We start from the raw sequence: 72089 nt of genomic DNA, 5'->3' as shown, positions 1-72089 counted from the left end.
GCTTAAGGCCGCTATCGAAGCATCCTGGGCCTCCATAACACCTCAACAGTGCCACAGGCTGATTGCCTCCATGCCACGCCGCATTGAAGCAGTCATTTCTTCAAAAGGATTCCCGACCAAGTATTGAGTGCATAACTGAACATAATTATTTGAAGGTTGACTTTTTTTGTATTAAAAACACTTTTCTTTTATTGGTCGGATGAAATATGCAAATTTTTTGAGATAGGAAATTTGGGTTTTCATGAGCTGTATGCCAAAATCATCAATATTAAAACAATAAAAGGCTTGAACTACTTCAGTTGGTGTGTAATGCATCTAAAATATATGAAAGTCTAATGTTTATCAGTACATTACAGAAAATAATGAACTTTATCACAATATGCTAATTTTTTTAGAAGGACCTGTATGTATTATAGAAGTAGAGAAATTGAAACTTGGAAATTTGCAATTTTTAACAAATTTTTGGTAAATGTGGTATTTTTTTATAAATAATTTTTTTTTTTTTACTTCTTTTTACCAGTGTCATGAAGTACAATATGTGCCGAAAAAACTATCTCAGAATGGCCTGGATAAGTTAAAGGGATTCTGTCATCAGATTTTATCCCTATAACCTAAAGATATCCTCATGTCCAGACTAATAAGAAGAATCCTAAGCTGGCCTTATTAAACCTCACTGAGGCTCTATTTGTCCAAAAAACAGGTTTTTATAACCTGCCAATCATTTACTTAAGGTGCCCAAGGGGAGGTCCGTTAATACAGGGTGCCTGTCCGCACCCCTCACCGCCCGGTGCCCAGCGCCGCCTTCCGTCTTCATCGCCGACTTATACAGCTCAGCGCCGCCTCTGCAATCCTCCCGTCCCTTTGCCAGATCCCGCGCCTGCGCACTAGGCTCGGCCTGATGCGCCCGTGCGGACTCCTGGCAGCGGCTTCATTGAGCGAAGTGCGCATGCGCCGGCGTGATGCGCACTTCGCTCAACCCTAATATGACCTGTAGATTGGCTGAGCTTAGTGCGCAGGCGCGGGATCTGGCAGAGGGACAGGGAGGATTGCGGAGGTGGTGCTGAACTGTAGAAGGCGGCGCTGAAGACAGGGATGGCGGCGATGAAGACGGAAGGCGGCGCTGGGCACCGGACGGCGAGGGGTGCGGACGGGCACCCTGTATTAACGGACCTCCCCTTGGGCACCTTAAGTAAGTGATTGGCAGGTTATAAAAACCAGTTTTTTGGACAAATAGAGCCTCAGTGAGGTTTAATAAGGCCAGCTTAGGATTCTTCTTCTTAGTCCAGACATGAGGATATCTTTAGGTTATAGGGGTAAAATCTGATGACAGAATCCCTTTAAAGCATTTTAAAGTTATCACCACTTAAAGTGACACTGGTCAGATTTGCAAAAAATGGCCTGGTCCTTAAGGTGAAAATGAGCCGGGTCCTTAAGGTGTTAATGTATACATTTTTTTGTATACGTTAAAAGGATGGGAAAAACGTGATGTGAACCCAGCCTAAAAGAAAGGAAAATAATGTGGAGATATTGAAGTAACATCTGAAGACATCAGCCAGGAACTAAAACTTAGACACAAATGGGTCTTCCAAAAGGGACAATGACCCCAACTATGCTTCAGAGTTGTGGCAAAATGGCCTGAGGACAATAAAGTTAAGGCAATGGAGTGGCCATCACAAAGCTCTGACCTCAGTCCTATAGAAAATGTATGGGCAGAACTAAAATAGAGTGTGTGGCCAAGGAAGCCTACAAACCTGACTCGGTTACACCAGTTCTGTCAGAAATAATGGGACAAAATTCCAGAAACTGATTGCCAGAAGCTTGTGGAAGGCTTCACTAAACATTTCACCCAAATTAGACAATTTAAAGGCAATGCTAGCAAATACTAACCACGTGAATGTGTACTAGAAGTAAATGTCAGGAAGTGAGTAAGGTGTATGTAAACTTATCACTTCAACTGCCTTCCAGACATGACGCACAGATAATGTATTGTGTGATTACAGATACACATGGTGATACAGTATATACCACATATTTATCCAGCATCACATTTCTCTGCTTGAGGCCTCTTTCACACATCTGTGTCTGTGAAGCCTTCCCTGACAAGGTGGCAAGTGGTTCTTCTATGAAAAATCCATGTTTGGTCCGTGGGTCCGTTTTTTGCCCTCAGTGTGTCATATCCGTATTCCACAGACACTGCTAGGCTGAAAATTGATTTTTAGAGCATCTGCTAGCAATGATCTGTAAAACCCTCAGACCAAAAACTGATGGTTTTCAAGGACCTATAGACTATAATGTGCGTGAGGGATCCGTAATCATGGACCAAAATAGTTCATAACCCCCGGTCCGAAAAAAAGCAATGATGTGTGAATTTACACATTAAAGTCAATGGCTACATGTGCTGTCCATGGAGACCACGGACAGCACTTGTCCGTAATTCACTGGCGTATGAAAGAGGCCTTAGAATTTACATTCTGGCTCAGTTAATAAGTAATAATAAGTTATAAGTTAACTTAATTAAGTTAATAGGTAGATATCAAGCATGCCTTTAAGGTGACTTCATACTCATTGCAGGTTAAAGGGGTTACTGGTAACTGCAGAATTCACTTCAGTTGTAGCTTTGATGCAGTTACCTGCTCCGTCTACTACTTTGGATTTACGTCAGCTGAACTCACCAATTTTGGTGGCACCAGCCGACCATGTGTATGGGGGCTTCCCAATGCTTCCTTCACAGCAAATGTTGAACAAGCACATCGTATGTATACATCTTATGAATACACTAAAATTTGCAAATTTTTACACTAAAAGTTCCCATAATACAACAGGATATAACAGTGGCCCCGGTTCTTTGTCACCCAAAAAATATATTATAACAAACAGTACATCAATTGCAACGCCACAAATGTCATCTATCTGATTACATGCACCTCATGCTGTCTCCAGTATGTAGATTGCACGTCTAATAAACTAAAAACCCGGGTGGATAAACATTTATCTGATATCCCTCGCGTCTCGGAAAGAAATGTATCAGCAGTCTCTATGCACTTTGCATCTGTCCATAAATGGGACACAAGCTCTTTTTGCGGAAAAGTTATAGTAAGAGTGACTCCCCCTTTGCTAAATTGTGAGACTTTTTGGATGTTTTCTTTAAAAAACGTTTTTAGTCGGAAGCCTGAATGAATTTTACATTACTGAATGGAATGATCCCCAAGTCTCTTGTCATGAGGTTGTCTTTCCTTCATTTCTTTGGGTGACTATATCCTTTGTGAAACAGTGACAGGTCTCACGCAGGTTAGAGGCAAGGAAGGGGTAGATAGTTCGGTCCACACCCCTATTCCACCACAGGTGAGACCAGCTGGAAGTAATCAGGCTGGCACAAAGCACCTCCCAGGGTGTCTCACTTTGGGGAGTGTGTTGCCTGTGGACAGAGGCCTGGAGGCTCTGTGTGGTCCAAGCCAGGAGTGCTGAGAGACCACTATTCCCCATGTGTGCTCAGATACTGGACTAGAGGCAGTGGGTGTACTGTGCTCTGTACAGCCAGGAGGCTGTGGGCTGAGAAAGCCGCTTGTGTTCACAGGGTGTGAACAAGGACTTAGGTGAGTCAGGAAACTCTGTATTAGTTAGAGCCTAGCTGGGCAAGTGTTTATTATTTTATGTGGCTGTCACATGTGTAAGGTGAAGCTGTGACTTCATGATGACCTGTATTGGTTGGAGTGTGCACAATAAATGCACGATTTGGACCTGAAACCTGGTGTCCTAAAGTCGTATCTGTGAGAATGACCCCCAAATAAGAGGCGATCCCTTACACGTTGTACTTTTATGTATTTTTGGACTTATATTATTGTTTTTATATGTATGTATTTACACTGCAGCATTACAAATATGCTTTTGATTGTGTTCAAGCCATGAAGGGTTAATGTGTTTTAAGGGCTATGCAGCCTTTGTACTATGCAGGAAGCTACCAGGTGTGCACTATCACCTTAATTATTCCCCTTTTACCTTTCATTGGCTTTTACACATATACAGTATATGCCGCAAAGGTCATATTCACACTTGTAACCATGAGTATGGGCGCGCTATATACCCAAAACGAGTAGGTTGTGTATGTATACTGCATGCGTTGCTGTTTGGACTGTTTTTACCGGATGAAATAATCTGGAAATTGGACGCTGGAATATACTGTACCTTCTTTCCTCATTTCATTGGTCTAGGTCCACAGACATCCCACGCATCCTAGCGGAGCGGGCAGGTGAACTGGACTTTTGACTCTTAGCGCCTTTTATGAATATTTGAAAATGTGATAAACATTCAGAACACATTCAGTCCCTTTGATAGCTGAGATGTTTTGTCTGAGTAGTAAAATTGCAAATGAAAACCTTTCAGGACATTTCAGATCACACAGCGGGAGGCCATGTTTCCTCCTGCTCCCAACTCACCATTAACGTCATCATTCATTAATGCTGACATGGGATTAAACGTCTGTAAACTCCGCAGGACCCGACCAGTTTTGTCCTTCAGGACTGAAGAATTTCGTAGGTTTTAGCTTCCCACATGTGGACTCTTAGTTTTTTCTTTTAACTCTAAAATGGCTTTTAAAAGACTGGTGAAAATGTATCAAAACTGGTGCAAAAGAAAGCAGGCTTAGTTCCCCATGGCAACCAATCAGATTAATCTGAAAAATGAAAGGTGGAATCTGATTGGTTCCTATGGGTGACAGTTTTCCTTTACACTAGTTTTGATAACTCTCCCCCACAGTTTTTTTGGAATCTTTGTTAGGGCACATGCACACGAACGTGTGTGCCCCATTCCCATATTGCGGACCGCAAATAGCGGTCCGCAATGCAGGGTCACCATGTGCACGACTTTGCATATGTGGACCCGTTGACTTGAATGGGTCCGCAGTCCACACAGCAAAAAAATAGGACATTTTCTATGTTTTTTACAATGCGGAGGTACGGACTGAAATCACACGGAAGCACTTCATAGTGCTTATGATCCGTGCCTCCACTCCGCACTGCTCCGTATCTTGCGGATTGCAGACCAATTCAAATCAATGGGTCCACATCCGTGATATCGAATGCACGCGGCCGGTGCCCATATACTGTGGATCCATTATTTGCAGTCCGCGATGCCGGCATGAGGCACCCACGCTCGTGTGCATGAGTCCTTGAAGTGAATGATTCAGTGCGGGTGCAATTCGTTCACCTCACGCATTGCACTTGCACAGAAAACTTGCCCATGTGAAAGGGGCCTTAGGCTAGATTCACATGACCGTATGTGTTTTGCGGTCCGCAAGACACTGATCCGCAATAAATACGGATGGCGTCCTTTTGGCATCCGTATTGCATCAATTTTTTTGTGGATCCATTGTAACAATGTCTATTCTTTTCTGCAAAACGGACAAGAATAGGACATGCTCTATATTTTTTGCAGGGCTACAGATGCGGAAAAGCACATGGTGTGCTGTCCACTTTTTTTTGCGGACCCATTAAAATGAATGGGTTCAGACGCTTGGCTGACTCCAAGTAGGCCAGATTTTTATGGTCAGTAAACCCGGTAATAGGGTGTCTGGCTCCCTCTAGCCAATGGCGCCATTCCTCAAAAGCCAACTTGATGGCCAACAACTCCCTATCTCCCACATCGTAATTTCTCTCTGCGGAGGAGAGTTTCTTCGAGAAAAAGGCACACAGTCGCCATTTGGCAGGAGAGGAACCTTGAGACAAGACCGCACCCACACCCACCTCAGAAGCATCAACCTTAACTATGAAGGGTAGAGAAATATCAGGTTGTACCAAGATGGGAGCGGAAGCAAAACTCTCCTTGATATTAGAAAAGGCCTTACGCGCCTCTACCGACCAGGAAGAAAAATCTACCCCCTTTCTGGTCATATCAGTGAGTGGTTTAGCAATAGAGGAATAATTCAAAATAAACTTCCTGTAATAATTGGCAAAGCCCAAAAAACGCATCAGCGCCTTCTGATTCTCAGGAAGCTCCCACTCAAGCACAGCGCGGACCTCCTCGGGGTCCATGCGAAAACCGGAAGCGGAGAGAAGAAACCCCAGAAATTGAATTGAAGGTCTTAAAGAACCATCTTTTTTCTTAACAAAGAAAAAACCAGCGGCAACAGGTGACTTCGAGGGTCGTATGTGTCCTTTTCTCAGACTCTCAGAGATATAAGCACGCATAGCGAGCCTTTCAGGTTGGGAAAGATTGTATAAACGAGATTTAGGCAGCTTGGCGCCTGGGATGAGATTAATAGGGCAGTCGTACTCCCTGTGCGGGGGCAAATCCTGAACTCCACTCTCAGAGAAGACATCCGAAAATTCAGAGAGAAAAGGTGGTACAGTCTTAGTAGAAACCTCAGAAACAGATGTCGTGAGGCAATTCTCTCTGCAAAAGTCACTCCAACCATTTATTTGCCTCGCTTGCCAATCAATGGTGGGGTTATGTTTAGTGAGCCAGGGTAGCCCCAACACAAGAGGAGTAGGTAATCCACTAAGAACGAAACATGACACATCCTCAACATGAGCATCACTCACAATTAAACGAATATTGTGAACTATGCCCTTTAATGATTTCTGAGAAAGTGGAGCGGAATCAATAGCAAAAACAGGAATATCCTTTCCCAAAGTGCATACCTGGAAACCATGAGTTATCGCAAAATGATTATCAATGAGATTGACAGCTGCTCCACTATCCACAAAAATCTCACAAAAATGTTCTTGCTCTCTAGCGCCACCCTGGCGGGCAGGACAAAACGAGAACTACAGGCAAACGGAAAACCTTCAATTTCCGCCTCAACCCTCCAATAGTAACAGATGGAACATTTTTAAAAAGATTTTTCCCTTTTTGTTTCTTTATTACTCCCAGAAAACTGCCTGAATCTCCTAGAGGGACAAACATTTGCCAAATGATTTATACCTCCACAACAAAAACAAACCTTCCCATGCGGGCTGAATCTTCTATTGTCAGAGGCAATCAACCCCAGCTGCATGGGCTCCTGCTCATTAGGGACTGACAGCGACTGAGACCCCTGCATAAGACCTGGCACTCTCCCTGACTGCTCAGCCTATGCAAACACCCCAATGGTGGATGATCGCATATCCTCATACCTCGACTATATAACACTTGAACACCCTACAATAGTGAGGGGACACGACCACCGGCTCCCTACACTAGACACGGAGGAAGTCAGGGTCACCTGGGATCCAGCAAACAGAAAATCACAAATTAATGTACAACACTTAGCTTGTAGAAGACTGGGAAATAGAATCAGCATGCACACACACTCCAGGAAGTTGTATAAGCCGCACACTAATGCATTATGGGGAGGAATTTAAAGGGAAGCAATCAGTCCAACTACAAGACAGCTGAGAGAGGCTAACGAGATGAGGAACTGAAAACCCAGACAAAGAAAACTCAAGGAGGAGGTTCTGTAAGGCATCTGTCAGAGCTTCTCAGATGTCTGGTTGTGACAGCAGCACTCTCAGGGAAGCCCCCTCAGATGCGAGGGTCGTAAATAAACACATCATCTAAGGGGTTAAATGTCCGTGATCACTGATTACAGACATTGTCTTGATCACAGACATTGTCTCTGGGTGTCTGCTATATACATATATGGTGAATGTCGTTAAGGGGTTAAATAGGGCCAATGTCACTGCTGATACCATCAAGTGAGTGGGCTGTAATGGACCTGCTTACTTTCACACTGTATGGTTATTAATTACCGATCAACAAAAATGAGGCTGTGGTAACAAACTACCACATAGACACCAGTAAATAAATACTAACTCCTAGTAAAATCCATATGGTACACTACATATAAAAAATAGTCCTTATTGGCAATAAATAATAAATAAAAAAAACAATACAAAGTTACATCGTTCATACAGAGAAAAAGATGAAGAAACCGTATGATTATTGTATCATGCTATGGAAGAGATTATTTATATATATATATATATATATATATATATATATAGAAGATGAAAGAACGAGGCAGCACTTCCAGCTTTTGGTGTACGGGTGAAGACCCCAAACTTTAATCCAAGCGACGTTTCGGCCTACTCAATGAGGCCTTTATCAAGCTACATAACAGTGCAAATAACTGGGTATATATACCCACACTACAATACAAGTGAGTGACAATCAGTGGTTACACCTGTTAACAATCAAGTCACATGACCTAAGACTATATCGTCACATGGTGTTCAAATATAATAAACATATTACTTTTGCTCCTTTTTGTGCATCAAAAAGTGTTCATCTTATTCATAAGAACATAAGTGATGTGCCCAACAATTACAGTGCATATACAATACATCATATATAGGGGATCAAAGCCCCTTCTTATACAGTGACCATTATAAGGTGCAGTACATAAAGAGTTAAAAACATATGCTGCAGTTGCAGCTGTACCATATTAAAAGTTGGAGGGAGCTCACCATCTACAGACATTTGCTTGTCCACATCGCCATGCTGTCAGCGTTGGCGTCCCCCAGTCGGCAGTGCGCATGCGCCGGACCAGACGGCTCTGGCCGCGCCCCCGACAGCGCCACGCCCCCACGTCACGCTCCAATGGACCGCAGCGTCATCCACCGGAACGCACGCAGGAGCCGCAGCTGCTGGGGGAGGGAGGCCAGACCATGTGGCTCAGTGCACGTCACGTCGCAGGCGGGACCCCACCGTCACCATGGCGATGTAAACAAGCTTAGACAGGCGGACGAGCCCAGCACGGCCAGAGCAAGTACATGTGCACAGATCCAGACTAACAATGTGTTTGGAAATGGCCAAGGGGGAGGAAAATCGAGCCCAGCCACCAGCTCAAGCGATTATATCATCCCCCTTTGCCATCACCAACTACTTCATGTGGTGTGGCTGTCATGGGACACACTCCTCCCATCAGCATACACGAATTCAAGATAGCGTGTATTTCAAGTCACCGACCCTCAATTGTGTGGTCAGAGACGTGCATACACCAACAATCTATAAGTACATTATGAAACAGTGTTGGACATATAGTGCAATCATGTAGTGGTCCCAGGCCGTCTGACGTCGTCCCGTATGCCTCCACATGTAATTTCAAAATCAGATCCATATCCAAAGGACTAGGGTGGCTCCATCCAATACCAAGATAAAAGTTCATCAAGCAAATTTGCGCATCCGGTACTGGATACCCAGTTCGAAATCAGACATTTTCTGACCTGTGATAGTTCATTCGTGGTATACCTCTTGTCTTGCCCCTGCAATCTTCTTTATGTAGGGGAGACTATTTGCGAGGTCAAGACCAGAATGAACTATCACAGGTACTCGATCCGTCAGAAGAGGAGAGACCTCCCGGTGCCCAAACATTTTGTTGAAGCAGGACACAAAGAAAAGGATCTTAAATTCAGGGTCATCGACCACATCCCCCCACTTAAGAGGGGAGGCAATAGGGAAAAATTGTTGAAGCAACGTGAGATCTTGTGGATACACAGATTACACACACTGAAGCCAGATGGCCTCAATGCTGAGTGTAGATGGGAATTATATGGATAAAGGATATGTGTGTAGCTCATCTACGTGGGGGGTTCTCGATCGTTGAGTCTGGTGTAGGAGAAACATAACAGTGCACGCTTTTTGAATATACTGTTATTATATATTGACACTGTATTTCCTCTATTCCAGGATGTTTTGATTAGCTTGATGAACTTTTATCTTGGTATTGGATGGAGCCACCCTAGTCCTTTGGATATGGATCTGATTTTGAAATTACATGTGGAGGCATACGGGACGACGTCAGACGGCCTGGGACCACTACACTGTTTCATAATGTACTTATAGATTGTTGGTGTATGCACGTCTCTGACCACACAATTGAGGGTCGGTGACTTGACATACACGCTATCTTGAATTCGTGTATGCTGATGGGAGGAGTGTGTCCCATGACAGCCACACCACATGAAGTAGTTGGTGATGGCAAAGGGGGATGATATAATCGCTTGAGCTGGTGGCTGGGCTCGATTTTCCTCCCCCTTGGCCATTTCCAAACACATTGTTAGTCTGGATCTGTGCACATGTACTTGCTCTGGCCGTGCTGGGCTCGTCCGCCTGTCTAAGCTTGTTTACATCGCCATGGTGACGGTGGGGTCCCGCCTGCGACGTGACGTGCACTGAGCCACATGGTCTGGCCTCCCTCCCCCAGCAGCTGCGGCTCCTGCGTGCGTTCCGGTGGATGACGCTGCGGTCCATTGGAGCAGTGACGTGGGGGCGTGGCGCTGTCGGGGGCGCGGCCAGAGCCGTCTGGTCCGGCGCATGCGCACTGCCGACTGGGGGACGCCAACGCTGACAGCATGGCGATGTGGACAAGCAAATGTCTGTAGATGGTGAGCTCCCTCCAACTTTTAATATGGTACAGCTGCAACTGCAGCATATGTTTTTAACTCTTTATGTACTGCACCTTATAATGGTCACTGTATAAGAAGGGGCTTTGATCCCCTATATATGATGTATTGTATATGCACTGTAATTGTTGGGCACATCACTTATGTTCTTATGAATAAGATGAACACTTTTTGATGCACAAAAAGGAGCAAAAGTAATATGTTTATTATATTTGAACACCATGTGACGATATAGTCTTAGGTCATGTGACTTGATTGTTAACAGGTGTAACCACTGATTGTCACTCACTTGTATTGTAGTGTGGGTATATATACCCAGTTATTTGCACTGTTATGTAGCTTGATAAAGGCCTCATTGAGTAGGCCGAAACGTCGCTTGGATTAAAGTTTGGGGTCTTCACCCGTACACCAAAAGCTGGAAGTGCTGCCTCGTTCTTTCATCTTCTGTATACCGTGGAGGAGCGGCCTGCCTCTGTGGGGATTTGCACCCAGTCCATTGGCTCTGACTGTGCTGCTGCACTATTTGTGTTTTATATATATATATATATATATATATATATATATATACACATATACACACACAAACTGGGGCAGATTCATCCATAAATTTCCACGGTCCGTGATTACTTCACGGAAGCATGCCCTAACTTTTATCTGTGTTTTCGGATCCCTCACTGTCATCAGAAAAGTGCAAACAATTTACAGTGACACGTCAGGCCTTACATTGGAAACATACATACACTGTACATCCTTTGGCCTAAAAAGGTCTGCTCAGTACCAGTAACATTATCTGGTCCTGATGTCTACTCTTATTCAATAAGAATGAACCAGGAAAGTTTGGTCTGACTGCACAAAAGTAATCAGTTTTTACTAAGAAATGAATTATAAATCATTCTTGTCTAGTGGCATTCCCAAATCACAGCTCCTATAAACAATGTATGAACTAAGATGTTGAGGTGAGGAGGACACCTGGTGGTTTTTGGTGGTAATGTTGGGATTTTTTTCTTAATTGCTCTCTTCCCTCTATTAGCTGGAGTATTATTGTAATGAATATATAATATTATGATAATAACACTAGCTCACTTTTCTTAGCTGAAAAAAGCAATAACAATTAATAATGCAGGGTGTACGCTTTTTTTTTTTTTTTTAGACATATTTAAAAAATGGAACACAGGATAGACTCCCAAAAAAATGCTTTTCAGCTGATATAAGGGATGCAGGTCTGGCTTTTCACACCCCTGGCAAACAGGGATCAGCTATGCATATCGTGTGAATAAACAAAATGTATTACATTCAGCCAGGCCATTTGTGTAAATCATATATAGCTTAAGTCTGCCAGATCAATAAATGGGGTTAGGCCTCATGCACACGACCATAGCAGGTCAAACTGCAGGTTCGGAATATACGGGCACCAGCCATGTGCTCATTGTATCACGAACTGGACCCATTCACATGAATGGGTCCACAATCCAGAAGGCACGGTGCGGAAAGGAGGCATGGATCTGCTGAGTGCTTCCATGGGTTTTCTGTCCGTGCCTCCACACCACAAAAAAGTAATGCATGCACTGAGGCTCGTGAATCCCCCGCTGGGCCTCTGAGCAAGGTGGGCTCCTAGCCCTCCACCCCCTGCACAAGTGGCACGTAATACAGTAGACTGACTGAGGGCAGCATACAGCACCTCAACCAGCCTATGCTCACATAAAATACTCTGTTTAATATTATAGATGCATTAGGTGGTTGAGATTACTTCTAGGTATACAAGGCAGACCGACTAGCATCCTCTTTCCCCAGAGACCTGCCATCTCGAAGTCGGTGCAAGGACACCTATAATCAATTATCTCGTAAGGAACGTCTTGCTGTTGTGCTGTTTGGGTCCCCATATGAATGGGGGAGGGAGGGTCATGCATGTCCTCTGCTGCTCTAATTATTCTCAATGGGGAGAAGTTTCTATCTTAGCACAACCCCTTTAGGGGCCTTATACTACACGCCAAGCCAAGTGTCACACTGAAGAGGGTTTTACTTAGTGCAAAATGTAACTTGTCGCAGTAGTAGGTACAAAGTGCCGTTTCTGGCACAGATGAGGAAGAACGGTGGCTGGATGGATGGCAATTTAATAGTACTTGCAGGCACTTGTTGATATAGGTGTCCACACTGTGTGATTCAGGCTTGACGTTTGACCAGGTTGTTAGCTAGGTGATGGGTGTCTTAGCTGTAGTTCCTCACCTTGCATCAGTGTCTGTAAGGCCCCATGCACACAAATATATTTTCTTTCCGTGTCTGTTCAGTCTTTTTTGCGGACCATATGCGGAACCATTCATTTCAATGGGTCCACATAAAAAACGGAAGTTACTCCGTGTGCATTTCTGTATTTCTGCTCCGCAAAAAAATACAACATGTCCTATTATTGTCCGCATTATGGACAGGGATAGTACTGTTCTATTAGGGGCCAGCTGTTCCATTCCGCAAAATACAGAATGCACGCGGACGTCATCCGTATTTTTTGCGGTTCCTTTTTTGCGTTATGCAAAATGCATATAGCCGTGTACATGAGCCCTTAAGCTGTAATTTTGCTGATCACTCTGCTGTCTTGTCACACTGATTCTTTCTGGAAACAGTGTTCTTGATTCTGATGAGCTCTCTGAAATGTCGGCCTCACAGGAGAACTGGATATGATTCCTAGGAGTAGGAGCTCTGGCATATGCTTCTTCTCAATGTGCATGCTGTTGAAAGATATTCTTTAGATCTAGGTTAGTTAAAGATACCCATCCTGATACCATGGACAGGTTCCTGCTCTTTCACAGGACATTAAATAAGATTCTTCATAATTTGCATCCTGTTGTGAACAGAAATTACAAGTGGGTGTTTACGGGTGTGAACCTAGCTGAAAAGCTACTGGCAAGTACCCATGACATCAGAAGGCAGATAAAAGACCACCTTCACTAATTTCATGGAACTGGTTGAGTTCAATTGAAAGAATGCTGTTTGTTGACTTCAGCTAAGCATTCAATACAGTCATTCCCTCCAAGTTGATTACTAAACTTGTGGATCTTGGAATCAGCAACCCTATCTATAACTGGATCATGGACTTTCTGACCAACAGACCCTAGCTTGTTAGGTCAGGAAAAAACTGCTCCACCACCATCACACTCAACACTGGCACTCCACAGGGATGTGTGCTGAGCCTCTTCCTCTACTCCCTTTTCACCTATGACTGCAGGCCTAGGTATGGATCCAACTCCATCATCAAGTTTGCCGGTGACACCACGGTGATCGGTCTCATTAGTGACAACGATGAGTCTGACTATAGGGAAAAGTTAAAGCACCTAGCTGTGTGGTGCGCTGACAATAACCTGCTCCTGCATACCAGCAAGACAAAAGAGCTCATTGTCGACTTCAGGAAGGAGAAGAGGAACACCCATGACTCCATCCACATAAATAGCATGGCTGTTGAACGGGTTTCCAGGGTTCCTGGGGACCCACATCTCTGAGAATCTGTCCTGGTCAACCAACATCTCCATCCTGGTCAAGCAGGCACATCAGTGCCTTTTTCTTGAGGACACATCAGTGCCTCTTTTTCTTGAGGACACTGAAGAAAAACCACCTGTCTGCTGATATACTGGGAAACTTCTATCACTGTGCCATACAGAGCATCCTGACCAACTGTGTCACCGTTTGGTATGGGAATTGCTCTGTTGCTGACCGCAAGGCACTGCAGTGGGTGGTGAAAACCGCCCAACGCATCACAGGGACTCCACTTCCTGCCATTGAGGATGTTCACAAGAAGAAATGTCTACGCTAGGCACGCATCATTCTTAGGGACTCCTCTCATCCTGGCAATAAACTCTTCCAGCTCCTCCCATCCAGACTACAGGACCCTTCAGACTAAAACCAGCAGGTTTAGGAACAGCTTCTTCCCCACAGCTGTCACCAGATTGAACTCAGTCTCCCGCTGAACCTTCCCATCCACACTCCTCCTCCTCCGCTCCATCATCGCTGGACCATGATCATGACTGTCATTCGTTCTCAACATTCACTGTAAGTTCACATTGGTTATGCTATAGTTTGGGACACTTGCTATAGTTGGGATACTTGTTCATAGTACATCTGTATATTTGCCCGTTTGTATAGCAATATAGAACAGTTCATCTGTATACATCAGCATATCTGTATATATGTACGCATCAGCACATCTCTATATTTTTCCATAGTATATCTGTATATTTGCTCTCTGAATAGCAATATAAACACCAAAAAAAATGAAAGTTTCAGATTTTAGAAAAACTGACTTTTCTAAAATTAGATTAGTGGTATACGAGTCCTTATCAGATTGGAACAGTTTCAATGGAGTCCAGGAGAAATGGGACTACTTAAAAGTGGCACTATTGAAGGCAACAGATAATTGCATTCTGCTTGTCAGTAAAAGCAAAAAAAGGAAGAGACCACTGTGGTACTCAGCAGAAGTGGCCAAAATCATTAAAAACAAAAATATAGCATTTATTAATTATAAAAAAACCGAGGATGACAGGCAAATTTATAAGATTAGACAGAGAGAGGCCAAACAAGGTATAAGAGCTTCTAAAGCACAGGCAGAAGAGAAATTAGCTCAGTCAGTGAAAAAAGGCGAAAAGAAATTCTTCAGAAGAGGGCAACTAAAGTAATAACTGGAATGGGGCAACTACAGTACCCTGAAAGATTATCAACATTAGGGTTATTCACTTTAGAAAAAAGACGACTGAGGGGAGATTTAATTACTATGTATAAATATATCAGGGGTCATTTTGCGGACCTCACATTGCCGGCACTAAGGCTGGCTTCACACCTGAGCGTTTCTGAGACGCGCGTTTTTTGCAATAGTAAACGCGCGTTTGACGCGCGTTTCTGTGATTGACTGCAGTGTTGTCCAATCAGCAAATATCCCTGTGTATATGAAGTTTGGCCAATCCTAGGGCATTGGAGGTGTGAAATTCCATGTGTGTTGGTAGAGTGTGTGGTTTGTAGTCATCATGGAATGCTATAGACGGCGACGTGTTGCGGCACTTGTTGCAGCTATCCACCTGGAACGTTTGAGGAGAAGGCGGGACAGCAGGCGACATTTCTGGGTCCATCCTGTGATTGCGAATAGACAGGAGAGGGGCCAGTTCTGGGCACTGTATGCCAACCTCCGTGCCCATGAGGACAAGTTTTTGGACTACACCAGGATGTCCATCCACAGGTTAGTACGTCTACGTGGTTGCAATGTTTTTGCAATGGTTAAGCTAAGTGTTTCGTGCTTTTTGTATAGTTAACCATGATCATTTTATTGTTTCCCAGCTTTGACGAGCTCCTGGTGCTGTTGTCTCCTCATTTGCAGCGTCAGGACACCTTCATGCGGGACTGCATCCCACCAGTGGAAAGACTGGTCATTACTTTGCGGTAAGTAGCCTATTATTGTGGCCATTTAAACCATTTGCAGTGTGTTGTGCCATGATCTGAGTTTCGCCCTGTTTCTCTTGCTGTTTGTGACGTATGAGTGTTTGTGCGGGGGGTATGTGATGTGTATGTTGTCAACGTGTGGCATAGATATCCCATACATGCATCATGGATCCACATTTGGCCATGTCTTACCCCTCACTTTCCAAAAATAGTCCAAACTGTTGTTTCAATTTTTTTAACTTTGGTGAATGTATTCACATCATACATTTTCAAATAAAATGTGTTTAAACTGTTTTACAAACAAAGGAGCAATGTAGTATAAATAACATCAAAATATAACAAACATTTTTCGAGATAAGTGCCCTTTTTGGCTCCCAAACCCTTGAGCCGGAGAATTTCCCTCTTCTACGTTTCTCAAAGGGTTTCATATTGCGGCCCAGAAAACTCTGCCTCGGGATCCCGCCGTGTCTCTCTGGCTCCGCGAGACTGATTGGCGGGTGGCATTTCAGTGGTGGTGATGGTGGAGGTGCTTGGGCCCGTGCTTGAAGAGGGATATGGGTATGATGTGTGTTGTGTCTGCGATGTCTCAAGAGGGTGTTGTATGTTACTTTGTGTGTATGTGTGTGCTGGGCATGTGTGAGGGTGTTGTTGTGCATGTTGGGGATGTAGTGGGGCATATTGTGGGCAGTATTGTGGCCCATATTGGTGGCCATATTGTGGTGGCTGCTGTGGGGGATGCTGTGGTGGCTGCTGTGGGGGATGCTGTGGGGGAGTGCTAGACGTTGCTAGCTCATAAGGGAGGCAATACTTGTCAATGGTGTTAGTCACCTCCTCCCTTACTTTTGTGATGAGATGTCTCGGCACATGGAGCATTTTCTCCTCTAGACTGAGGAGAAAATATGCGTCGCTGCTAAGTTTTGGCACAGGATGTGCCAGGGCATCCAGGCAGCCGATTAGCCGGTCCTCCTGTCTCTCAGTTCTCCTCCCTTTATGTCGTGGATGCAGAGTTGCCTCTGGTACGGCTTGGACAGTCTGCATGGGGCTGACGAAAGTCGGAGTGGGGGGGGGGGGGGGGGGGCTGGAGGACTCATTGGCCCCATAGATGGGCCCGGCTCACTGTCGATTGTGCCCTCGTCCTCTTCCTCATCAGCCTGCGCCTGGCTGGGTTCCCAGCTACTATCGGTGCTGTGAAGTGGAAAATATAGGTAAGTATGTTCCCCATATGAAATTGAATGTATGTAATGTCATACCACATCCTCTCCTCAATGTGTATGCCCTTGACTCACCTCCGCATTTCGGTGCACGGTATCAAAAAGGACATTTGGGCTGCATGCACATAACTGGAGCGTCCGCCTGGGGAGGATCCGCTCCTCTGCTCCTTTTGTTTCCGGCGATGGCGGATAAAGGCGTCTTTCAGGCTTTTCCATTTGCCTTTGAGAGTGTTGACTATGAAAAACGAAATAAAAAGCATCCGTTAATGTCTCTTTATTTTCTTACATTTGTTTCAGGTATTTAGCTACCGGACAGTCATTGGCCAGTCTACACTTCGCCTTTCTCATTGGGAAGTCCACAGCCAGTATGATCATCCGTGAAACCTGCGTGGCAATTTGGGACGTCCTTCATCCTGCTGTGATGGCCCAACCACAGAAGGAGGACTGGCTGCAAATTGCGGATCTGTTTTTAAAATCCTGCAATTTCCCAAACTGTGTCGGTGCAATAGACGGCAAACACATCCGCGTTCAGAAGCCCATAAGGAGCGGGAGTCAATTTTTTAATTATAAAAAATATTTTTCAGTTGTTCTTTTTGCGGTGTGTGATGCAAACTATTGCTTCAGATACATTGATGTGGGGTCCTACGGCAGCAGCTCAGACTCAGCTGTTTTCGGGCATTCGGCCTTTGGGCAAATGCTCAATAATAATGAGCTGGACCTCCCGGGGAACACCACACTGCCTGGGACCACTTTTCCCGCTATGCCCTTTGTTTTTGTAGGGGACGAGGCCTTTGCGCTGGGGGAGCATCTGATGAGGCCGTACTCCAGCCGGGGACTCTCCATTGCCAGGCGGGTATTTAATTACCGGCTGACAAGGGCACGCAGGGTGGTGGAGTGCGCCTTCGGGATTTTATCAAACAAATGGCGCTTTCTCCATTCTCCCATTTATCTCAAATTGGAGACCGCTATCTCGGCCGTGAAGGCAGCGTGTGCTCTGCACAATTTTGTCCGTCTACGGGATGGCTTTAATTTCGAAGATTCCCTCAGCCATTCTTTTGAGAGTCATAATCAGAGCGGTGTGCGTGGGACCCGGCACGGTGCAGCTATCCGGGACCACTTCAACGCATATTTTTTGACACCACATGGGGCGTTACCATGGCAATTGGAAGCCATATAAGTTTATGTTCATTTATATTTTTGGTCTGAAAAGAGTGTTTAGATATTATTTGATTGTCAAATTTGGTTGATTATGACTAGGGCTAAATGAAAAATTTGGGAACGATCTTTTGTGCATTTGTTTTTTTTAAAACTATATAGTGCCCCTTGAGGATGCCCCTATAGTGGCCATCAATAGTCGCCCATTAACAAGGGTTTAGAAATATGGGCGAAATCATGTGTCCCATTTAAGTGGCCAATACTCGGCCAGTAGAATATAAGCCAAGGAGGGTGAAATAACGGATCCCATCAAGGTGCCCAATACTGGCACGTTACAAACCGAAGCACCTAACATATGCCTTGCCACCCATAGCCCACAAACAGTCTAATTCTAAAAAGTACACAATATCAATAACAACTTCGGATTCAAATCCCTCAACCCAAACTTAGGCCTACATTTCAAAATGCCACTACATTTGCGGATTGAAAGAGCGCAGTCTGGCACAAGATAGTGGAACCACTGCAAATTGAACATACTGGCCCATTGCATTGTACCAGAATGTGGGGGAGGGTGAACCAGGACAGTACTAAAAACTAAAGGGGCGAGGGGACACTATTACAACATGTAATGTGCACATCATTCTTTGTAAACTAAGGCCACTGAGTGCCCATATACAAGAACAGGGATGGTGATGCTGCGTCCCTCTAGCTGTTGCTAAAATCCAAGTCCATGCATGCCTGCACAGGCTCCAGCAAGGAAAATACAGGCCAGCATTTGTGGAGGTGGCATTTGACAACAGCTGGAGGGCTGCAGGTAGAGCTGGCCAGGGCTATTACATATAGTTGGGACACCACTGCACACAAGGAGTTTACTTTCACTTTACAACACACATGCAAATACCTTTTCCTTGTTTCACTGTCTTGGTGAAACTTCTCCAATCTGGCCAGATGCTTTTGCCAATATCCTCCCAGGCCTGCTGCCTGCTCCTCCTATTTTTGTAGTTGGCATCCTGCGTATCATACAGGCAGCGTTTGCCTTGCACCAGCCTGATGAGGTTCTCGGTGTCACAGAGAGACTCCTCCATGCTGGCTCCTCTCCAAAACTGTGCTTTGCACCTGGTGTTGGGCCTTTTGCTGCTTGTTGCAAAATCCAAGACGCGCGTTCGAACGCGCGTTTTAGGTGTCAAAAACGCGCGAAAATCAAGCGTTGCGCGTTCCCATTGAAGTCTATGGGCCAAAACGCGCGACAAACGCCCAAAAAAAAGCTCAAGCACTTGTTTGAGCGTCGGGCGTTTTACAGCGCGTTCAGACGCGCTGTAAAACGCTCAAGTGTGAACCATTCCCATAGGGAATCATTGGTTCTTGCCTGTTGTGCGTTTTACAGCGCGTAGGAACGCGCTGTAAAACGCTCAGGTGTGAACCCAGCCTAAGAGAATATGCCTATTCTTGTCCGCTATTGCGGACAAGAATGGGACATGTTCTATTTTTTTCAGGATCAGAATTGCGGACCCGGAAGTACGGGTCCACAATTCCGGATCGGGGCCGCATGTTGTGCGGCCCCATAGAAATGTATGGTTCCGCAATTCCATTCCGCAAAATGCGGAATGGAATTAAGGATGTGTGAATGGAGCCTAAGTATGTGTACATATAAATATAATAGATATATATATATATATATATATATATATATCTATATAAATATATACATACACATATGTACAGTACAGACCAAAAGTTTGGACACACCTTCTCATTCAAAGAGTTTTCTTTATTTTCATGACTATAAAAATTGTAGATTCACACTGAAGGCATCAAAACTATGAATTAACACATGTGGAATTATATACATAACAAAAAAGTGTGAAACAACTAAAATATGTCATATTCTAGGTTCTTCAAAGTAGCCACCTTTTGCTTTGATAACTGCTTTGCACACTCTTGGCATTCTCTTGATGAGCTTCAAGAGGTAATCACCTGAAATGGTCTTCCAACAGTCTTGAAGGAGTTCCCAGAGATGCTTAGCACTTGTTGGCCCTTTTGCCTTCACTCTGCGGTCCAGCTCACCCCAAACCATCTCGATTGGGTTCAGGTCCGGTGACTGTGGAGGCCAAGTCACCTGGCGCAGCACCCCATCACTCTCCTTCATGGTCAAATAGCCCTTACACAGCCTGGAGGTGTGTTTGGGGTCATTGTCCTGTTGAAAAATAAATGATGGTCCAACTAAACATAAACCGGATGGAATAGCATGCCGCTGCAAGATGCTGTGGTAGCCATGCTGGTTCAGTATGCCTTCAATTTTGAATGAATCCACAACAGTGTCACCAGCAAAGCTGCCCCACACCATCACACCTCCTCCTCCATGCTTCACGGTGGGAACCAGGCATGTAGAGTCCATCCGTTCACCTTTTCTGCGTTGCACAAAGACACGGTGGTTGGAACCAAAGATCTCAAATTTGGACTCATCAGACCAAAGCACAGATTTCCACTGGTCTAATGTCCATTCCTTGTGTTCTTTAGCCCAAACAAGTCTCTTCTGCTTGTTGCCTGTCCTTAGCAGTGGTTTCCTAGCAGATATTCTACCATGAAGGCCTTATTCACACAGTCTCCTCTTAACAGTTGTTCTAGAGATGTGTCTGCTGCTAGAACTCTGTGTTGCATTGACCTGGTCTCTAATCTGAGCTGCTGTTAACCTGCGATTTCTGAGGCTGGTGACTCGGATTAACTACTCCTCCGCAGCAGAGGTGACTCTTGGTCTTCCTTTCCTGGGGCGCTCCGCATGTGAGCCAGTTTCTTTGTAGCGCTTGATGGTTTTTGTGACTGCACTTGGGGACACTTTCAAAGTTTTCCCAATTTTTCGGACTGACTGGCCTTCATTATTTAAAGTAATGATGGCCACTCGTTTTTCTTTACTTAGCTGCTTTTTTCTTGCCATAATACAAATTCTAACAGTCTAGTCAGTAGGACTATCAGCTGTGTATCCACCTGACTTCTCCACAATGCAACTGATGGTCCCAACCCCATTTATAAGGCAAGAAATCCCACTTCTTAAACCTGACAGGGCACACCTGTGAAGTGAAAACCATTTCAGGTGACTACCTCTTGAAGCTCATCAAGAGAATGCCAAGCGTGTGCAAAGCAGTAATCAAAGCAAAAGGTGGTTACTTTGAAGAACCTAGAATATGACATATTTTCAGTTGTATGTATATAATTCCACATGTGTTAATTCATAGTTTTGATGCCTTCAGTGTGAATCTACAATTTTCATAGTCATGAAAATAAAGAAAACTCTTTGAATGAGAAGGTGTGTCCAAACTTTTGGTCTGTACTGTATATTATATATACACACACATACACATACATACACACACACACACACACCCCCACCACTCAATCCCAAACTGCAGCACTTACCTTCTTTGAAATCCCCACATAATGCTACCATTAACAGTGCAACCAATGTCCCCATTTACAGTGGCATTTTTTATGCCACCCAAGATTCCTCACTGCCCACAACCACACTCATGGGAACATGCACAGTTGTGGTGGTTACACACGCTCTTAATGGGGTACCCATCCCCTTCCCAAGATCCTATGTACACGGTTACTGCGTCAAGTCACAGCACCTGCTCCAGGCAGTTCTGCAGTTCAGAATAAGCATTATTTTGCAGTACTAATTCAACTACCTAACAAAAACAAACGTTACTAGACGGTAACATAAAGGATAATTTTATTAGAAAAACATGACAAAGAAAGGTGACACTTTAAATTGGCATTGCATTACATTATTCTACTGAATACATGTAGAAGCCATTTATCTAAACCTCTGACATTTCCCAATGATATTGGTAGCTGCTATTGCTATAAACAGAACAGTTTACTAGATCATAAACCAAAAGTCTGACTGGTCCATGAATGACAGCCGTGGCAGAATAGAAAGTGTGTACCATCTCCAGTAGGCTGTTCTGGCAGGGAGCATCCTGCAGGAGATGTCTGGATCCGGCACTGCCCGACACCCGCCGACCCCATTCACTATAAGAGGAACCAGCAGAGATCCGGCAAACATGCCTAGAATCTGCAGGACGAAAACCGTGCGCAGTCAATTCTCACCATACCTGCCGGGTTGCGGCTGGATTTATGCCGGTCGCCATTATAGTGAATAGAACAGGATAACAATGCAGTAGCTTCCGGCAATGCCAAGCATATTCCTCATGAATATTAAGAATAAGTTCTAAGGTCCTCTGTGACAAATGCTGAAAGAACTGAGAGCAGACGCGTGTCCCATTTTCTAAGGGGTCATTAGAATTTAGGAGGAAAAACAGAAATGCTTTCCAAATACAGCCCTCAAGATCTTCTCTCAGGAGCCAACCCCTAGATATTTTAGCATAAGCCCATAATTATCCAACAGCAGTCAAAAAATGGCCAAAGACCCTCAATTGAAGGGGACAGCCCACTCTTAATATATTAAGTAATACAGAGAAACTACCTTGAAGGGTTCTGAATGATTTACACACATCTTTAAGGAAAAGACCCGACATGGAATGATTAAAAAGTGTGTGCTAAGGTGACTTTTGACAAGTCCCAAAGAGTCATGTGACCCAGCAGTGACATGCCGCTTGGGGAAAAGTCACTGCTGAGGCGAGTCATCATTGGCTGCAGTGGCGTACAGGACCCTGTCCATAATCCAGACTAAAGTAAGCAAGCCAAGGAGCAATAGATTGATGAAAGGGAGCCAGGGCAAAAAATGAGAGCTGCGGGGACCAGGTGAGTATAAATGTTATAAGAATAGATGCTTCAGAATTGTTATTACATAGGGAATGCAAGTAGTTAATATAACAGGCACGTCTTTAGAGGGGATAGGTCCATCTTAAGGCATCATATGGCTGCCTTAGTACTGTCTGATCAGATTTAGACTTGACAAATGAGATCTACTGTATGTGTAGCCTTACTGACATCTACATCTACTTTTCCATAAGCCGTTTATTTGTTGGCTCCCAACATACTCCTTAAAGGTGATGACAGGTTCCCTTTATGCTGTCCATACTAACGGCAGTATAAAGTAGACACAGGTGAGATGACTTCAGCGGTCTATCATTTATAAGTTAAAAGTAAGTGGTTGCCGAGAACCAACATCACAATCATTGCAGACTGGGCCTGGAAAAAGAGTCCCGGCCACCTGAGAAGAGTCCTGGTTATACATGAATTCCTGCTCTCCTGCTGATGGCTGACAGTCTTCTACCTAGTTGTCTCCCTTTCTCTCTAGGAGAGAACTGCCAATCATCAGCAGATGGACGGGAGAGCAGGAGATTATAAATAACCAGGACTCTTCTCAGGTAGATGTGACTCTTGTTCTGCAATGATTATGATGCTTGTTCTCGGCAATTCTCATGAGTGACACACCGCTGAAATCAGCATTTCTGTTAGTATTTTATGCTGCCCTCAGTGAGGTCACCATAAAGTTGATGACAGGTTCCCTTTAAAAGGGTTCTTTACAAACATGGTAATGTATTCGGTCTTTACTGGTTACATCTGTATTAGACATGGGGGAAAAGCAGTTAGCAATTAGTGTGGAGCCATGCGAGCTTCAGATGCTTCATCCAAAGTCGCTTCGTTCAAAACTTCGCAATAATACTGTACGGAGATCCGTCTCCGTATAGTATTAGAACTTATGGGCTCAGATGAGCCAAAGTTAGTTATTCACAAAGTCGCGCGAGACTTCATTGAATAACTTCAGTAGTTGATTTTTAAAGTGGAAAACTACTTTAAAACTTGAAACCAAACTCGACTTCGGTTTCGAGGTACTAGTCGGAACCAAAGCAGGAGTTGTGTTTCAAGTTTTAAAGTGGTTTTCCACTTTAAAATCATTTACCGAAGTTATCTAACGAAGTCCCTCGCGACTTCGTGAATAACTAACTATGGCTCACTGGAGCCCATCTATTCTAATACTGTACGGAGACAGATCTCTGTACAGTAATGTTCAAGTCCTGCTGTGATGTCATGTAGCTATAATAATATAATCTCAAGTTTCATGACAATGGGCTCTTCAGTTACAGTCCCAAAGCATAACCCGCACCACATCACATATGTATATATAAGCCTTGAAAAACTTGAAGAAAAAAAAAAAAAAAAAAAAAAAGAAACCTATTTGCAATGTGGAGTGCTGATGTTCCTACTCTGAGTGCAAGTCCAGGTTTTGTCAATAAACCACCTCTTTAAGGACCTCTTTTAGGTATCCTATTTCTTACTAATGTTAGAATAAAGTAAAGATCAAAGTATACTAAAGATCAGTAATCAAAATTACACAGGTAAAAAACTAAAGACAAGTACCGTATATGCAAAAATTAACTTTACGGGAGCGTCCACTACGGAGCAGACTACGGGCCATTTTACAGAGGCCGAGGATCGGGACAATTATCAGAGACAAACGTTGGATAATTGCCCCATGTAAAGGTGCCACCAATCAGCTGGTTCATTGGCTGATCGCACATTTCACGTGGCACATAAAATCATGGCAGCACATTGCCCCGAATCAAAGGGGATGTACTGCTAATAAACAATCTGTATGGGAACAAACAATCACAGAAGCAATTGTTCACCACCATACAGGGAGGAGGATTGCTGCATGTGAATGCAGTTGAACAAGTAGGCAATGATCAGGAACAGTCATTGCTCTGTGCATCAGCCCATGTAACTGGGCCCTAAAAGTATAAGAAAAGGCTCGCTACCACGTATTCTGGTTTAAGAACCTATTTTGAAATGATTAGGACAAGCAATTTAGTACATGGTATTTCTCAGCTTGGATAGAAGATGCTACTGTTAGCTCTATTTGGTATGATGGATACGAGTCAATTTAAGAGAAAAAAAATATACATTATTACATGCAAAATACTGTAGGGTATGTGTGTGTGTGTAAAAAAAAAAAAATATATATGGAAGAGGCTATACCCGTGCGGCCACCTTTCTCTGGCGTAAAATATGATCTATACCCTGCATGACATTCCTGTAATGAATAGCTCCACAGACAACAGCAGAACCATATGGAAATCCTTATTGCTTGCCAGACAGCTACCTCCTATAAATGACGTCACTTCTATTGCAAAAAAAAAAAAAAAAAAAAAAAAAAAAAAAAAAGGATGTGTACAGTACCATTTATGTGGTTCTAAAATAACCAAGGAGGTCCATTTTGTGAAAGTGTATGTTTTTAGCACAAAACTTATTATAAACGACAGGTACAATGGTCTATGTTAATGTACAGAAAGTACGGTTAAGGCCCCATTCACATGTCCGCAATTTCGTTCCGCATTTTGCGGAACGGAATTGCAGACCCATTCATTTCTATGGAGATTAACTTCCAGGTCTGCATTTCCGTTCCCGAAAAAAAAATAGAACATGTCCTATTCTTGTCCGCAATTGCAGGCAAGAATAGGCATATCCTATTAGTGCCGGCGATGTGCGGTACCCAAAATGGACGTGTGAATGGACCCTTAGACTTTTAGATCAACAAAGCCAGTTGCCAACCTGCAACCCATGCTGACCACCATGTTCACACCTACCCTGGAGAAGACAATGTTAAGACCAAATGTGATGTCGTAAGTAGGGATGAGCGAATTTCATATTTTGAAGTTCATGTTGTGGTATTTACTGAATTGCGTTATGGATTCCGCTACCACGGACCATAACTCAATTCCATGACGGAATGCAAAATAGAAGTCTATGGCCTGCATAACGTAGAGGACTCCAGCAAAACGAAAACCGGACAGATCCGTTATGCAGGCCATAGACTTCTATTATGACGGAATGAATAACGGAATGCCTCTAAGGGCATTCCATTACGGAATTGAGTTATGGTCCGTGGTAACGGAATCCATAACGCAATTCAGTAAATTCCACAACACAAACCCGCACACGAACTTCAAAATATGAAATTCGCTCATCCCTAGTCATAAGTACTAGGGGACAGAAACCCATTCTAGTTAGTATTTGCTTTCAAAAGGTTTCTAAACCTCGCCATCTTTGACTAGGCAATGACTTAAAGGCTATGTACACCTTTGGGTTCCGTTTTTTGTTGTTGTTATTATTGCATTGTACTCATTTTGAGCTAAAAATAATTCTTTAAAATTGGTCCTTATTAAAAATATGACATTCTTTTTCTGTACAGAGCTGACATGCTCTAGAACCCTTTGGATTTTCTGTCTTTTCCGTCGGACCAGGAGCAGGCAGACTTCTTATCTCTGCTCTATGACCTCCTATACACTCATTATAGCTCCGTTCTCATCTTAAGGCCCCATGCACACGGCCGTGTTTCACAGCCGTGTGCGGGCCGTGGAACCGTGGCCTGGATCCCTCCTGAGAGCAGGAGCGCACGGCGTCACTGGTTGCTATAACGCCGTGCGCTCCCTGCTGCCGCCGCAATACAGTAATACACTGGTATGATCTATACCAGTGTATTACTGTACTGTGCCGGCAGCAGGGAGCGCACGGCGTCATAGCAACCAGTGACGCCGTGCGCTCCTGCACTCAGAGGAGATCCAGGCCGCGGTTCCACGGCCCGCACACGGCTGTGAAACACGGCCGTGTGCATGGGGCCTAAGAATGTGACTTAAATAAGTGTTTATGACCTCTCAGTAGTTCAGAGATTAGGTTTATTGGAAGACAGGAACAAAGTGAAAATGCAAGTACCAGTCACACAGCTAGAAAAACAGGTAACCCTTTGTGACAGAACAGCTCAATATTTTTAATAAAAGGCCAATTGTAAAAATTATTTTAGCCAAAAATGAGCGACATGCAGTAAATTGCCTCTGAAGGTGTACATAGCCTTTAAAGATGCCTTAGGCCATGCATGCTCCATCCGGCTGTTGCAAAAGTACAACTCCCATCATTCCCGGACAGCCTACAGAAGGGCATGGTGGAAGTTTTAGTTTTACAACAGCTGGAAGCCTGAAGGTTGAACATTCCTGCCTTAGACGGTTTTAAAAAAAATAATATGTACAGCCCATTTTAGTCCTGTAAAATGCATCCGCAGGAGAGCTGGATAGGACTAAACATGGCGTCAGTCCTATGACCCTCACATGTGTCATGTGACCTCGCTTTCAGTTAATGGCCCAAGCATCTAATAGGTGAATAGTAGTGTACTGAAGTAGTGGAAAGAACATGTACATTATATACAGTATTACTGACTGCAGCAGCTTCGCATCATGTCTGTCAGTATCTGTATAGAAGCAGATCTGCATTGTGTTTTTTTTACACTAAACTTTATAAACATGACAGCATCACCTAGAGACAGGCAGCCATTTTACAAATCACCTAGAAACAGCCATGTGAATACATAGTGATGTAGCAACTGCAATAATTACAATACAAAAATATAGTTATTCCACCTCAAGTCCTATTTACTTATCACATGAATGTGTGCTGACCATGTAGGTCATGTAATACTGCTACTTACTGAATGTCATGGATTTCCTGATGTGACGAGACTGATGCCAGGTTTTGGTTAGGCCATGGATGCATTACATAGGACCGATACATGGGCTATACCATTCTACTGCATACAGGGGTCAACTGCCTGATATAAGACATGTATGGAAGCAGAATTTGAATATATGTAGGCTATAAAAAAAAAATGCATAATTTCCGATTATATAAACCACAACGAAATAAACGGAATACCCCCTTTAAGAACATAAAAAGTTTCTACCTTACCATCCACTTCTCAATCCGAGAAGCCTCCAATACTACCACATTCCAAAAATATTGTTTTAGCTGAAGTAGCAATGAATTGGAGATAAATTAATGTCTCCTGGGTCATCCTTTGGATTACAACGTGGGAATAGGTGGAGCAGTGGATGACAATACAATAATAAGTGCCAACTATTATCATTTTAAACATTTGTGTCCCATTAGAGGGACTGAAAAATAGGGGGACTCAAGAGGTTTTGAGCGTTGACATAAGTAGGTAAAACAGACAGGATTAAAATGACATAAAAAGGGATCATCCTGCCAAGCGCCAAAGGACACCAAGTAAAGGAAGCAGTGCATGTAGTTTGATAACCTTACCCTTTGCTCATATAGGAACTATACATTCGAACCAAACGTCAAAAACTCACTAAGAAATCAGTCCCATAACGAAAGAACAATTTCACAGTTCTGTAAAACGGAGCATATTACAAATATACTTCATCTACATTTCTTACCCAGTGACACAATATAAACTACATACGATGAGCTACAGTCAACAGCACAAGCACTGGCATCTAACCACCAGACGAAAACCTGTATGTACACCCACAGTGTGCAAAGTTACTGGACCATGTATGCCTAAAAACATTCGGGTGAGGCTTACGCTAAGATTTGTGGGAGCAGATAGGTAAAACACTAAAGTTTTGAGGTAATCCATTTTGGTGCACAATGAATACCATTCTATAGGCAGCAATTAAAGGCTGGTGGCTCCTTCTGCTGGAATTCTTCCGTTTTCTAGTGCTTACGCAGGAAACCGCTTGTTATAATTCCAGTAGCGTGGGCTGAAGCATGGTTGAAGGTAATGATGCGCAGGTATGTGGAGATAAGGCACCTCTTCCTTGTTCAGGAGAGCTGTTGCATTGCTTTGCTTCCATACATACAACTGAATCAGAGAAGTAATGGGCGCTGCCCAGGATGAGCCGATGTGCACGTACGCAGCTGTACATAAGGTGCATTCTGGACATGTCAAAGTCATCTGTATCAACGGGGAGAAAAGCCAGTCGCCAAACTGCAACCCACGGTCGGTGTCATGTCCCAGATCTACACGATAGAAAAGGCAAAATGTTACATTTCTACTTTATGCATAGAACAATACATTATGCATCAGTTAAAGGGGTTATCAGAAACCATATAGTACATACTTTCCAACAAAGCTAGAACCAGCCCTGTACCTCTCGTGGAATCAGAGATCTCCCCATTCATTGCTCTGCTAGATTTATATCTAGATCAGTGTTTCCCAACCAGTGTGCCTCCAGCTGTTGCAAAACTACAACTCCCAGCATGCCCGCACAGCCAAAGGCTGTCCAGGCATGCTGGGAGTTGTAGTTTTGCAACAGCTGGAGGCACACTAGTTGGGAAACACTGATCTAGATGACAGCTCAGGGGGAGTGTCTTCCCTGCTGCAGCTAAGGGGGCGTGTCCATTCTGCTGCAGCTCTCCCCATCACAGCTCAGGAGGCAGCTGAAGGATGGAACTGAGCACGTGCGGCCTTCTCAGTGAGCCGGTCAAAGAAATAAGACAACTGCAGGTGGCGCTACACAGATACATTTTATTGAATAACTATGCTAAATTTTTAATGACATCCAATTACAAAAGGATTCAGATCCAGTTGCTGATTTGAAAACTATAAATTTATTTTTCATAGGACAACCCCTTTAAAATGATCACATCTCTCATGTAATTCTGAGTATATTATAAACTGGCTACATCTTCCACCAGTCCATGCTCCTAGATAGGAGTCTGAGTAGATTTCAATCATCATTTACTCCAGGAAACAGGCGTAAATGTTAGTGTATTTGCTGGGGCTGATGTATGATACATACAGGCCGTCCAGACATTTATAGTCAACAGGCAGTCCGCAGTCTGCTAACCTGGGACTCATCCAAAACTGACAAATCAAATTTTAAAGGGATTTTCTGAAATATTTTTATTGATGGCCTATCCTGAGGATCGGTCATCAATATCAGATCGGCGGCATCCGACACCCCTGCCAATCAGCTGTTTGATGAGAAGGCCACGCAAACTGCCATTTATTTATTGTTAACCTGCTCACCATTAACATCGCAGGGGTGAGCAGGCTTAATTACAAGAAGCCAACCCATTCACTTCCATGGGATGGCTCGTTCCTCGGCCCATTCAAACAACTGTACGGCCGCCATGTCCTTGTTGCGGACCGTAAATAGCAAACGGCAAAACACAGACACTGGCTGTGTGAACTCCATGCTGCGGTGGGTCGCGATCCCCAAAATATGGCAAAAGATAGGACATTCCCTAATCTTTTACAGTGCTGAGGCACGGACCCGAATGCCCACGGAAGGGTTTAGAGTGTTTCTGCGACTTCGGATCCATGCCTCCAGACCGCATCGCAGACCCATTCAAGTCAGCAGCACAGAGTTCACAAGGCCGATGCCCATGTATTGCAGACCCGCTGTTTGCACTCCGCAACACAGGCATGGCAGCCATACAGTCATGTGAAAGGACCCTAAAGAGGTTTTCCAGGATTTTAACAACATTTTTGTGATGTTTGGACGACTAGCAGAAAGAAACTGTAACATGGTGACTTTTGATAAGGCAGCATATCTGATTTAACGGCAGATATCCTTTGATAACCACCGATTCCTTCATTTGAATGGCTTTCCCAAATTAATATAGTCCTAAATTACCCATATGTTGTCAGTCTTTTGCCTAAATAATCCAACGTGTCTCTTGATTGAATGGAAAACGAATATTTTCAACTAGGGAACATATTTTCTATATTTCTGCATAAATTTGACCTACTTACGTTTTTCACACAAGTCCTAATAGTAGCTAAAGATAATCAAAAATATTATACTTGGTCATTTATTTATTGAGGAAAATGATCTAATATAACATGTCCGCGTGCCAAAAAGTATGTGAACCTTTGCATTCAGTATCTGGTGTGACCCCCTTTTGGAGCTATAACAGAAACTAAATGTTTCCGTTAGGCCTAGTTCACACGAACGTATGGCTTTTATAGTTTTTTGCAGTCCGTTTTTCACGGATCAGTTGTTCCGTTTTTGAGTTCCATTGTGTTTCCGTTTTTCCATATGGCATATACAGTAATTACATAGAAATAAATTGGGCTGGGAATAACATTTTCAATAGATGGTTCAGCAAAAACGGAACGGATACGGAAGACATACGGATGCATTTCCGTATGTGTTCAGTTTTTTTTGTGGACCCATTGACTTTAATGGAGCCACGGAATGCGATTTGCAGCCAAATATAGGACATGTTCCATCTTTCAACGGAACGGAAAAACGGAAACGAAATGCATACGGAACACATTCCTTTTTTTTTTTTTTTTTTTGCGGAACCATTGAAATGAATGGTTCCGTATACGGAACACAAAGAAAAAAAAAGTGTGAACTAGGCCTTAATTGTTGATTATTAATCCTGCACATTGGTTTGGAGGAATGTTAGCCCATTCCTCTACAAAACAGCCTCCACTCTGTTATGTTGGAGAGTTTCCTCCTATGAGCTGATTCAGATCCTTCCACAACATTTCTATTGGATTATGGTTAGGACGCTGACTTGGCCATTCCAGAATTTTACCTTTATTCTTCTTTAACTATTCTTTAGTAGAATGACTTGTGAGGTTTGGGTCGTCGTCTTGCTGAATGACCCACGTTTTCTTGTGATCGAGCTCACAGACAGATGGCCTAACATTTTTCTATTGTATTTTTAGCTGGTGTAATTCAAAACTCATTGTTCCAACAGTCTTCTGGCTTGTTCCAATGATCTTTAGCAAACTGCAGATGCAGGCCTCCAGATGGCGACCAAAATAGTCGCCAATGCAACTTAGAATTGCAAAATGGCGACTTTGTAGTCTTGTCGCCATTTCCGCCTAGACCCTCCACTGCTCTGCCTTTTTCACACAGGAGTTGAACTGACATGGGAGGCGCTGCTGTCAGCACGTACCATGTTCTCCTTAACAGCACGGGTGAGAAGGAGGCAGTCCCTCCCCCCTGTGCCGCTGCCACAAATGGACTGATAGCAGAGAGGAGGAGGGGAGGGGCTGTGGCCACTGCACCACCAATAAATATAGTTTATGCCTAAATACAAACGCAGGCTGCGGATGCCGGCCATATCCCATACCCGGCACCCAGCCTCTATTACTGCATTCCACGATCCGCCGCAATTAAGCCCTCAGGTGCGGCAACTGGGGGGTAATTGCGGCGGATCACAGCGCGCAGTCATAGAGGCCGGGTATGGGATATGACCGGCACCAACTGGCTTTGTATTCAGGCATAAACTATATTCATTGGTGGCACAGTGCACCCCCCCCAATCCCAGTATTATAAAGTATAATCATTGGTGGCGCAGTGCGCCCCCCCCCCCCCCCCAACCCCAGTATTATAACAATTGTGGCAGTGGCCATAGGGTCTCCTTTCCCCTCCTCCTCATTGGTGGCAATGGCCAGAGTCCCCTTCCCCTCCTCCTCATTGGTGGCAGTGGCCGCTTCTAATCGGAGCCCCAGCAGTGTAATCCTGGGGCTCTATCGGTTACCATGGCAGCCAGGACGCTACTGAAGCCCTGGCTACCATGGTAAGCTCCCTGCTGCTGTGTGTACTATGCAGGGAGAGTGAGGTCCTATTCACCCTAATAGAGCTCTATCGTTAGTAAATAAAAACTAAAGTTTAAAATTGCCCCCTTTCCCAACTTTACATATAAAATATATAAACAATAAAAAAAAAAAAAAAACATATTACATATCGCCACGCACGGAAAAGTGTGAACTATTTAAAAATATCTCCTATGCGGTCAACGCCATAACAGAAAAAAAATTAAAACAAGCAATTTGCCATTTTTTAGTCACCTTGTCCTGACAAAAATTTGGATCAGACTGTTCTATTATGGTCCAGACGTTCCAAAAAATGCACACAGATTTTTTGGCGTTTTATATTTTTCACGTGGTATAGAGTATCGCAATACTTTTTTATGGTGTCGAAATCGAATCAAAAGCCCCAGGTAAGAAATGTTTTTTTTATTTTTATTATATCCATTTTTCCAATTTGGCAACTAAAAATTTAATTTGGCTCCTAAATTTTTCAGGTTAGGAGCCAATGGCTCCCTGATGTTTTTTTTTTTAGTCTGGAGCGCTGAGATGGGAAGCAATGATCTTTTGGGGAGCAGCTGCTCCTTTCTTGCAATACTGCCATGCACACCATTGTTGTTCTGTGTCCTAATGGACATTAACATTAGTTAATGTGGGAAAGGACTTTAGTTGCTTATAGGTTATCTTGGGTTACTTTGTGACCTTCTGGAGCTTGCTCTTGGCGTCATCTTTGTTGGTCGACCACTCCTGGAAAGGGTAATAATGGTCTTTTCCTCCATTTGTACACAGGCCGTCTGACTTGGATTCATGGAGTCCAGAATCTTTAGCGATGGTTTTGTGACTTTTTCCAGCCTAATGAGCACCAACAACTCTTCTTCTGAGATCCTCAGAAATCTCCTTTGTTCATGCCATGATGCACTTCCACAAGCACTTGTTGTTAAGATCAGACTTTGATAGATCCCTGTTCTTTAAATAAAACAGGTTATCCCATTCACACCTGAATGTCACCCCAATGACTGAAAATACCCCATTCTCATTTCACCTTTAAAGTTTCACGTATATTTGCCACTCAGACATGCGATTACTGGATCATTACCATCAAATAAATGATCAAGTCTAATATTTTGTTTGATTTGATTATTTGATTATCTTTATCTACTTTTAGGACTTGTGTGAAAATCTGATGTAGTTTTAGGTCAAATTTATGCAGGAATATAGAAATTTCTGAAGGGCTCACAAACTTTCAAGCCTCCTAAAAAAAAAAAAAGCATACCTTGACTAGCCGATCTGTGCCACACGTAACCATAAGCCCCCTGGAAATATCCATAGTCATAAAGCAGATGTTGTGTTTACCCTCATGGAATGTGGCCAGCGATGTTCGACTAAACAAATAAAAATCAAAAGGTAACTTACAGAAAGATATTAGAGGCACTTTAGGAAAGTTGAAAAAGTTTCATGATTATGAGGAATAGAAGTAGGAGGTTTATTTTAGGCTTGCTTAATCCGATTGATAGGTGTAAAGACAAGGTAACAATAGTATAAGGGAGGAGGTACATCCAGACAGTATGGGTTGGGGGGGAGTGGGGTTAAAAAGTGGTTATAATAAGGTTATTACTTCTTTATGCATCAATTACTTCTCAGACTTAATGCTCTGTACATTGTCAATGTCAGTTTATGTGATATTGTGAAATTTGAAAGACAGGAAATCATTGATATAGTATGATACCTGAGACATGTGAAATGCACACATTCTTATATGGACATCTATGTCTGAATAATTTTTCGGAAATGAAATAAAATGTTTTTTGAAAAAAAAAAAAAAAAAAAAAGGTAAAAAGATTGTTATTAGTGCACATGTGAATGATGGAATAGCTTCTGCTGACATTCGCGTCAGCTTGGCTGACAACTATACCTCCAATTCCCTTAAAATACAGCTATATCAGTCAATTAAAACATTGGGATGTAGGCAAAGAATCTATGGCAAGCAGCAATTATTAAAGGAAATGTCTCACCAAAAATTCTATCTACCGTTTAAAACCAGATAGCAAATTTTTTTAAAAAAATTTTCTAAAACATGTTTTTTTTTTTTGTTTTTTTTAGTTTAACACAATGATATTTTTGAAACAAAAAAAATAATATAATAATAATCATGTTTTAGTGTCTCCATAGTCTGAGAGCCATATATTTTTTTAGTTTTTGGGCGATTGTCTCAGATAGGGGATCATTTTTTGCGGGATGAGGCGACTGTTAGATTGGTACTAATTTGGGGGTATACGCCTTTTTGGTCGCTTAGTGTTGCACTTTTAGTGATGTAAGGTGACAAAAAAAATTAGCACAGTTTTTATTTAATTTTTTGGACAGTGTTCACCTGAGGGGTTAGGTCATGTGATAGTTTTATAGAGCCGGTCGATACAGACACGACAATACCCAATATGCCTCTTCCCCCCCCCCCCCCCTCTTTTACAATTTTTTCCCTTTATTTTAGCAAAAGAATATTTTTATTTTTACTTGAAACTTAAATTTTATTTTTGGAAAACTATTTTTTTCACTTTATTTTTTGTCCCACTCTGGGACTTCAACTTTTGGGGGTCTGATCTCCTTGACAATGCATGACAATACTTCTGTATTGTTATGCATTGGCTGTAAGTGTATTACACACTGTAATACACTTACAGCCTTCCTGCCTGCGAGATCCAGGGAGCTGGATCTCACAGGCTCTCCCGGAAGGCAGCCACAATGCCTAAGGAAGTGTTATCCACCACAGGGTTAACCACATTTCTTTATTAATATGAGAAAACAGGAAAGCAGGTTTTCATGATACTCACTCCTCGTCTTTTATGCTCTCATAGCAGGAGTCACAGACCCGCACCTGGAACTCAAAGCCCATAATGGGGTAGCTGGATCTCTTGGAGCTGCACTTCGCACAGACTGCCTGACCGCATTTCCTGCAGTGATGCTAAACAGACATGGGGAGGAGGACAAAGCTTCATCAGGTCAAGAAGTAGGACACAAGCACTTTGGGCAAAAGTACAGAAATAAATCAGAGAGATCCTCCTTTCTGTCATCCTACCTGGCGTAACCCCAGAGTCCGTGTGTCCCACATCTGCCTTATGTTCCAAAAAAAGGGCTGGGCACACTTCTGGCAGGAGTCACTTTCTAACCACTGAGGAGCCTACAGAAAACATGGGAGATGTTATTCCAGGAAGACTTCTGCCATAAAGTGCTTCTGTATGGCACCATATTCGTTCCCAGAATCAATTCTGTTGCATTACCATAGGCTGCTTTTCTTTACATAGACAACAGATGCATAAAACAGTCCAGCACTGAAATGTTCTGTTACCTCTTCTCTTTCTATATCCATATTCCAAACACATATTCCTCCATCGACTGAACAGGAGACCAGCTGCCGGGAGAGCTGAAGATAGCACAGACCTTGTACCTTATCACTAAAATATAGAGGAGACTTATTATTTACCCCATAACCTTCTCTCCAGCATCTGCATCCAATACATCTACGGTATTAGTGAACTGAAGCGCACAAGCGTCTTCCCAATACTATATAATGTGCTACGGTCGATGGTGGCTGTTGGCTACATGCTTCATCCAGCCTTTGCTCTTTTAAAGTGATCCAGTCAAGCGTGGCAAAATGCACGAGTCAATTAGTCATTCAACAGCTTCAAAGTGGCCTCTGAACTAAATTACGGCGAGTGCTTGGCTTACTGACAGCAAACAGTGTTCAAACACTTTCTCGGAGCAGTAATACGCCAGTCATGACAAAGCAGTGAATTGTGAAATTCTTACTGGTGTCCTTGAAGGATCAGCGATCGTCCTTGCCTCCCTCCAATGTCCCACAAGATAATGCTGTGATCAGATGAACCCGAAAACAGATACCGCTGAACAGGGTCCCAATAAAGGCAAGAGATGCTTCCTAAAAAGACAAAGTAGAGTCACTAGTGTGACTGTGTTGGGATATGCAGTCAATAAGCACAGGGTCTGGTCCGATGGGAGCAGTCTGTAAACCCCACGACCAACCAGCCCATGTCTGCAGACAAGAAAAATTCGGGGAAGCAGAGCATAAAAACAGATCTGAAGTAATTGACTGAAATTGCATCTGGGAAATGCCCTATAATAGTAACATACCCCTGGTTAACACAGAATATGTAAAAGGTCATAAGCAAATAGTTTAACAAACAGGATTTTCACGGATTCCAATTCCGTAAGGATATCCTCAGTCGGATAATTCCACCTGGCAGGCATTTTAGGATTAGGTTAGAATAACCATGCACGACTTTTCATGTGTCAGCAAAGAATACTTTTCAACATTATGGAGTATTCCCAATGCTGGGCTTGTGGTCGGCTTACTAACTATACCAAATGCAATTACACATGGATGCAGCCAAACTTAAAACATACAGAATAGGATAATTTCCGAGGGAGGGGTTAGGGTATGTTTTATGATGCACCCTGGCTATGTTTTACACGTGATGCTATTCAATCAGTGTAATGCGTTTCATTATGCATGATAATCTTGGTTTTAATTTACTGAAATACTTTTGAAAACCAATAAAAAAAAAATAATTTTTATATATATATATATATATATATATATATATATATATATATATATATATATATATAAAGTATTGAATAATTTTAGCTGACAGGTTCCTAGCTTATAGCACTATAGCACCATCCATCCATCCTACCACTGACAGGTTCCTAGCTTATAGCACCATCCATCCATCCTACCACTGACAGGTTCCTAGCTTATAGCACCATCCATCCATCCTACCACTGACAGGTTCCTAGCTTATAGCACCATCCATCCATCCTACCACTGACAGGTTCCTAGCTTTTAGCACCATCTGCCAGTTGTAACACTTATAGTATTCGAGAAGCAGCGATTCTATCTCCTGGTAAGAAGATCCATTTCAGGTCTTATGCACACGACCATTTGTTTTTTGCATTCCGCAAAAGTGCACAAGTATAGGACATGTTCTATCTTTTTGCAAAACGGACATATGGATGCGGAAAGCACGTGGATGATCCATGTACTTTGCACATACGCATGTGCATTCCACAAAAAAATAAGGTATGTAAACAAAATGTAAACCACAGACCCATTTAACTCAACAGGTCCACAAAAAATGCAGAGAGCACACGCACCACATGTGTATTTTGAGGATCCGTGATTTGCAGACCACAAAACCAATACGGTCATGTAGATGAGGCCTTAAAACAGTATTCCGCACTTGTTCTGCATTGAAGTAAAAGGTTATGGTACCATCCACGACAGAAATAACATTTTATGAATGGTGACAACTCCAAGTCTAGGCTATGTGCCCACACAGTGTATTAGCGGTCCTCCCTACAATTACTGTGCAATGGTTGTAATCCGTGACACAATCCACTACGGGGGGGGGGGGGGGGGGGGAGAATTAAAGCCTTATTAGTGCAGAATTCAGAAATGCCATAGACTTAAAGGGGTTGTCTCACTTCAGCAAATGGCATTTATCATGTAGAGAAAGTTAAAGGGGTTCTGCAGTTTGTTTAAACTGATGATCTGTCCTCTGGATAGATCATCAGCTTCTGATCGGCGGGGGTCCGACACCCAGGACCCTCGCCGATCAGCTGTTTGAGAAGGCAGCGGCGCTGGCAGTAGAGCCGCAGCCTTCTCAAACAGATGATCGGTGGGGGTCCCAGGTGTCGGACCCCTGCCGATCAGAAGCTGATGATCTATCCAGAGGACAGATCATCAGTTTAAACAAACTGCAGAACCCCTTTAATACAAAACTCTTACTAATGTATTGCGATTGTCCATATTGCCTCCTTTGCTGGCTGGATTCATTTTTCCATTATTTCCAGGGATTATAACCACCCTGCAATCCAGTAGCGGTGGCCCCCCTTGAGCACTATAGGAAAAAGCACCAGCCTCTCTGGTGGCCGGGACCATGGGAGCTCGCATAATGCAGAACTTTTTCCTATAATATGCAAGCACGGCCACCTTGGCTGGATTGCAGAGTGGTCAAAACCATGGAAATGAGCAGTGTATAATGGAGGGAAAATGAATCAAGCCAACAAAGGAAGCAATATGGACAATCACAATACATTAGTAAGTGCCTTGTATTCACTTTCTCTACATGATAAATGCCATTTGCTGAAGTGACACAATCCCTTTAACTCCGTTGTATACAATGGATGAAATCCACAGCAAAGTCCACACTGAAATATGCTGAAAAATCCACATGTGACCTGCAGATTTTACACTGGATTTCAGGCCATACCGCAGTGTATAAAATCCACTGAATGGGCAGACGGCTGCTTTTTGGCCAAAATATAAATGTTATTACCCTTTGCTTTGAGGCCAAGGAAAGGACTGCATCTGAACTTACCTTCATGACCTTTCAGGGTCGAGATGACAGTGCAGTTTTCTTTTTCCAACTTCAACAGGGTAATCTGGCCGGCAAAATCGCCTACAAAAGCGTATTTCGTTTCTTCATCATACCTGTACAAGGGTTGTTAGGGATCATCTGGCTTCAGGTCGCACGTAGCAAAATGGAGCCAACAGCAACCCCCCCCACAATAAGTTTATGCAAATATTTTATGTATAATTATTCCTGAACCGCACTTTCCCAAAAATTTCAGAGTAAGGCCTCTTTACACGAGTGATACAGAGCGTTTCAGGATCTGCTCAGGATAAAACCGATGGGTACTGACACCCTGCACTCCTGCCGATCCGTTGTTTCAGAGTAGCTCCAGTGCCAGACCTATAAAGCGCTGTCCATTGTGTACTGAGCACTTCATAGGGAGCAGCACTACAGTAACCAGCTCCATCCATTGTGTACTGAGCACTTCATTGGGAGCAGCACTACAGTAACCAGCCCCATCCATTGTGTACCGAGTACTTCATAGGGAGCAGCACTGCAGTAACCAGCTCCATCCATTGTGTACTGAGCACTTCATTGGGAGCAGCACTACAGTAACCAGCCCCATCCATTGTGTACCGAGCACTTCATAGGGAGCAGCACTACAGTAACCAGCTCCATCCATTGTGTACCGAGCACTTCATAGGGAGCAGCACTACAGTAACCAGCTCCATCCATTGTGTACCGAGCACTTCATAGGGAGCAGCACTACAGTAACCAGCTCCATCCATTGTGTACTGAGCACTTCATAGGGAGCAGCACTACAGTAACCAGCTCCATCCATTGTGTACTGAGCACTTCATTAGGGAGCAGCACTACAGTAACCAGCTCCATCCATTGTGTACCGAGCACTTCATAGGGAGCAGCACTACAGTAACCAGCTCCATCCATTGTGTACTGAGCACTTCATAGGGAGCAGCACTACAGTAACCAGCTCCATCCATTGTGTACTGAGCACTTCATAGGGAGCAGCACCGCAGTAACCAGCTCCATCCATTGTGTACTGAGCACTTCATTGGGAGCAGCACTACAGTAACCAGCTCCATCCATTGTGTACCGAGCACTTCATTGGGAGCAGCACCACAGTAACCAGCTCCATCCATTGTGTACCGAGCACTTCATAGGGAGCAGCACCGCAGTAACCAGCTCCATCCATTGTGTACTGAGCACTTCATAGGGAGCAGCACCGCAGTAACCAGCTCCATCCATTGTGTACTGAGCACTTCATTGGGAGCAGCACTACAGTAACCAGCTCCATCCATTGTGTACCGAGCACTTCATTGGGAGCAGCACCACAGTAACCAGCTCCATCCATTGTGTACTGAGCACTTCATAGGGAGCAGCACCGCAGTAACCACCCTCATCCATTGTGTACTGAGCACTTCATAGGGAGCAGCACTACAGTAACCAGCTCCATCCATTGTGTACTGAGCACTTCATAGGGAGCAGCACCGCAGTAACCAGCTCCATCCATTGTGTACTGAGCACTTCATTGGGAGCAGCACTACAGTAACCAGCTCCATCCATTGTGTACTGAGCACTTCATTGGGAGCAGCACTACAGTAACCAGCTCCATCCATTGTGTACCGAGCACTTCATTGGGAGCAGCACCACAGTAACCAGCTCCATCCATTGTGTACTGAGCACTTCATAGGGAGCAGCACCGCAGTAACCACCCTCATCCATTGTGTACTGAGCACTTCATAGGGAGCAGCACCGCAGTAACCAGCTCCATCCATTGTGTACTGAGCACTTCATAGGGAGCAGCACTACAGTAACCAGCTCCATCCATTGTGTACTGAGCACTTCATAGGGAGCAGCACCGCAGTAACCAGCTCCATCCATTGTGTACTGAGCACTTCATTGGGAGCAGCACTACAGTAACCAGCTCCATCCATTGTGTACCGAGCACTTCATTGGGAGCAGCACTACAGTAACCAGCTCCATCCATTGTGTACTGAGCACTTCATTGGGAGCAGCACTACAGTAACCAGCTCCATCCATTGTGTACCGAGCACTTCATAGGGAGCAGCACTACAGTAACCAGCTCCATCCATTGTGTACTGAGCACTTCATAGGGAGCAGCACTACAGTAACCAGCTCCATCCATTGTGTACTGAGCACTTCATAGGGAGCAGCACTACAGTAACCAGCTCCATCCATTGTGTACTGAGCACTTCATTGGGAGCAGCACTACAGTAACCACCCTCATCCATTGTGTACCGAGCACTTCATAGGGAGCAGCACCGCAGTAACCACCCTCATCCATTGTGTACGGAGTACTTCATAGGGAGCAGCACCGCAGTAACCACCCTCATCCATTGTGTACCGAGCACTTCATAGGGAGCAGCACCGCAGTAACCAGCTCCATCCATTGTGTACTGAGCACTTCATAGGGAGCAGCACCGCAGTAACCAGCTCCATCCATTGTGTACCGAGTACTTCATAGGGAGCAGCACTACAGTAACCAGCCCCATCCATTGTGTACCGAGCACTTCATAGGGAGCAGCACTACAGTAACCAGCTCCATCCATTGTGTACTGAGCACTTCATAGGGAGCAGCACTACAGTAACCAGCCCCATCCATTGTGTACCGAGCACTTCATAGGGAGCAGCACCGCAGTAACCAGCCTCATCCATTGTGTACTGAGCACTTCATAGGGAGCAGCACTACAGTAACCAGCTCCATCCATTGTGTACTGAGCACTTCATAGGGAGCAGCACCGCAGTAACCACCCTCATCCATTGTGTACCGAGCACTTCATAGGGAGCAGCACCGCAGTAACCAGCTCCATCCATTGTGTACTGAGCACTTCATAGGGAGCAGCACCGCAGTAACCACCCTCATCCATTGTGTACCGAGCACTTCATAGGGAGCAGCACCGCAGTAACCACCCTCATCCATTGTGTACCGAGCACTTCATAGGGAGCAGCACCGCAGTAACCACCCTCATCCATTGTGTACGGAGTACTTCATAGGGAGCAGCACCGCAGTAACCACCCTCATCCATTGTGTACCGAGCACTTCATAGGGAGCAGCACCGCAGTAACCAGCTCCATCCATTGTGTACTGAGCACTTCATAGGGAGCAGCACCGCAGTAACCAGCTCCATCCATTGTGTACCGAGTACTTCATAGGGAGCAGCACTACAGTAACCAGCCCCATCCATTGTGTACCGAGCACTTCATAGGGAGCAGCACTACAGTAACCAGCTCCATCCATTGTGTACTGAGCACTTCATAGGGAGCAGCACTACAGTAACCAGCCCCATCCATTGTGTACCGAGCACTTCATAGGGAGCAGCACCGCAGTAACCAGCCCAGTCCACTACACAACGGACAGAACTGTGCGTTTCTGGCGATACTCTGAAGCAGCTGATCGGCAGCGGTGCGGGGTGTTGGTCAGCTATTAAAATTCCAGAAAACTTCTTTAAAGCACTTATGGCATCTCCATAGGAGATGGTGCAGCTTCCACCACATTCTCCATACACTTTAAACGGGAGGAGGCCATGCTTGCTTGAAGCCCTTACCATTGAAGTCCTGAGAGTTATGCAAGCGGCTCCCTGCAGCCGCCTTTTTCTTTCACCCAGGTCATTTCTATTCATAATGAAAGAGACTGAGGTGATACAAGTACATTAGGAAATTGCTAGCAAGGTATTTTCTTAACCAGTTCAGGACCAGACACAGTTTAGCCATTTTCCACATGCATCATTTTATTGGCCACAACTTTATTTGTTGGGTTAACCCAGACAGCCAACTAAGTATTCTATGATGAGGGCTTAGGGGTCCTGGATCGCCCACCATAAATACAAAGACATTAAAGGGAGCCCGTCCCCACAGCCTCCCTATGCTATAGGTTTTGCCAACCTGAATAAAATGTTTTTATCCCAATCCACATTAGTGACTCCGTTCCAGGATTATTCCAGTTTGGTGCCAGGGGCGTCAATGTTGCCCACAGCGCACGAAAAAGCCTCTGCGTCATTCCTCCTAGCCCCGCCCTCCCAGCTTTGATAGACAGGGCCAGGCTGTGGAGATGTAATTTCACCTAGCCCTGTGTTCTTGCGCATGCACTGTCACTTCAGCAATCGCCACACGTGCAATCATGCGTACAGCAAATTTCAGCCCTGGAAAGCATCAAAGCAGGAATGTGCGTGCGGAGTTTAGCATTAAAAAAAAAAAAAAATCCTCATACGTTTTTTCAATTTTTAGCTGTGTCATGTGACCAACTCTCCAATCTCCAACTGACACAGGACAGGAAGTTACTTCTCTATTGATTCCTATGAGACTGACATTGAGGCTCCCATAGGAATACATAGAGAAACAGACTTCCTGCCCACACATAAGATGCTGTGTTATTTGGTGAGTCTGATTGCTGATCACATGACACAGGTGAGGATCAGAAGGGAGGTTATAACTCTTATAACTCACAAATACAGTCACTGGTAAGAAGATTACATCCACTACAGATCTCATCATGTACCTTTCTAACAGGTCAGAGAATACAAAATTCAGTGGGAGTGCTTCTTTAACTTACAGCACAAGATAACCACTGTCATAAATGACTAAGTCAGTAGGAGGCACTTACAACCCCGGAAGGACAACTACTTGTAAATATCATTATAAAAAGCTACTTGCTCTAATCTCACACTCCATGCCACAAAAACCTGTGTGAATCCACCCAAAGACTGATTGCACTGCATATTTAGGGCTCATGCACATAAATGTATTTTCTTTCCATGTCCGTTCTGTTTTTTCTGTTCCGTATGTGGAACCATTTATTTCAATGGGTCCGCAAAAAAAAAAAAAAAAAAAAAAACTGAAGTTACTCCATGTGCATTCTATTTCTGTATGCCCGTTCTGCAAAAATAAATAAATAGAACATGTCCTATTGTCCGCATTACGGACAAGGATAGCACTGTTCTATTAGGGGCCAGCTGTTCCGTATTTTGCAGAACGGAATACACACAGACGCCATCTGTATTTTTTGTGGACCTCAAAATACATACGGTCGTGTGCATGAGCCCTTAAAGGGGGTAGTCCAGAATAGCCCCCCCACCCTAAAAAATAATAAAATAAATAAATAAATCTTGGATGGTGTCTGGTATTGCAGTATTCAATGAGTGAGGCTCAGCTGTAATACTTAGCCTATGAGCAAGAGCAGCACTATTCTAATAATAATGATAATAGTAATAATAAAAGTAATTACAATTTTTACAATCCTGGATAACCATGTGACTGTGCAGATGTGTCAGCATCTGCACAGTCAAACATAAAACAACATCCATACAAAGGATACTGGAGGCAGGACGCCCAGGAAGCGAACGCATGCCGTCCCACCACGTACCCACTCTGGGTGCACATCCAGATGAGAAACTTATCATGCCCGGTGCTGATGACCCATTCAGGATCGGGGGAGAAGACAATCTCTGTAACGCGGTTTTGATGAGCTGTACGGGGTAAGCACAAGTAATGATTTAGTCAGTGGAACTGGTTATAATCCACCTACGAGACGCAATAAGGTTGTGTCGATACTAAAATTTTGATTCGGTTTCGATACCATAAAAAAAGTATTGCGATACTCTATACCACGCGAATAAAATAAAAAACACCAAAAAAAGCTGCGTGCATTCCGCTTTTCATGGAATGTCCGGCCCATAATCGAACAGTTCTATCCTATTTTTTGGGGGGACAAGGCGAAAAAAATAAATAAATAAAATGGCAAATCTGTTACGGCGTTCACTGCATAGATTTTATAGTTTGGACTTTTTGGATGTGGAAATATGTAAGGCTATCTACACACTAGCGTTCGATCGGATCCGTTCTGAACGGATCCGATCATATTAATGCAGACGGAGGCTCCGTTCAGTACGGATCAGTCTGCATTATATTGGCAAAAAAAAGCTAAGTGTAAAATTAGCCTGAGCGGATCCGTCCAGACTTTTACATTGAAAGTCAATGGGGGACGGATCCGCTTGAAGATTGAGCCATATTGTGGCATCTTCAAACGGATCCGTCCCCATTGACTTACATTGTAAGTCTGGACAGATCCGCACGCCTCCGCACGGCCAGGCGGACACCCGAACGCTGCAATCAGCGTTCAGGTGTCCGCCTGCTGAGCGGAGCGGAGGCTGAACGCCGCCAGACTGATGCAGTCTGAGCGGATCCGCATCCATTCAGACTGCATCAGGGCTGGACGGAAGCGTTCGGGTTCGCTCGTGAGCCCCTTCAAACGGAGCTCACGAGCGGACAGCCGAACGCTAGTGTGAAACTAGCCTAATATGTTTATTTATTGTTTATATATTTTATATGTAAAATTGGTAAAGGGGGTGATTTATACTTAATATTTTGGCGTTTTTTTTGTTTTGTTTTTTTAACCGTTTATTTAATAACTATTTCCCCCCTTAGGGGCTAGAACCTGGGATCTTTTGATCCCTTGCCCTATTCACCCTAACAGAGCTCTATTAGGGTAAATAGGACTTCACACTCTCCCTGCTGCCCTGTGCATAGTGCGCACAGCAGCAGGGAGATTACCATGGCAGCCAGGGCTTCAGTAGCGTCCTGGCTGCCATGGTAACTGATCGGAGCCCCAGGATTACACAGCTGGGGCTCCGATCAGAAGCTGCCACTGCCACCAATGAGGAGGAGGGGAGAGGGGACCCTGTGGCCACTGCTACAAATATTTTTAATACTGGGGGGGGCACCCTGCGCCACCAATGATGATTAAAGTTTAATACAGGAGGCTGGGTGTGGGCAGCAGAATCACATAGCTGTCACCCAGCCTCTATGACAGGAAGCTGCGATCAGCAGCAGTTAACCCCCAGGGTTAACCGATGCAGATCGCAGCTTCCTTTCAGAGGCTGGGCGACGGCTATGCGATTCTGCACCCAGCCTCCTGTATCTGTATTAAAAACGTTAAACTTTCATTGGTGCCCTTCCCTCCTTCGCCACTCTCTTCTCATTGGTGGCAGCGGCGGCACAGGGGTAGGGAGAGAGGGACTCCTCTGTTGTGCTGAAGGGAACATGGCGCGCGCTGATAGCAGCGCGCTCCATGCTCTGTGATACTAGACTGCACAGTAGCGCATCCTACTATCAAAAAATGTCAAATCCCCGTATCGAGGTCAATACCGGACAAAAGTATTGAATGGATATTGAAAATTCGATACCCGAAACAACCCTAGTACATACAACTATACAGAGCCTTGACTTAAATAATCACAAAAGAAAAACTGCTATCAACTTACACTGAATTAATTGCTTTTGAACCAATATCTTTGCAGATGAATACTTAGTAATGTTTCAGCAAGCAGAACAGAATTATTACCTGGATAAGTCTTCACGAAGTTCATTTTGTTAAAGTCGTCAGAGACCAAAAACTCCTGCCCGATAAAAAAAATAAAATAAAAATTATATATACTTTATGTATTTATTTGTATTTTGGAAAACAAGGCATTACAATTTAAAATAGAAATACGGAACATATAGGAAACATCCAAAGCAGGTTACAATCAAATATCGGACTATATCTGCCGTGTATATATCAGATGTAAGGAAGACTGGAGGTAGGTAAGGAAATATAAGAAAGGCTAGGGCTACACAGTGACGTGTTGCGCAACAGCCACTGGCAGAAAAGTCGTGCGACACAAAAATATGTGCGACTTGTTTGCAACTTGCTGTCGCGCGGCTATCTTAGTGCTGTGATTTGGCTGTCAAAACACAGACAAGTTGCAGGCGGCTCGCTTGCGACTTATATTTGAAGTCAGTGGAGTGAATGCAGCACACAAAATGAAACACAAAATCCAGCCGGTCTGGATTTTTTTACGGCTGTCGAATCGCTGTATGTCACGTGTCACCTTGCGACACCATAGAGCTGTAGCCCTAGCCCAAATGGAAGTCAAGAATGAAAAAGACACCGCAAACGCCTCCTTTATAGTTAAAACTGTCTCCTAAGAATGAATAGAGAAAGTGACTTCCTGTCCACACAGCAGCCGCTATGGGATTCAGCGGGCATCATCGGGGGGCGGGGGTCACATGATAGTACCATCAATAAATCCATATGTAAGCTTGTTAAACAATTAAGTATACCAGCACATAGCAAAAATTTCTGGGAGTGCCTCTTTAAAGGGGGTTGTCTGATCTGGTCCTATTACGGCTTATGCATACCCATGGGCAATCCATCACTTGGAATCTTCCTCCTTCTCCGAGTGCCAAAGAAGAGAGACACTACAAAGAGTTTCCCTCGCACAGACCGTTACGGGTAATACCACATTACGGCTGCAGCTCTGCTTCTCAATTTCTGTGGAAAAAAAAAGATGCAATCCATACTTACCACAATAGCTCCACTATCTTGCCCCACAAAAATCTTTCTGCTCTCATGGTGGTATCTCAGAGCGGAGCAAGGCGCTGCAATAACACAAGATGGAAATGTGAGAGGATAATAAACTCACCTGAGGATAACACAAAAAGGTTTTCTTGAGTGCACTTGAATGGGACTGAGCTTTGCACAGTTCACGTGACCAATGAATGTGATGTCACTGGCCTAGGAAGAGGCAAGGGTGCTATTAGGATAGGCCATCAATCGAAAAATCCTGTACTACACGTTTAAAGGCTATGTACTCCTTCAGGAGGCAAATTTTTTTTTTATTCTTTTTGGGCTAAAATCATTTTTTCAATTGGTATTTATAAAAAAAAAATAATAATAATTAGCCGTTCTTTCACAGAGTTAACTGAATTCTTCTTCCACTTTCTAACAGTCATCTAATGACCCTCTAAATTACTAAAATGCCATAAAAATGTATTTAAGACACATTCTTATCAGTAAGGCTACTTTCACACTAGCGTTGTTTAAATCCGGCGTTCAATTCCGACACCGGAACTGCCCGCCGGATCCGGAAAAACGGATTATGTTTGAATCCCGATCAGGATATTGATCACAATGAAAAAATGCATTCGAAAAAACAGATCCGCCATTTATGGACTAACTTTTTTTTTTTCACATTTTTCGTGTTTAACATGCAAAAGCCGGATCCGGTTTGACTGAACACACGGCATGGGGAAAAGGCCGGATCCGGTATTCAGTCAAAGTGTTCAGGATTTTTGGCCGGAGGTAAAAATACAACATGCTACGGTTTTCTGAAAAGCCTGGTCAAAAAGACTGAACTGAAGACATCCTGAACGGATTACTCTCCATTCAGAATGCATTAGGATAAAACTGATCAGTTCTTTTCCGTATTTGAGCCCCTAGGACGGAACTCAGCACCGGAAAAGAAAAAACGCTAGTGTGAAAGTACCCTTAGATAGGATTTGAGCTACTGTATAAAGAGTGTTTAGGAGGTCAGCGATAAGGAGCCGTCTACCGAGCTGCCTGACAGAACAAAGTTAAAATTCAGAGTCTGCTACTATAGAATCTCAAGGCTGCACAGAGAAAAGGGTTCAACATTGGGGGGGGGGGGGGGGGGGGAGAAAAAAAAAAAAAAAAAAAAAAAGTATACATAGCCTTAAAGGATTTTTTCTACAGCGCTGCGTTTTTATCGTGCCGCAGAATAAGCCCTGCACAGGTGTGTAGTGCAGCCCTAGAGGGGGTGTTTGGGTATCTAGCTCCTGTCATTCAACCCTTTGAAGCTGCCATGACATGGGACAAGGAGGCTCACCTCCTTCAACCTAGGTCACTGGGTTTGCCAGTGATGTGGTCAGGGGCTGAGAACCCCTGTATAGTGAGCTGTGGGGACCTAGAAAGGACCCCAGAGCTGTCTATACACTCAGCCTGCTGTTAAGCAAGATCATATATTGGTATACACGAATATGATACATTATATGTTTAAAATAAACATTAGTACAAAAAAAGTTTTATTAAATGTTCAGAAAATATATAAAACATGCAGTTACTTAGAATAATATAAATTTTCTTACTAACCATAACATAAAAAAAAAAAAAAAAAAAAAAAAAAAAAGGGACACATTAGGTATCCTCATATAACTGGAAAAATATAACAGTGTGATCAGCACAAGAAATTTCCATAAAGTTAGAGTAACTAGTATGTACCCCGCAAACAGTGCAATTTCTCCCTCATTAAAAAAAGACTGTCAGCATGATCAATCCTAATAAACCAGGAATAATGCCTGGTAGGGCTCATCATGCCAATTAAAGCAATACCATTTTTTTGGTCTGTATACTAAACAGCTGCAGCAAACATGCGTCTTATTTATATGCAAATGAGCACGTTGAGCACCACTTTTGTAACATCCTTTGTGCTCTGCACATTCCCCCCTCCCCTAGATTGACAGGGCTAGACATCAGCTTGCTGAGAGCAGAGTTGTGTACAAATCATATATACTATTTACTGTAGCCTTTTTTACGCACAAACGAACACCACATCTCCCGGCAACCATCAGTGATAAACACATTGGATCCGGACGCCTTTCTCTTTTCACGCAAAGCCCCGTTCACTTCTATGGAGCCAGAGCTGCATAAAATCCTGAACGGAGAGGTGATCAGTGATCAACGACGCTCATGTACACAGACCCACTGAAATGAACGGGTCAAGATTCAGTTCTGATGCGGTCCGTTCACAACTCGCTCACGTGAAAGAGACCCAACGCCATGCTATTCTTCATTGTCAGGCAGCAACACTGAATACACAGGATTTCACTTACAAGTGTGTAACAATGGAACAAGACACAGACAGGGGTGTCTTCCTTATTGACCCAGCACTACCATTTCACTGTGACGTATTTCCAAGCCCCTGTCCTGCCATCAATCAGTAAATATTACACTTGCAGCCATACGCTCCTCTTTATGTGTAATCTATTAGAAGAAACAGTGGGGGACATTTATCGAAACTGGAGTACCCATACACCAGTCTTGATCTCCCTGCACTGGCGTGAGATGCACGCCGTGCCCCAGATACAGGCTGCCATAGACTTCAGCTATAACATACACCACTTTCTGGCAAAAGTTATAGTATATTCTGCAGGTGTCATGAAGCCCCATTCCCCTTAAAAACTCCTACCTTTTGCGGCGCGGCTGCACAGACCAGGAAGTACGTAGAAGCCCTTCCCTGTACTTCCAGGTGTGTGTGCGACTGCGCTGCAAAAGATAGGGCATGACCTCTCTTCATCTGCAACATGACTTCAAAGGATCCGCACCACAATGTGGGGTGCACACGCCCACTGTCCGTGTTTTGTGGATCCGCAAAACGGACAGTCGTATGAAAGGACCCTAAATGTCCCACGGTTTCTCAAAGCATATTCATTGTATGATATGTTGTACAATTTCCTAATATAAAAATATACATTCTGTATCAAATGCTAGTGCAACTATCATTTCAGGTTATTTTTAATGCTGTGTAGGGATAGTGGTCATAAGCATTTTTGCAGTACACAGGGAAATGTGCATCTTTTTACTAGAAAACAAGGTATAAAGTCTTCTCTAAGGCAAGGGCTACACTGGTACACCTGGACACCTGTTCCAGCCAGGATCGCTGAGCAGCGGTGATCCCATAGACATGGCTGGGATCGCTGCGGCAGCAGCAAGAAATCCAGCAGTGTTGGATTTCTTGCAACTGCTGCGGCGATCCCATTCATTTCCATGGAGTCACCGCTGCTCAGCGATCCTGGCCGTGACCAGTGTCGCTGTGTAGCCCTTGCCTAACTGGGCATTGCTAAACAGAGTGTGTAACATACAGGGGCAGGCTTCTCAGCCTGCCGCTTCTCACAAGCCCAGTCCCTGGCTCCCTATATGTGCTCTCTCTCTGCTGTGTCCCTGTCTGATTTGCTGGCAGATCTGCTCCTTTAGCTCTATTCCCTGCACTTTTCTTACTGTGCGCAAGGAAGCAAGAGAAGAGAACTGCCATTGCTTACATAGCACTTACTACCAGTGTGTCTCTTAACACTGGGAAGATAGGGAGCGCAGCAGAGCTGACAGTGTGTTCTGCTACTGTATACCTACTGTCAGCGATAAGTGCTGGAAGTCCTGTTCTTTGCCATCTTCCCTGCGCTCAGTATCTAATAGCGAAGCACAGGGAACAGAACTAAAGAAGCAGAGCTGCCAGCACAAAACAGGGTGGATAGAAATCAATGATTTAAAATAAATAAAAAATACCGGATTTTTTTTTATTTAAATCTGATTTTTTTATATATAAAATGCTTTTTGAGGAAAATATATTACCATCCAAAGGTTATTCCATCATGAAATAAAGATTTGTTTTTTTAATTATGTAGACTAAGGCTTTTTTGGTAAATAAATTCCATTAATCCATTCACAATGACCTGCTCTTCCAGAGGTTTTTGTACGAATATTGGGTGGTTTATCTGCCTACAAGATATTATCACAGATGCTTGGTTTACTTTTGCAGTTCTCAAAACTGAATTTGACTCAGCAGAGATCACATGCCTCTTCACAGCAAAAATATTATAGCATGAACAGAGTTGGGAAAAAGACCTTAATCCTAACTTCTACAAACCTATGAACACAGAATCAACCTAATCAAACTAATATGAAAAGTTGTTATTCTAAAAATCTTCATCTACTTGCATATTATAAGTTATACCAGCAAGAATTAGTCTTTATGTAGAAAACTATGATTTAAATCAAGCCCACCCTGGCATGAAATAATACTTACATGACATGGTGTGATAGATGCTCGGCCAGTACTGCCCGCTGTCTCTCTTCAGCCATACTCTCAGTGTCCTATAGATATAGAAAAACATGATTAAAACAGTAGACAAAGAAAGATACAGTGGAGCGGATTGATCAAAACTGGTGTAAAGTAGAACTGACTTAGTTGACCCTGTCAACAAATCAGCTTCCATATTTCATTTCGCAAAGCTCCTTTGGAAAATAAAAGGAGGAATCTGATTGGTTGCTATGGGGCACTAAGCTAGTTCTACTTTACTCCAGTTTTGATAACTCTCCCCCAGAATGTCTGGAAAGTATGGAGTCTTAAAGGGCATCTGTCAGCAGATCTGTTCCTATGACACCGGCTGACCTGTTACATGTGCACTTGGCAGCTGAAGGCATCTGTGTTGGTCCCATGTTCATATGTGTCCGCATTGCTGAGAAAAATGAAGGTTTAATACATGCAAATGAGCCTCTAGGAGCAACAAGGGCGTTGTCGTTACATCTAGAGCAGGGCTGGTCAACCTGCAACTCCCAGCATGCCCAGACAGCCTACAGCAAAGCATGGTGGGAGTTGTAGTTTTGCAACAGCTGGAGAGCCGCAGGCTGGCCATCCCGGACCTAGAGGCTCAGCTCTCTCTGGAACTGCAGCACTTTGATTGACAGGACCAGTGTAAGTGTCATCATACCTGGCCCTGTCAAAGTGGAGAGGGCGCAGCAGATGCAGAGAGAGCAGAGCCTCTAGGTGTAACGACAACGCCCCCGTTGCTCCTAGAGGCTCATTTGCATATATTAACGCATCATTTTTCTCAGCAATGCAGACACATATGAAGATGGGACCAACACAGATGTCTTCAGCTGCCAAGTGCACATGTAACAGGTCAGCCAGTGTCATAGGTACAAATCTGCTGACAGATGTCCTTGCATCAACATCCTTTAAAGTAATCACATTTATAAAAAGGTAGCTGTTAGGGTCCATTCACACGTCCGTTGTTTCTTTCCTGATCTGTACCGTTTTTTGCGGAACAGATCTGGACCAGTTCTGTACCCATTAATTTTCAATGGGTCCTGAGAAAAAAAAAAAATAATAATAATATAATAATAATAATAATAATAATAATAATAATATCTGACAGCTCAATGTCTGATTTTTTTTTTCAGGACCCATTGAAAATGAATGGGTACAGAACTGGTCCAGATCTGTTCCGCAAAAAACGGAACAGATCAGGAAAGAAACAACGGACGTGTGAATGGACCCCAATTCTATAAATGTATTTCTTTTACCTTTATTGCTGTGGTCACATGACCACGTCCATGCAGCTCTTTCTCATTTCCTGTGATGTTATGTCAATGAGCGGAGCAATGATAGGGGAGGTTCTATGTAACTAGCTGGTGGGAGGAGCCATAAACTATATGGGTGTACTGGGGCGGTGATGGAGCTGTGGCAGAGAATGGAGAAGTGCATCATGGGTTTGGTTTGATACAGGAAAAGGAAGTAAACTAGAGCGATTGGTTTACATGGTGAATAGGTCAGGAAAGTCCAAAATTGCAAATAAAAAAAAAAATATTAATATTCATGGGGAAGATGTACATGAGGTAAACTACATGAGCATATCTGTTAGCTGCCCTAATAATCCTGCAAAAAGGTGTCCAGATGGGACCCAAACCTAGTGACAGAATGAAGGGGCCAGCCAGAGTTTTAGTTCTCTGCATAGCGCCTAGATGAGAGCGGGGATATGCAGAGAAATAGTCAGGGTTCTTTTGGTACCTACATTGGTGCGGGTCCCTACAATTAGCAAGTGACGCCATGGCCTAGCAGTAGGACATCTCTTGTCACTACTGGAATACCCTATTGATTGAGCTCCAGTTTTCTAGTCTAGACATTGATAAACCAGTGGGATGATATTTTTTTACCACAACTGCCAGGTGGTCGGACTGAGCATGTGTGACCACCAGCACTGAACACACTGCCGTTCTTAGAGGGAATCAAAGGAACAGCAAGGGGCGCCATAACAAGTATGGAACCGCAAAATCTAATGGTTATGTATTGCACAATCTAACAGAATAAATGACTATTCATCAGACAACGCCTTTGAATTTTACACATTTAACCCTTTTAGGCACACCCCTTTTTTCTGGATACTTTTTAAACCGGTCAATAAAGGTGCAAAGTGTGTCCAACATAAAGCATTTTTGCCACAATTTGTGCCATAATTCTGGAGTATTTTTAGTTAACAAATCTCCCCCCCTGCCCCCCCTTGGGGTTCTGATATATAACGAGACGTCTGAAGCGGGTGCCCTCGAAATGCCTAAGGGCAACCATATGAAGAATATCACATGAAAGAGGGTGAAGGGTTAAGTGTGACTCCTCATCTCACATGTTGAGGGTTACACAAGAATTCCTTGTTCTCCAGGGAAGACGCACAACACCCTCTTTATTCTCAGACCTCTCCTCCTCATCAATAGGGTTTTACAGGGACACAAAAAACACTGAGAAGACATTGTGATAAGCGTCGGATAGTAAAAAATGGGCATAGAAATGCCCAAAATAAAAGAGCCGTGAAGCAGCCGTGCATCCCAGGGACATGCCATGCTCAATTCTCTATTTACTGCATGTAATAAATTTCCATGGTGCACAAGTAGCACAAACGACACCAATTCTTCAGACTGGCATACAAGTGCCCCAACAGTGTGCTTGTAAGGAGGCCAGAGGAACATAGAAGTGGTGCAGAGGTCCTGACATTTTTTTCAGGCATCTAAAATACGGATCGAGTGGGGCGTCCATGTTTTAAATCCACCTACTATCAGAACTGGAAGAGGTACGTAGACAACGGATGACGACCAATAATCTGAGGTCTATGGACCATGCACATTGTCCGCCAACCCCCTAATCTGAGCTGGACCAGTGTATGCCAGTCACCCAACTTACCACTGTCGGCAGATACCAGGGGAAAGAAGGACTGGGTTGTTGGATTTCAATATGTCTGATCCTTTTGTTAACAGGATAAGACACCACCGGGTGTCTGTCAGCAGCTTACCCTCCCGCTCCCCATCCAAAACATATGCATGCTCAGCCGAGCCAAACATGCATGTTAAAGGGGTATTCCCATCACAGACAATAGGGGCTTATCACTAGGATATGCCCCCATTGTCTGATACTGTAGGTGCGGGTCCCACTTCAGGGACCCACACCTACCCCGAGAACGGAGCAGGGGAGCGTGGTGGCTGGAGGTTTTCCCAGGGTGCGGCCCCTGCTCCCATTCATTTATATGGGGCCAACAGAAATAGCCCAGCCAGCGTTTAGCTATTTTCGGCAATATGCCCCCATTGTCTGTGATGGGAATACCCCTCCTATTCCACAATCCCTCCTATTAAAAAAATTTATATAAAAAAAAAAAAAAAAAAAAAAAAAAAAACCACACACACACCATGGCAATGTTTCTATTGGTCTGATATTTAGGCCTCATGCACACGACTGTATCCGTCAGCACGGATTACATCCTTTTTTTTTGTGGACCCACTGACTTCAATGGGTCTGTAGTTCGCTTTTTTTTTTTTGCTGAACAGACACACTGATGCAGACGGCACATGGATGACATCCACATCTGCAGACTCAGACATGAACACATCCATGTACAATCCGCAAAAAATGCAGATCAGACACGGATACGAAATACGGTCGCACGCATGAGGCCTTAGGGTGTTTTTTTCATGCACTGCTTTAGGAGTAAAGGGAAGAGAAAAATATTATTCTGCACTGACTTTTTGGAAAAGTGGCGAACAGTGCCTAAATCGCCCAGAATAATGCAAAATTTGGAGACAACAACCAAGTTTTTGATGCCAGTTTCCTGCCGTAAAGGGGACGATAATATCCCACTTTGGTTTTAATAACCATTCTTAGTTTCCTCCAACATAACTGGTAATACAAGGGGCTTCCACCAGACCCTTCAGACCTTTTTCACATCCAAATGTCCTTTTAGACATGAATTACCTATCCTAAGGACAGGATGGGGGTCCGACACTTGGCATCCCACCCTGAATGGAGCGGGAAGCAGAAGGCTCCGTCCACTGTGTGGAGGACGTGCTGGAGTACTTCATCAAAACCTAAAACGAGGAAAAACACCTTAAAGATTTTGCTGAAAAATCCAAAGTGAATCACTTTCGCTTTATAGATGGTCCCAAATCCCATGCCGCCTGGTTCTGGTCTGGTACCACCCAGGGGAGGCTCCACCAGCTCATTTCAGAAAGGCTAGCTTTTCTAATGGACCACCTACATGAAGGTTACCTGCACACGGGATTACTCCTCCACCGCAGCCTATTGACTTTAATGGCTGGGATTCAGCCGGACATAAAATGTTGCGTACAGCGATTTTTACGTGGCTGAATGAACTACGCCGTACAGCCTACCAGACTGCTGTGCTGCGAGCGAAAAAAAAAAAAAAAAGTGAAAACCCAAAACGCAACCAGTAGTTTTCCCATTAAAAACAATGGAGATGATTTGCTAGAGCCTGTGTCGTGGTTCTTGGGCGCAGGCCCCCCCCCTCTAAAAAAAAAAAAAAAAAAAAAAAAAAATTTATATATATATATATATATATATATATATATACACACACACACACAGGTCCTTCTCAAAAAATTAGCATATTGTGATAAAGTTCATTATTTTCTGTAATGTACTGATAAACATTAGACTTTCATATATTTTAGATTCATTACACACAACTGAAGTAGTTCAAGCCTTTTATTGTTTTAATATTGATGATTTTGGCATACAGCTCATGAAAACCCAAATTTCCTATCTCAAAAAATTAGCATATTTCATCCGACCAATAAAAGAAAAGTGTTTTTAATACAAAAAAAAAAATCAACCTTCAAATAATGATGTTCAGTTATGCACTCAATACTTGGTGGGGAATCCTTTTGCAGAAATGACTGCATCAATGCGGCGTGGCATGGAGGCAATCAGCCTGTGGCACTGCTGAGGTGTTATGGAGGCCCAGGATGCTTCGATAGCGGCCTTAAGCTCATCCAGAGTGTTGGGTCTTGCGTCTCTCAACTTTCTCTTCCCAATATCCCACAGATTCTCTATGGGGTTCAGGTCAGGAGAGTTGGCAGGCCAATTGAGCACAGTAATACCATGGTCAGTAAACCATTTACCAGTGGTTTTGGCCCTGTGAGCAGGTGCCAGGTCGTGCTGAAAAATGAAATCCTCATCTCCATAAAGCTTTTCAGCAGATGGAAGCATGAAGTGCTCCAAAATCTCCTGATAGCTAGCTGCATTGACCCTGCCCTTGATAAAACACAGTGGACCAACACCAGCAGCTGACATGGCACCCCAGACCATCACTGACTGTGGGTACTTGACACTGGACTTCAGGCATTTTGGCATTTCCCTCTCCCCAGTCTTCCTCCAGACTCTGGCACCTTGATTTCCGAATGACATGCAACAGTCCAGTGCTGCTTCTCTGTAGCCCAGGTCAGGCGCTTCTGCCGCTGTTTCTGGTTCAAAAGTGGCTTGACCTGGGGAATGCGGCACCTGTAGCCCATTTCCTGCACCCGCCTGTACACGGTGGCTCTGGATGTTTCTACTCCAGACTCAGTCCACTGCTTCCGCAGGTCCCCTAAGGTCTGGAATCGGTCCTTCTCCACAATCTTCCTCAGAGTCCGGTCACCTCTTCTCGTTGTGCAGCGTTTTCTGCCACACTTTTTCCTTCCCACAGACTTCCCACTGAGGTGCCTTGATACAGCACTCTGGGAACAGCCTATTCGTTCAGAAATTTCTTTCTGTGTCTTACCCTCTTGCTTGAGGGTGTCAATGATGGCTTTCTGGACAGCAGTCAGGTCGGCAGTCATACCCATGATTGCGGTTTTGAGTAATGAACCAGGCTGGGAGTTTTTAAAAGCCTCAGGAATCTTTTGCAGGTGTTTAGAGTTAATTAGTTGATTCAGATGATTAGGTTAATAGCTCATTTAGAGAACCTTTTCATGATATGCTAATTTTTTTAGATAGGAATTTTGGGTTTTCATGAGCTGTATGCCAAAATCATCAATATTAAATCAATAAAAGGCTTGAACTACTTCAGTTGGTGTGTAATGAAACTAAAATATATGAAAGTCTAATGTTTATCAGTACATTACAGAAAATAATTAACTTTATCACAATATGCTAATTTTTTGAGAATGACCTGTATATATATATATATATATATATATATATATATATATATATATATATATATATATATATATATATATACACACACACACACACACACACACACACACATACTCTGTATGAATTTTTTGGCAGCAAATCCTGAGGAAAATCTGCAATATTTGCGCTATGTGCACCTAATGGGAACGTGCTTTATTCACATTTCCGCGTCGGTTTCGCATAAATGAAAAAAAATAAAAAAATAAAGTCTTAGGCCTTATGCACACGACCGTGCCATTTTTTGCGCTCCGCAAAAAAACGGAAGCCGCCCGTGTGCCTTCCGCAATTTGCATAACGGAACGGGCGGCCCATTGTAGAAATGCCTATTCTTGTCTGCAAAACGGACAAGAATAGGACATGCTATATTTTTTTTCCGGGGCCAGGGAACGGAGCAACGGATGCGGACAGCACATGGAGTGCTGTCCGCATCTTTTGCGGCCCCATTGAAGTGAATGGGTCCGCACCCGAGCCACAAAAAATGCGGCTCGGATGTGGACCACAAAAACGGTCATGTGCATGAGGCCTTAGGCTACTTTCATACCAGCAGGGATCAGCAAAGACGCTTCCATCACAATAATACAACCATCTGCATCCATCATGAACAGATCCGGTTGTATTATCTGTAACATAGCCAAGACGGATCCGTCACGAACTCCATTGAAAGTCAATGGGGGACGGATCTGTTTTCTATGGTGTCAGATAAACTGCTCCGTCCCCATTGACTTACATTGTGAGTCAGGATGGATCCGTCTTGCTCCGCACCACATCGCAGACAGAAAAACACTGCTTGCAGCGTTATTCTGTCTGCGATGGAGACGCAACCAAACGGAACGGAACATTCTGGTGCATTCAGTTCCGTTTTGTCGCTATTGACAATGAATGGGGACAAAACGGAAGCGGTTTCCCTATGACGGATCTCAATAGCGGAAAGGGAAAGTACAAGTGTGAAAGCAGCCTTAGTTATATTTGTGAAGATGTCAGAAGAATCCATGTTCGGACCGTGTATCTGTTTCTTGCCTTCCATGTGTCATCCATGTTCCATGGACACTGCCAGGCAGAAAATTAATTCCCAGATCATCTCCTATCAATGTGAGGATGGATGTCACAGAGCCATAGACTTCAGTGGGCACGTTTGATCTGCATCACGTCTCCTTGGTTTTTTCACTAATCCACAATCATTAAAAAAATAAAAATAACGATGTGTGTACAGACACATTAAAATCAATGTATACCCGTGATGTATGCCGAAAACCCAGACAGCACATGTGAACGAGGCCTAACCAAGTGTGACTAGTTCATACAAGTGCTGGCCTCTGTTCACACCAGTGATGTATGAAACTACTGCAGTGCAAAACCGCAAAGCACATGCAGAGCTGCCACAGCAGCCAATCAGATTCCAGCTCTCATTTTGCACAATGCTTTTGAAAAATGAGAGCAGAGACCTGACAGGTTGCTGTGGACAACTCCACACTGCACAGTTACAAAGCTGCACTCGCCCTGACCTCGGCTGGAGACAGTGACGTCACCCAGTGACGCAGTACAAAGGAGCCGTCACCGGGTGTTATTATGATCAGCGCCCTCTCAGCTCGTCGGGGTGTAATTACCGGTCTTCGCTGGCGGTGATGACGCCGTCCTCTCGCGGGATGAAGCAGGCAGAGGTCACGTGCTCCCGGTGCCCGGGAATCTTGGTGAGGAGCACAGGGCCGCGGGGAGACCGGGAGTGAATCTCAGCCGCCATCTCGAGTCATGTGACCTGAGCAGGACCGAAGCTGTAATACACGACATGCAGAGCGCCGTATTATCTAGTGTAGAAGCGCCTCCCCTGCGCTGTAATTACTGGAGTATGACCGACGAGGCAGTGCTCTGGAGAGAAAGCTTATCGGCAATGCATTTACATAGTCTGAGGGTTTACAAGTGCTCATCAGATGTACAGATGGAGAACGCGGAAGAATCCCTCATATTACAGCGCCCGCATGGCGGCTGACATGTTATACAATTACACACAGGCTGTCAAAAGAGATGTGCGTCAGACATTGCCTGCCCTTCCATATCTAATTGTAGGCCAGGACTACACGGCGACATTTGTCACGTGACTTCTTGTCGGACAAAAGTCGTGCAACATTTTTTATAATGGCCGTCAATGGTGTTGCGCTGCGACTACGACAAGTTGGATTTTTGTGCGACTGTCACAGTCGTAGCGTGTCGCATGTTACAGTGCGACACCATTTATTAATTTACATTTATTTTATGCACTTATATAGCGCTGACATATTCCACAGCGCTTTACAGACATTAGCATCCAGCTGTCCCCAGTGGGGCTCACAATCTAAGGTCCCTATCAGTATGTCTTTGGTGTGTGGGAGGAAACCGGAGAACCCGGAGGAAACCCACGCAAACACATGGGATTATAGATCATACAAACCCGCATCCAAAACACTTACCAAATACAACTGAAATAAATAAATAAATAAGACACGTGGACACAATATATGGTGGAAGATTTTGGCCACGACCAGCTTTATTAACCACTTCAGCCCCGCTAGCTGAAACCCCCTTCATGACCAGACCACTTTTTACACTTCTGCACTACACTCCTTTCACCGTTTATTCGCTCGGTCATGCAACTTACCACCCAAATGAATTTTACCTCCTTTTCTTCTCACTAATAGAGCTTTCATTTGGTGGTATTTTATTGCTGCTGACATTTTTACTTTTTTGTTATTAATCAAAATGTAACGATTTTTTTGCAAAAAAATGACATTTTTTACTTTCAGCTGTAAAATTTTGCAAAAAAAACGACATCCATATATAAATTTTTCGCTAAATTTATAGTTCTACATGTCTGATAAAAAAAAATGTTTGGGCAAAAACAAAAAAATGGTTTGGGTAAAAGTTATAGCGTTTACAAACTATGGTACAAAAATGTGAATTTCCGCTTTTTGAAGCAGCTCTAACTTTCTGAGCACCTGTCATGATTCCTGAGGTTCTACAATGCCAGTAGAAAAACCCCACAAATGACCCCATTTCGGAAAGTAGACACCCTAAGGTATTCGCTGATGGGCATAGTGAGTTCATAGAACTTTTTATTTTTTGTCACAAGTTAGCGGAAAATGATGATGATTTTTTATTTTTATTTTTTTCTTACAAAGTCTCATATTCCACTAACTTGCGACAAAAAATAAAAAATTCTAGGAACTCGCCATGCCCCTCACGGAATACCTTGGGGTGTCTTCTTTCCAAAATGGGGTCACTTGTGGGGTAGTTATACTGCCCTGGCAATTTAGGGGCCCAAATGTGTGAGAAGAACTTTGCAATCAAAATGTGTAAAAAATGGCCTGCAAAATCCGAAAGGTGCACTTTGGAATATGTGCCCCTTTGCCCACCTTGACTGCAAAAAAGTGTCACACATCAGGTATCGCCGTACTCTGGAGAAGTTGGGGAATGTGTTTTGGGGTGTCATTTTACATATACCCATGCTGGGTGAGAAAAATATCTTGGCAAAAGACAACTTTTCCAATTTTTTTATACAAAGTTGGCATTTGACCAAGATATTTTTCTCACCCAGCATGGGTATATGTAAAATGACACCCCAAAACACATTGCCCAACTTCTCCTGAGTACGGCGATACCAGATGTGTACACTTTTTTACAGCCTAGATGCGCAAAGGTGCCCAAATTCCTTTTAGGAGGGCATTATTAGACATTTGGATCCCAGACTTCTTCTCACACTTTTGGGCACCTAAAAAGCCAGGGCAGTATAAATACCCCACATGTGACCCCACTTTGGAAAGAAGACACCCCAAGGTATTCAATGAGGGGCATGGCGAGTTCATAGAATTTTTTTTGCATAAGTTAGCGGATATTGATTTTTTTTGTTTTTTTCTCACAAAGTCTCACTTTCCGCTAACTTAGGACAAAAATTTCAATCTTTCATGGACTCAATATGCCCCTCACGGAATACCTTGGGGTGTCTTCTTTCCGAAATAGGGTCACATGTGGGGTATTTATACTGCCCTGGCTTTTTAGGGGCCCTAAAGCGTGAGAAGAAGTCTGGAATATAAATGTCTAAAAATGTTTACGCATTTGGATTCCGTGAGGGGTATGGTGAGTTCATGTGAGATTTTATTTTTTGACACAAGTTAGTGGAATATGAGACTTGGTAAGAAAAAACAAAAACAAACAAAAAATTTCCACTAACTTGGGCCAAAAAAATGTCTGAATGGAGCCTTACAGGGGGGGTGATCAATGACAGGGGGGTGATCAATAACAGGGGGGTGATCACCCATATAGACTCCCTGATCACCCCCCTGTCATTGATCACCCCCCTGTAAGGCTCCATTCAGACGTCCGTATGATTTTTACGGATCCATGGATACATGGATCGGATCCGCAAAACACATGCGGACGTCTGAATGGAGCCTTACAGGGGGGTTATCAATGACAGGGGGGTGATCACCCCCCGGTCACTGATCACCCCCCCTGTAAGGCTCCATTCAGACGTCCGTATGATTTTTACGGATCCATGGATACATGGATCGGATCCGCAAAACACATGCGGACGTCTGAATGGAGCCTTACAGGGGGGTGATCAATGACAGGGGGTGATCAGGGAGTGTATATGGGTGATCACCCGCCTGTCATTGATCACCCCCCTGTAAGGCTCCATTCAGACGTCCGCATGTGTTTTGCGGATCCGATCCATGGATCCGTAAAAATCATGCGGACGTCTGAATGGAGCCTTACAGGGGGGTGATCAATGACAGGGGGTGATCAGGGAGTGTATATGGGTGATCACCCGCCTGTCATTGATCACCCCCCTGTAAGGCTCCATTCAGACGTCCGCATGTGTTTTGCGGATCCGAACCATGTATCCGTAAAAATCATACGGACGTCTGAATGGAGCCTTACAGGGGGGTGATCAATGACAGGGGGTGATCAGGGAGTGTATGTGGGTGATCACCCGCCTGTCATTGATCACCCCCCTGTAAGGCTCCATTCAGACGTCCGCATGTGTTTTGCGGATCCGATCCATGTATCCGTGGATCCGTAAAAATCATACGGACGTCTGAACGGAGCCTGACAGGGGGGTGATCAATGACAGGGGGGTGATCAGGGAGTTTATATGGGGTGATCAGGGGTTCATAAAGGGTTAATAAGTGACGGGGGGGGGGTGTAGTGTAGTGTAGTGTTTGGGTGCGACTTTACTGAGCTACCTGTGTCCTCTGGTGGTCGATCCTAACAAAAGGGACCACCAGAGGACCAGGTAGCAGGTATATTAGACGCTGTTATCAAAACAGCGTCTAATATACCTGTTAGGGGTTAAAAAAATCAGATCTCCAGCCTGCCAGCGAGCGATCGCCGCTGGCAGGCTGGAGATCCACTCGCTTACCTTCCGTTCCTGTGAGCGCGCGCGCCTGTGTGCGCGCGTTCACAGGAAATCCCGGCCCTCGCGAGATGACGCGTATATGCGTCGTCGTGCGCAGGGCTGCCGCCTCCGGACCACACATCTGCGTTAGGCGGTCCGGAGGCGGTTAAAGAACAGCTTAAACCAAATAAACATTAAACCAATGTACCAATATAACCTTTATAACCACGTAACGGCCCAGCCATAAACTCGGACCAACCAGCTTAATACCATAGATTAGACCAGCCATAAGCTCGGCCTAAATACCCGAATAACTCGTCCGCTCACCATTTCAGTGAGCGACTTTACCCCTCCTTCTAATAAAGCGGTCGTGACAACATAGCAAAATTGGGAGGGCGGGCGGGTGCAGCTCTAATCTTGCGGTTTGGCTGACAGCTGTATCACTGACAGCCACCGCAATATATACACGGATAGACCCCAACCCCACAAATCAACAGCCAATGCCCTAACTGTTGCTGGGCATCAACAATTAATCTGCCCAGCAACCTTCCCCTATAGGTGCCCTAACTAGCCAATCCCCAACCCTTGACCTCCCCTCAGCAACACTGGCTAAATTTAGCCACACTGACCACCACTTTCGGCGGTAAAATTTCCCGCCAAAACCTCACCTAATGACCTGGTCATGATCAAAATCCCATGCGGATCCTTCCATATTAAATTCCAGGATCCTAACATGGGATTATAGATCATACAAACCCGCATCGAAAACACTTACCAAATACAACTGAAATAAATAAATAAATAAATAAGACACGTGGACACAATATATGGTGGAAGATTTTGGCCACGACCAGCTTTATTAAAAAACAGCTTAAACCAAATAAACATTAAACCAATGTACCAATATAACCACGTAACGGCCCAGCCATAAGCTCGGACCAACCAGCTTAATACCATAGATTAGACCAGCCATAAGCTCGGCCTAAATACCCGAATAACTCGTCCGCTCACCATTTCAGTGAGCGACTTTACCCACCGGACCAGACCGACTAAGCAGGAGGCAGAGGTCACCTGACCTGACCCTGCCCACCCGAATCCAAGAACCTTGTCCAGCCTGATCCGTCTTAGTAGTAGGAAGAAAAAACAAAACATAGTTAGCATGAATGTGCACATTAGCTAACAATAGCCCTAAGCCAGACCTGCTGCTTTTCGGCAACAGCTCGCTTATCCTGAAAGCCCCAAAAAACATGCACAAAAATACGGTAGAAAAAAGCAGAGACTCATAATCAGTGATGCAAACCACAGCTGTAGCTTCACACAAAGCAACCAATAAATCAGGGGAGATAGGACACCTGCTGTCAGAAGCACAGTTACCTCTCTTATAACCCTTCAACATCTGTTTTACCATAAAAAATTCCATAAAGGAAGGAACCCCCAAAATCCTAAGAAAGAATGAAACACCGGACAAGATCCTAACTACAGTGGCATGAGCTAACCTAATCTTAAAAAGAGACAGACAAAAAGCTAACGCCGAAACCTCATTACTCACAAAGGGAGACCCACCTCTACCTTCCACAAACGACACCAACGACTCCACGAACGGACATAGTCTGACCACGTCGCTGGGGCTACTAACGACTGAAGATACGACATTCCTAGGACCAGATCAGACTCCACAGATGTGGAGGGCACATTTCCCCTTCCAAATCGGCACCCGCTGCCAATGAGCGAAATCTCTGAAACTGAAACCGAGACAAAGCATCAACAATAGAATTATCTATACCTGGAATATGGCACGCCTTTATCCAAATATTCAGCTGCAAACAGAGCAAAACTAAATGGCGTAACAGCTTTACAACTAACGGACACTTTGAGGACAAGCAATTAACCGCAAATAACACCCCCTTATTATCTGTGTGTAGAAAGATCCTTTTATTAGCAAAAAACCTACCCCATAAAACCAGAGCCACAATAACAGGGAACAATTCTAAAACCACTATATTCTTCGTTACACCATTATCCACCCAAGATGAATGCCACGCAGCCGCACACCAGTGCCCATTCCAGAAAGCCCCGAAACCAGATGCCCCCGCTGCATCCGTGAACAGCTTCAAAGAGGGGGCAAACACAAACTGATCCTGCCAAAAGGAACGACCATTATAATTCCTAAAAAATTCCAACCAAATCACTAAATCATCCTTACTATCCCTACACAACCGAACATGAAAACCGGATTCCTAATACCAGCAATTAAGGCCGCCAGCCGACGACAAAAAACCCGACCCATTGGCATAACTCTAGATGCAAAAGCCAAAAGACCCAGCAATGACTGAATCTCCTTAACCGTAGCTTTCCTCCTACTCAACAGATCTGAAATCACTGAACAAATTTTAATTACCTTCTCCTGAGGAAGACGGAACTCCCCCTTTACCGAATCAATAGTAATACCTAAATACTCCAAACAATTAACAGGAAAAACAGTCTTCTCAGCAGACAAAGGAACACCAAACTCGGAACAAACCTGGAAAAACGAATCCAACAAATCAGAACAAACTGGGGAACCAATTGGACCAATAAACAAAAAATCATCTAAATAATGCGTCACTGCGCCTTTCATGCACCGAACAGACACAACCCATTCAATAAAAGAGGAAAAAGCTTTGAAATAAAAACAGGACACAGAACAACCCATAGGTAAACATCTGTCAAAATAAAACAACCCTTGAAACTGAAAACCCAGAGAATTAAAACAAGACGGGTGAACCGGCAATAAGCGAAAAGCCGACTGAATGTCGGCCTTTGCCATTAAAGCACCCTGACCAAACGAGCGAACCATGTCCACTGCAGCGTCAAAGGTAGCATATTTAACAGAACATAATGCCTTATCAATCTCATCATTTAAAGATGCCCCATAAGGGAAAGATAAATGATGAATCAAACGAAAGGCATTTGGCTCCCTCTTGGGTACAATACCCAATGGTGAGAGACGGAAATTGACAAACGGAGGGGAAGAGAAAGGACCAGAAATCCTATCCGCCTCCAACTCCTTCATCAACTTCGCACGCACCACGGATGGGAATTGGTTAACTGAAGACAGGTTATTAAACCATTCACAACCAGAACCTGAAAACGAAGGCAAAATAAAACCCACAGAAAAACCTTTAAGTAGTAATTCCGCCATCTTGCGATTTGGATACTGCTCTAACCATGGACCCATGCTCGCTACCCTTACTAGAGTCCAGGCTCTTTGAAACATACTCCCTTGCGGATGGCTGAGAGGGCAGATTTGCTTTCTTGAAGCAACGCACCATGGGGTGGCTGCCTCCGCAAAAGGTACACTCATGCCGATATCTACATGAGGAAGGCCATCGACACTGCGACTCATTGAACGCAAAGCAAGTGCCCTTCCTCAAAGCAGATGGCTGAGAAACTGTTGAAGACGGCTGCTGCCTAGGGGCGGAAAAGGACGTACGATGCGGCACCAACAAATTGAGCCACAAACCCACACCCTTTGCCCAGGGCCGGCTCCAGGTTCATGTGGGCCCTTGGGCGTTAAATCCCAGTGGGCCCCCATGAGGCATTTTTTTACATTGACATGTCCACCTGTGGCTCCCACACGGTATAATGACCCCCAGTGGCCTCTATACAGTATAATGACTACTAGTGGCCCTTCACACAGTATAATGACTACTAGTGGCCCTTCACACAGTATAATGAACCCCCAATTCCCCCCCCCCCCACTGTATTATGACCACCTGTGGCCCTGCGATCAGAATAATAACCCCCAGTCGCCCCCATTCAGAATAATGACCCCCAGTAGCCCCCACACTGGGGGAATACTGTATGGAGGGGGCTCTGGGGGTCATTATACTGAATGGAGGGTCATTGGTGATCATTATACTAAATTGGGACACTGGGGGTCATTACACTATGTAAAGGGCCCTCACAGTATAATGATCCCACAGTGACCCTCCATTCAGAATAATGACCCCCAGTTGCCCCCACACTGGGGGTTATACTGTATGGAGGGGGCACGAGGGGTTATTATATTTAATGGGGGCTCTGGTGGTCATTATGCTAAATGGAGGGTCAATGGGGATCATTATACTAAATGGGGGGCACTGGGAGTCATTATACTGTGTAAGGGGCCCTCACAGTGTGATGAATGACCCCCCCAGTGGCCCCCTCACATACCTATCATTGCTGGAGAGCCGGTGGTCCTGTCCATCACTAACCGCAGCTCCCTGCGCTCCTTCTCTCCGGCGGCCCGCTGCAGCAGTGAGCCAGGCCTGGAGGAGAGAAGGAGCTGTGCAGTGATGTAGCTAGAACTGACTGGGCCCCACAGCTAATTTTAGTACGTCCCCCTCCCCCCCATGTGTGTTCACATCACGTTTTTCCTATCGGTTTGATGTATACAAATGTGCAGAACTCCACGTTTTTGTATCCTGCAGAGTCAAGTAAAAAATCCATACGTTAACGTATATGTTTTTTTACAATGGAACTGTATGGTGAACGGACGCCACTGTGCGGCATCAGTCTGAGGATTGTATGGTAAACGGACGCCACTGTACGGCATCAGTCTGAGGCATCTGCTAACGCATACATTTTTGGTATACATTAAATGGATGGCACAAATGGGATGTGAACCCAGCCCCAGTGTCAGAATAAGCCCCAGTACACAGCGGAGCAGCGTGGCGGAGAGGGGAGGCCGCCATGTACTGACAGAACGCTGCCTGGTCCTGGTGGTCAGGGATGAGGACTGTGCTTCCCAAGGATCATTTTCTACTGGGAAATACAGGGCCCAGTATAATACACTAGAATCTATATACTATAAAGATATTAGCCCTACCCCCGAATAATAATACAATTAGGGGGTCATTTATTATATAGAAATACGTCTATGTTAGGCTACTTTCACACTAGCGTTCGGGGCTCCGCTTGTGAGTTCCGTTTGAAGGCTCTCACAAGCGGCCCTGAACGGATCCGTCCAGCCCTAATGCATTCTGAGTGGATGCGGATCCGCTCAGAATGCATCAATCTGGCAGCGTTCAGCCTACGCTCCGCTCAGCAGGCGGACACCCGAACGCAGCTTGCAGCGTTCAGGTGTCCGCCTGGCCCTGCAGAGGCAAACGGATCCGTCCAGACTTACATTGTAAGTCAATGGGGACGGATCCGTTTGAAGTTGACACAATATGGCTCAATTTTCAAACGGATCCGTCCCCCATTGACTTTCAATGTAAAGTCTAAACTGATCCGTTTGCATTATCATGCAAACGTATCCGTTCTGAACGGATGTAAGCGTTTGCATTATAAGTGCGGATCCGTCTGTGCAGATACCAGACGGATCCGCACCTAAACGGAGGTGTGAAAGTAGCCTTAGGCGTATTTCTGACACAGATTGTGGCACAAAGGTCCTTAGCACCGCAATCTGTATCTTTTCCCGCTCATGCCAGGTCTAAAAAAGGATGGCGTGGGCAGGGAAGGGGATACAGTTATGGCCATGCAGTTATTGGATACCACCGCCATATAGTGATAACACCTCCATACAATGATAAAACCACCATACAGTGACCGGATAAAAGGGTATAGGAGGGCACAGTACAGGGAATGACTATGGGCACTGCACAGGGTGTGGTAAGAGGGCACAATGCAGGGTATAAAAGGGGTACAGTACAGGGTGGGGGGCACAGTCACATGACCCATTGACGTTAGAAGGTCCTTATGGTGAATGCTGTTCAGATGCCACCATAATGAGAGGCAGAGGAGTGAGACAGGGGCCCTGGATAGACAGGAGGGGTGGACACAGCAAGTAGGTTGAAGGGGCTCTGAGGGGGGCTCTGAGGGGGATTCATACAAGAAGTAGTGGCAGGAGGTCTGTGCAGGGCAGCAACAGGAGATAGGAGGGTGAAACAGGAGCTCTGGATACATGAGGGAGGAAAGGAGACAGCAGGGGCACCATGAGGATGAGATAGGACAGGATATGTGTGTGGGCGGGGGGGGGGCAGGTATCATGGAGGCAAACTGCTTAATGAAACAGTAATACAACTAAATAGAATGAAGCAGCAGCAGATCGGAGAGTCCCCCCCTTCTGTCCCACAGACAAGAGACAGTCACAGTGCAGACTCACAGCTCCAGCCCTGCGGTCTCTCTCCTCAGGCAGCATGTGTCCTGTGTAGAGGGGGCGTGTCCTGTGTAGAGGGGGCGTGTCTGAGTCTCTGCAGCTCAGAGGGCGTGTCTGAGTCTCTGCAGCTCAGAGGGCCCACCAGAGGGGTACTGCGAAAGTGAAATGACAGCAGTGAGAGCTCCCATCTGTATTGATGGAAGTGCTCATAGCAGCTCAGTGGGCCCCCCCAGGAGCACTGGGCCCCGGCACTTGCCCGGGGATGCCGGGTTATGACGCCGGCCCTGCCTTTGCCCCCCAACGCATACCTTCATCATAAGAAAACCACCCTACACCACCAAAATTTTTATAGGCTTCTAAAACATTATCTAAATGCTGAAATAACCCAGAACACTTTTGAGGAAATTTCTCACCCATGACACTACAAAAAATACAATACGCCTGCAACCAATTGTTGAATGACCGAGGAATCGGACGTCGCCGATCCTCCTCGGTCTTCTCATCACGCTTGTCCAATTTAATTACAAAATCCTTAGACGCAGGCAGAAGAGATAAAATATCAACAAATTCATTACGCCAATTTTTTTTTTTTTAACAGAAACAGGCAAATGAAAACCTAAGGGAGACATCTCGCAAGGGAGAGCCTCCTTGTAACAAGTCTCCGCTACCCCCTTCCGCTTACAAAATAACGGAAGAGGGAGGGAACCTTCGCTGTCAGAATTCTGCTCATCCCTCTGCCCGACCGACCGCCATGCGGACGTAACATCATCCGCAACGGCCGACGGCACAGGAGATAGTGGGAATCATAGCTTGAAGCGAGGAGAGGACAGAGGACAAGGAGGTAAGTACCGGAGCTAAGCCACTAAGGCACTCACCATCAGACGAAGCCTCAGTCCTGCGAGGAGGGGAAAGCGATGACGCTCCTGGTGGCAAAGAGGTATCTTCCTGGCACGCATCCGCCCGCAGCTCAACACCGGAGTGGAGCCGCACAGCTGGACGCTGCCCCTGATGACCGCGGGTCCTGGACCTCTTCCCACTTCTGCAGCGAAAATAAGAAGTTCCTTGACTGTCCACCAGAGGGCGCCCGGGAAACAAAGGACCGCCGGAACCATCAGCCACATCAAAGTTCCTGGGGGACACAGAAGGCTGCTGCACCACCGGAAGTGACTTCACACCTGCACCGCTACTTCCGGGTCCGGACTCCGATGCCTGCCGCTTCTCTGGACGCCGCCGCTCAGCAGAGGACCTGGAGGGAGAAGGGGAAAAACGGGTGCGCTGCTTCCTCTCACGCTGAGAAGAGCGCAGCGCAGGCAAGGCAGCAACAGGGATCGCAGGCTTCGGTCCATCACCGCAGAGGGCTCCCACAGCTCCAGGCAACTCCCGAACAGCAGGCGACAGGTCCGACAGGCAAGCCTCAAACCAGGCAGACGCTCCCTCCTCCTCAGCACGGCTCCGCAGGGCAGCAATGAAATCCTCCATCAGGTACGGCCGACAGCAACGGCAGACAGCAGGCGAATCCTCACAGGGGGCAGACAGGCAGAGTGCAGCTCTAATCTTGCAGTTTGGCTGACAGCTGTATCACTGACAGCCACCACAATATATACACGGATAGACCCCAACCCCACAAATCAACAGCCAATGCCCTAACTGTTGCTGGGCATCAACAATTAATCTGCCCAGCAACCTTCCCCTATAGGTGCCCTAACTAGCCAATCCCCAACCCTTGACCTCCCCTCAGCAACACTGGCTAAATTTAGCCACACTGACCACCACTTTCGGCGGGACAATTTCCCGCCAAAACCTCACCTAATGACCTGGTCATGATCAAAATCCCATGCGGATCCTTCCATATTAAATTCCAGGATCCTAACAGGGAGGACATACAAACTCCATGTATGTTGTCCCTGGTCGGATTCGAACCTAGGACCCCAGCGCTGCCCATTGATTATCATTACAAAAATGTTGCACTATGAATGTCGCGTGACACATGTCGCAGTGTAGTTGTATCCTTTTTGTGGCACAACTTATTGCCGTGCAACACATATCGCTGTGTAGCCTTACTATGCACTGCGTAGGGTGAAATCTACGGCATATCCGCCTGTGAGAGATTCAGGGGCGGACCGGCCAGAGATCTTACATGGAAATTTCCTGGTGGGCTGATGCCCATGGTGCTGCCGAGCCCTCCTAATGGCCGCTAACAGTCTGTCCACTACATGTGTTAGGCCCCATTCACACTACCGTATTTTTGGTCCGCATCCAATCCACATTTTTTGCGTATTGAATGCAGACCCATTCATTTCAATAGGTCTGCACGGCATCCGCAAAAAGGATAGAACATATCCTATTCTTGTCCGTTTTTTGGACAAGAATAGTCATTGTTACAATGTGTCAGCAAAAAATCTGATGCAACAGACATCATACGGACATCTTACATATTTTCTGCATATCCGCAGTTTGCACGCTGCAAAAAAACATACAGTCGTGGGAATGAGGCCTTAAAGGGGTTTTTTAAGACTTTTGTACAAATGACTTATCCTCTGGATAGGTGGGGGTCTGACACACAGGACCCCAGCCTATCAGCTGTTTGAGAAGGCACTGGCGCTCGCTGTATATCCATTGTATAGCAGCTGTGATAGGTGTCGCAGCTCAGCCCCCTTCACTGCTAGGGCAGTATTTTGTGCCATTTACTTACATTTGCCCCGCAGACTTGTGTTACCCGCATACAACATAGGAGCCACTTTTAGTTTTTTTCCAGGGCCACTTTAAAGGGAATCTGTCACCTATTTTGACCATATAAAACCGTTAACATAGCAATGTGCAATAAGGTACCTTAGTTCCTGCATGGGTCCTCTTTCTTTTATTCAACTTTTCATTTAGATG

The 72089-nt window shown here is 44.5% G+C and overlaps 1 protein-coding gene across 1 annotated transcript; it reads right to left on the bottom strand.

The window, feature by feature from the left end:
• Positions 1 to 26779: 26779 nt before the first annotated feature.
• WDFY1 (WD repeat and FYVE domain containing 1) lies at positions 26780 to 59475 on the bottom strand. Its single transcript, XM_044289660.1, has 12 exons — positions 59328 to 59475; positions 51514 to 51581; positions 47223 to 47296; positions 46218 to 46272; positions 44193 to 44343; positions 38864 to 38976; positions 36273 to 36399; positions 35812 to 35917; positions 35542 to 35643; positions 35297 to 35427; positions 33745 to 33853; positions 26780 to 28933 (listed from the first exon to the last, which is right to left on the bottom strand). Exons 1-12 carry the CDS (start codon positions 59459 to 59461, stop codon positions 28874 to 28876), a joined length of 1230 nt encoding a protein of 409 aa, XP_044145595.1. The 5' UTR covers positions 59462 to 59475; the 3' UTR covers positions 26780 to 28873.
• Positions 59476 to 72089: the final 12614 nt, after the last annotated feature.

This window comes from Bufo gargarizans, chromosome 4 (assembly GCF_014858855.1).
Source record: "Bufo gargarizans isolate SCDJY-AF-19 chromosome 4, ASM1485885v1, whole genome shotgun sequence".
Taxonomy (NCBI): domain Eukaryota; kingdom Metazoa; phylum Chordata; class Amphibia; order Anura; family Bufonidae; genus Bufo; species Bufo gargarizans.
This window is presented reverse-complemented; position numbering and strand designations above follow the sequence as displayed.

Coding starts and splice junctions, on each gene's coding strand:
- WDFY1 (XM_044289660.1), bottom strand. CDS start 59,461: ATGGCGGCTGAGATTCACTCCCGGTCTCCCCGCGGCCCTGTGCTCCTC. Junction 35,644..35,811: donor TGGATATAGAAAGAGAAGAG/GTAACAGAACAT, acceptor TGTTTTCTGTAG/GCTCCTCAGTGGTTAGAAAG. Junction 35,428..35,541: donor GGACTCTGGGGTTACGCCAG/GTAGGATGACAG, acceptor ATGTCTGTTTAG/CATCACTGCAGGAAATGCGG.